Source organism: Perognathus longimembris, chromosome 24, assembly GCF_023159225.1.
Source record: "Perognathus longimembris pacificus isolate PPM17 chromosome 24, ASM2315922v1, whole genome shotgun sequence".
Classification (NCBI taxonomy): domain Eukaryota; kingdom Metazoa; phylum Chordata; class Mammalia; order Rodentia; family Heteromyidae; genus Perognathus; species Perognathus longimembris.
In genome coordinates, this window is record NC_063184.1 from 7,949,400 (window position 1) to 8,021,488 (window position 72,089).

A 72,089-nucleotide genomic window follows, 5' to 3' on the forward strand; every position below is an offset into this window, starting at 1 on the left:
AGGTCACATAAGCCGTGGGATTCTACTGCTGTCATACACAGAAGATAACAAGCTCATTATCCCATTCTTTTCCCTCAGTCAACATTTAAAATGATGTGCTGCTAAAGTGAAATAGCTTTTGAGGTTCTGACTGAAATGAATCTTGGCTTTGCATAGCAGCAGAATTCTGTGCAATGTCTTAAATAAACTCCAAAGAAGCTTCTAATCCCCTCCTGCCACCATCTTTACTTCCTTGCTGTCCCCTTGTAGTGATACACAGGCTCAGTGTTTTGTATAGATAACACAGCACAAGATCAAGACATGTAAAAGTGAAATAAATGGCGTCGGAGGCTCATCTACTGGCTGTGAGCACATTCTTTGCGGTCTTGACAGGCATCCTGCTTCCTGACAGCCTTGCTAACTCCCCTCAGCAGAGGCTGCAGAAGCAGCTGAGAGTGAAGAAATCTCAGCTCTCTGTCAGGAAACGACCTGTGATGTCTTTCTTCTCTCAGGTCTACTTATGTCTCATTACAAGCTTCTCTGTAGATGCAGCGATGGCACTGCAAAGAAAATGCTCACACATGTCTCGTTTCCAGCTCGCTTACCTTCACATGTTGGTGACAGGATGGTTCATTTACTCATTAGCAAAGAAGCTGTAAACACAGGAAAACATTTCGAGAAATAAGGAAGCTTGTACATGCATTTCTAGTCCAAATAGAAATGCTTCAGGTTTTCCTCCCAAAATAGATGATACATATACAATGTTGCTCTGGTCTCAGTGATGTTTTCTAAGCAAATATTTTACTTCAGTGTCTTAGTACTTTTTATAGAGTGGACTTATGAAGTCTGTATAAATGTCTGAAACATGTATTTGACAAGCTACTTTAGGTAAATCCTGTAGTGAAAGCACACATTTATTTATGTGCACAGATTATTATTAGCATTCAGTTTGCTAATCTGGACAGGTTTTGTGATGGACATGATTGATGAAAAAAGACAAGAGGGGTGTAATAGTGAGGTGGGGACAGGCACAGAAAAGAAGCTATTCTAGGCCCTAAACATCATCTGTGTGACTCAGGATGCTATATGCATATACAGATATGTGCATAACATATATATGAGAAGTATATGTATTTAACATATACTTATGCTCATCTATATAACTCAGGCACAGAATATTATGTATGTAGGACATTATCTAATCACATATCTATGTGTAGATATATATCCATATATGTGTCTTTAAAACATGTTTTTATTATCTTTAAGTTGTTGTACAAAGTTGTCATTGCACAAATCAGTTTATGAATACAATGCCTCTCAATCAATGTCACTCCTTTCACCATTCTCTGCTATCCTTCTATCTATCTATCTATCTATCTATCTATCTATCTATCTATCTATCATCTATATATCTAGATATGCAGATCTCTATATATTAATATATTGATATATAAGCTCTATTTTTTTCAGGCTCAGGCACAGAAATGGGAATACGTATCACTCATCTGTCCCTCTAATTTCATTTCTTCCTTGTTTTTATTGACATATGGATGTGGTATTTTTATCAGTGATCCAATTTAAAAATTAATGAGCTTAAAAGTCAAGATATCCTAGGAAAAGGAAGCTGATATGCTTTCTCTAGAAGCAGAGCCTGAAGTGAGAGAGTTGGGGAATGTGACCATTGGAGAGAGGGAGCAGCATTGGTCAGAAAACTCTCCAGAGGGGGTGAGTGAAGAGAAGGGGTAAAAATACAGCCCTGCTCAGGTCAGGCTGATCTGGGGCTCAGACAAGGCAAGGGGCAGGAGGGTAAACCACAGCACAGGGTTGCTTTCTTGGCTCACTCTCCCAGCCACTTTGAGTCAAGGGGCTGGCCTCTTTGCTATTTATTGCTGTTCATTGATCTGTGTCTGGATGGTAGGTAGGGAGCACGAACTTCCATTATGTACTGTCAGCCAAGAACAACTCGGTAGAGAGAAGTAGAATTTGGGTCATTAGAAGCAAGAGAATGATTTCAGATGGGTATGCTGGCCCATTAAAGGGGGATGGGCTGATTACCCCAATACATATAACATACTAGGGCCTATTTGTGTGTGTGTGTGTGTGTGTGTGTGTGTGTGTGTGTGTGTGAATATGAGCAGAAAGGACACAATATCTTCACTTTGGGTTTTGGAAAAAAGTGTCAAACACTAACACATGCTGTGGGCTGTTTAATAGATGAACACACCATGGGATAGGTTGTATCAAGAATGAATGTATATATCAACTCAACATTAATGTACAGATTAGTGTTCTCTTTTATTTGAACTTGAACATAAGGCATGATATTAGGGATAATTTAGCCAGAACTTTAGGTGGGAAGAGAAAAACTTGACAAAATAATACCAGGAGTCAGGCTGTCCTGTGTTTGATCATATGAGAATACTTGTGTAGTTATTATCATATCATAGACTAATTTGTAGCATATCATTTTTATTTTATTTTATTCTACTGCTATCATGACATATATTGAACCAATTCCAGCTTATTGCACTTCTAATTAGTATTAAATTTAGCCAAAATTTTAAGTAAAATTAGGCTGAATAAAGGAAAATGCATATCAGAAAATCCAATCCGAAGTATGAACATTATCCAGACTTAACATTGTTAAATACCTAGGCAACACTGGTGATATATGTTGGGTTTTTTTTTCTTTGATTGTGGGGCTTGAACTCAGGGCTTGAGCACTGTGCCTAGCTTCTCTTTGCTCAAGGCTAGCACTCTACCACTAGAGCCACAGCGCCACTTCTGGCTGTTTTTTATATATGTGGTGCAGGGAAATCGAACCCAGGGCTTCGTGTACACGAGTCAAGCACTCTTGCCATTAGGCCATATTCCCAGGCCATAACTTACCCTTTACCTACCTATTCAACTGACTATTATTTATGTAATGATCTTTATTAACTTTTCTGCTTTGGTCTGGAGTAGATATAATCAGTCCTATAAAACATTCCTGCCCAAGATCAATCATAGAAGGAAACTGAAGAGGTCATTTTTTTGCATAAATATGAAAATAAAAGTGGGATTCTCTAGATAACGCTAGAGAACTTTTTGCTTATGTTTCCTACTATTATTATTTTACTATATGCTTCTTTCCCACTTAGGTTAAGATATGAATTTACATTGAGTTGGTTATTCCTGAAAATTATTCATCATATTTCAGTTCTTTGGAGTTAAATTCTATTTTATAGTAATTTGATAGGTCAATTTTCTTTTTATAAGTATTTTCCATCACCTTTTCCCTTTTTTTTTATATTTTTAATCTGCAAAAATCACTTTTAGACATATTTACTATAAAAATTCTTTTTACATAATTCAGGACTTCTTTTAGTTGTTGAGAAATACTATATATGTATCGTTACAGGCCATTTTATAGCAATTTGACAAATATATGGCATGTAATAAATTAGAACAATAGGAATTTTCATCTCTTCATACTAATAATTTTTATGAATTGGGAATTTTGTGTTCAACTCTTCTAGTCATTTTGAAATAAATTATAGGTTGTTTTAACTTATACACCTAACCCCATGCTGAACAATCAGAGCTTTTCTCTGATCGCTTTAAAATTCCCTAAAATTTTTCCTGGTTCTGGAATAGTGAACAAGTCTAATACTTGTGCAATTATCATCTACTTAAAGCATACTTTTATACTTATATATGCATATATATGTGCTTATACATTAAATCTAATAAATTGATTCATTATTAGTTAATCCACTGCACTAATGCACATGCTGTTTCTGGTTCACAGCAAGATGGAAGGGGAAAGCACAGAGTTCCTGGATGTCTCTTGCATCTCCACACATTTTCTCTCAACTAATTCCATCCACACCCACACCATTGCATCTTGGCCTCTGGGCTACGATCAATATAATATCAACATCTACTCCAGAATTAAAAGTACGTTTTAAATGTTAGGTGCCAGTGACTCATGCCTGTAATCCTAACTACTTAGGAAGCTGAGATCTGAGAATTGCTGTTCAAAGCCAGCCTGGGCAGGAATGTCTGTGGGACTCTTATGTCCTATAAACTACTCTCAAAAAAGCTGGAAATGGAAATATGGGTCAAGGGTGGTAGAGCAATAGCCTTGAGCAAAAGGAGCTCAGGGACAGCACCCAGGCTCTGAGTTCAAGCCCCAGAACTGATGTGCACACACACACACACACACACACATACACACACACACACACACACACACACAATTTTAATGTGTAGTTGTAATCCACGGAGCCTGACAAGAAACATGTCAATGTGTCTTAAAATTAATTATGCCTGAGAAATTGTGCAGTCTTTATGTCAGTATAGTTTCCAAGCATGACTTTGATTGCAACCCCAATTTATAGTCTTATTGGTTCTTGTCTTATTATTTTTAATTGACACACAATACTCTACATATTTACAGGTTACAGTGTGACATTTTGCTCATACCTTGTATAATTATCTGGTCAGGGTAATGGAAACATTCATCACTTCTGACATGTGTTCCTTCTTTGTAATGAGAACTTCCCAAACTTCTAGTTATTTTGAAACACATGATATCTTATTGTTAAGTAAGGATGCATCCTTGACAAATACAATATCTGTTGCTAAACTTCATTGTTGACTTTACCTACCACATGATTCCTACTTCTATTTGTTGACCAATCTCTCCATTTATTTTATGATTCTTATTACTTGGTTATTATATACTAGGTTTCCAATTCTAGCTGCCAGGTTTAATATTTCATTTGCTACATTTTTCTATTTGTTTACCACTTTGAGTTATAGAATCGTTTTTCTGTCTGAATTTTGTACACCCTAATTTGCTACTGGGAAGTATGTATTCTCTTCTTCATTTGCTCTATTAATTCGTGTGTGTGTGTGTGTGTGTGTGTGTGTGTGTGTGTTTATGCCAGTCCTGGAGCTTGAACTCAAGGCTTGAGTATTGTCCCTTGATCTTATGCTCAAGGATATGGCCATACCACTTGAGCCATAGCTCCACTTCTGGTTTTTTTTTTTCTGTTTGTGTGTGTGTGTGTGTGTGTGTGTGTGTGTGTGGTTAATTCAAGATAAGAGTCTCACTGACTTTCCTGCTCAGGCTGGCTTCGAGCTATATGCAATCCTCAAATTTCATCCTCATGGTTATCTAGGATTACAAGCATGAGCCACTGGTACCCAGCTTCTATTAAAATTCTAAATATAGAAATCGGATTTTTATCATCAAGAAAATGTTCCCGGGGCTGGGGATATGGCCTAGTGGCAAGAGTGCTTGCCTCCTATACATGAGGCCCTGGGCTTGATTCCCCAGCACCACATATACAGAAAATGGCCAGAAGTGGCGCTGTGGCTCAAGTGGCAGAGTGCTGGCCTTGAGCAAAAAGAAGCCAGGGACAGTGCTCAGGCCCTGAGTCCAAGCCCCAGGACTGGCCAAAAAAAAAAAAAAAAGAAAAAGAAAAAAGAAAATGTTCCCCATATCCGTTAATTGTAACTCCTTTACTTTTGCCATGATAGTCACATTAAAAATCCTGGAGATTTTTTAATAGTTGTGAATAACAGAAGTCACTATTTTGTTTGTTGAGTTTGTCTTATTTCCTTCAACCTATTATGTCCCCTTAAATGGCTGTGCTTGTATTTGCCTGCTTTGCTCAGCCAGGATCTAGAGCAATCCCTCAGCTCTGAGTCAGTATGTCAGTCCCTTTGGCAACAGGGACAAGAGGCGGTTAAGACTCAATAGAATTCCTGTTGTGTTGGTTGCATATGCTGCTTATGAGTTGGTAATGTGGGATATTTCTTTTGAATTATTTTGAGAACTCCATGAGCAAATGAAAATTAGTGGGTCCTCCTTGGTACCAATATGACATTTTGTGCCAATATGCCATTTTGTGCCATGTGTCAGCATGAGGAAGAAGCTAGTCTCGCTCTTCAATCTGGACCCAGTAGATGGGCAGAGGCTGCGAGGGGCTCACCCAGCCAGTCAGCTGCTGACCAGGCTGTCAGCTTAGCAGGCAAGTCTCATGGTTCCACTGGGCTTTATTTCTGGAGAGGTGCAGTCTTAGAGTTACCTGTTAATAAAAGGCAAAGTTGGGGCTATTGTCACAGAAAGACAAAAACCCATCATGGGCCATTTTACCTAGTTGAGGTGCGTGACATCTGGTAGCGCCCAGCTCCAATCCACTGAGGATTTTTCCATCCTATGATATTCAGGATGGTCAAGGCTGACCCACCAGTGAACCAAGCTGCTTCAGGGAAGGGGCAGAACATGGACGATGTGTGGTTTTAAGCCTGGTCCGCAGGTGACACACATCACCATTCCTACCAGCATTCCATATTATTCCTGTAATAAGAATACAGTAAAATAACAAAACCTGAAGAAGAGAAGGCAGGCTGTGTACTCCCGCGAGGCAGTCCTGTGTGCACAACTCTATTTCACTGAAAGAAAAGGGAAGCAAACTTTGTTGGGCAGTAAGAAGCCCCACCTATAATATTAAAGCTTTTCTTTAAAAAAAAAAAACAAAAATTGGAAGTCTAATAATTAGCTCATCATTTTTTGTTGGTTTCAATGATTCCCCAAGTAAGGAATTAGGGAATGAAGATCAAGAGCACTGTGTGGGCCCAGAAAGCTGAATACTTTCTCACTAAGGCCTTGAGAACAGCAGAGTCTCAGTATACCTGTTAAGCAGTGGGTAAACAGTTGGGGGTTATGTAAGTAAGAGACTAAAAGGACCCTGTGGAACACACAAACAAAAGAATGCTATCAATAATTATATCAGATTATTTCGAAAAACCTATGGCCAGCCCAGCTACTAACTTATTGGTGCTGAATATGAGGAAGTCAATTTCTATTTTATTTATATTTTCTATTTATGTGCTGAAAATTTAGACTAGGAAAGAGGAGGTTATTGCCAGGCAAAACCTAGGCCACTGTATCAGGTTTCCATTGTCTTTCTGTTGACTGTTAGAGTCTCTAGTACTAAATACAGGAGTCTTGAGTCACTAGCTTATGTATAAAACTTGCTGTTCAGACAAAAGTCTGCTTTAGCTGGGTGCTGGCAGCTCACGCCTGCAATCCTAGCTATTCAGGAGGCTGAGATCCTCAGGAGAATGAAGATTGTGGTTCAAAGCCAGCCTAGGCTGGAAAGTCCATGGGACTCTTATCTCCAATTAGCCATCAGGAAACCATAGGTGGCATTGTGGCTCAAAGTGGTAGAGCACTAGCCTTGAGCAAAAGAGTTCAGGAATAGTGCCCAGGCCCTGAGTTCAAGCCCTATGACCAAAACCAAACCAACAACCAAAAAGTCTGCTTTTACTCTTTCTATTCAGCATTGTAGTAGAAACCTTAGTCAGTCTGCGAAGATCTGGAGATTTGAAAGGAAGATGAAATTTGCTATTTTTTTTTTGTAGTGCTAGAAATGTGTATTACAACTTACAAATACTCTGTCTTTTTGGACCATTGTGAAGATATGAGTGAGCAAGGAGTATTACTCTGTATATTGGATTTATGGTAGAATGTGTCTCATTCCTGAGCCCAAAAGTTGTTCTGCCTCTGCACCACAGGAGACTCTCATCCTGACAGTAGCTTTTCTATAGAGAGAATTTATCAGCAAGAAGGAAGCCTGTTTCGACTCTTTGAAGTCTTAGTCAAAGAACAAACACTGAGTGCTGCAATACTGTCTTCTGAGTTAAGAAGCAGAGGGATAATGAGGCTCTCATTATGTTCTTTCACATCAGCTTCCATTGTGGAGAAATGTACAGAATTTATTTCCAGGAAGAAATAAATTACAGCTTTCCATCATTGCCATTTCTTTGTTATTATTAGAAACTGGGCATGTTTCTTAAATAGGAGTTCTTTTGATTCATCTTAAAAAAAATGGAAAATCTTGGGAGAATATTTTGAGGTTATGTTTGCCTGAATGTGTTGTGAATATTTTAAAATTAATTTCAGCATGTTACAATATAAATAACCTATGTAAATTTTGGCCTATTTATTAATAATTGTTTATTACTTTTCACTTTGCTCATGAAATTAGGAAGTAGAATGTTGAGGAGGGATCTTAGAGATCAAATGGTTTGTCTCTCATAGCTCAATTTTACAAATGAAGGTGTTATGTAGATGACAAGTCCTTCCAAACAGAAATAAATTACCAAGAGGCAACAACTAAACAAATTTAAAGAAAAGTACTAATAATTGAAAAAAATACATAAATAGTATGTCTCTAGCATACCTTCCTTTTTCAAATGAAAATGAAGTGCAGTGTATAGTGTGTGTGTGTGTGTGTGTTATGGAATTTTATTCAGCATTTTACAACAGGAGGTATAGCTATTTTCTTGTCCCAGACAATCCTTAGACCACAATCCATCTACGTACAACTCCTGTACAACTGATATCATAGGTGTGTGCCAATATCCCTGGCTTGATAGTTCAGACAGTCTCATATTTTAGCCTGAGCTGGCCTTCATCTATGATTTTCCATTATACACCTGACAAAATTTATATTTTTAATGCCTACATAGTTAAATAAAAGAATTAAAAATAAATAAAATGATTCAATTTGCACTTCTACAAACTAAAGAAGAACTTAAAAATATAAGTAGTTGAAGAAAGCAACCTAGAAGAAATCAATAAAAATAAAATGAATAGCAAAACTTTAATAAAGCTAATGGTCAATGCTTTGAAAAGATCGATAATATTAATCTACAAAGACACTGCTCTTTCAAAAGAAAAAATATAAAAGACAGTAAAACATTGATTATCAGGGTTAGAAGGGCATTTTGCTACACTATAAAATTTGAAATTATAAGAAAGAGTTAGTTTGAGCAACTCCATGCCAATAAATCAGAGACTATAAATTAAATGGACTGTCATTAAAAACACAATTTACCAAGAATGCCTCAGGAAGAAATGTAAAATCTGAAGAGCCCTATTTTGATTAAAGAAACTTAATTTGCAATCAAAAGCCTTTATATAAAAAAATACTTTAGATGCAAATGGATTTACTAGTGGATGGCATAAAACATTCAAGAAAGAAAGAACCCTAATCTTGAGCAATATCTTCCTGAAAACAAGAGGGAACTAACCCGGGTGTATACATCAGCGCATTTGCATGTAAGTTGCTATTTGAAGACAATATTTTGTGAGACTAGTATAAGTCTGATACCAAGCTGAACAAAAATGTTACAAAAAGAAATGTTCGTGGATTGTAGTCCTCAGAAATAGAGACACAAGTCTGCTATCACTTATCAGCAAACCAGGCCTAAAATGATATAAAAGTGATAATGAATTATGATCAAAGAAAGTTAGCCCCAGGATGGGTTCAACATTTGAAAACTGGTTCAATTCATCTAGTAAAATTCAGGAGAAAAAAATCACTTGGTTTTAGCTATAGGTTGAAGAAAGTTCGTGAAAATGCAACATCTATTCATGATAAATACTTCCAGAATACTAGGAATAGGAGGAAACGGGCTAAATTTTAGAAATAAAATGGACCAAAAAAATTCACAGCAAATGTTATGTCTAATGGTTAACTACAGGTACTTTTCTCTTAGGACAAAAGTCTGCTTTCACCTTTTTATTCAGCATTGTGGTAGAAACCGTAGCCAGTCTGAGAAGGCTGGTTAAATGACAAAACATCAAATAAATCAACAAACCCTAGGGCCTCCCCTCACGAATCCCCCTGAAATCTAGAATCAAAATACCATAAAATTTGCTAGGCACAAGCTACTTAAGTGGCTGAGATCCTAAGATTGTGGTTTGGAGCCAGCCTGGGCAGGAAAGTTCATGAGCACTTATTTCCAATAAACTACTCAGAAAAAGCTGGAAGTGAAGCTGTGGCACAAGTGGTAGAGCACTATCTTTGAGCATAAAAACGCAGGGACAGTGGCCAGGCCCTGAGTTCAGGATTAATTACATTAATTAATCATGATCTAATTCAATTAATTTAATTTTAATATCCATTTGGATGTATTTCAATTAATAGTTCCAACCTTACTAGTTTACATACGTGAATAAACATATAACACACAAAGATACAAAGATTAATGTTAAAATGGCTTGTTTGTTATCTAAATGATGGAATCAGGCTGTGTCCGTCAGTGGATGAGCAGATGAAGAAACTGTGGTGTATTTATACAATGGAGTATTACTTACCTATTAAAAAAGAAAGAGAGGAACTATCTCGTTTACTAGAGATCCTCATGTTAAATGAAACACATTGGACTCAGAAGGACAAATACCGGATGTTTTCTTTAGGATGTAGAATCTAGATTTCAAAACATGAAAATAGAAGAAGCCCATTTGGGAAGGGGAGCCAGGCCTGTGCAAGGAGGAGGGAGGGCACCAGAAAGGATAATGGGGTTGGTGATGAATATGACCAAGTACATTATACAGATGTAAGAAAAGATCATTGTGGTACCCATTATTTTATACACGAATTATCACATTAAATGAATATACCAATGAAAACAAAATAGCTTCTTTGTAAACCTAAACACTGGGGAAATATCAAATGTGTATTAATAAATAAATGGAAAAATTATTTGAAACATTTTCATGGAGCAGAATATTTCTTGAAGTAATTAAAAAATAAAAAAGAGCTGGGTGCCAGGGCTCACTCACACCTTGCTGCTTGGGTAGCTAAGAGCTGAGGATTAGGTTTGAAGTCATCCCAGGTAGAAGAGTCCATGTGACTTTTATCTCCACTATCAACAAATCAGAAGTGGAGCTGTGGCTCAAGTGGTCAAGCACTAGCCTTGAGCATCAAAGCTCAGGGATAGCACCCAGGCTCTGCGTTCAAGCCCTATTACTGGTGAAAAAGAATAAAAGAAAAAAAAGAATGAAATACTAATGGACCAAGGTGGAGAGATACAGCTCATAACATACCAAGCAAAAGAAATCCACTCTAAAGAAAGCACTTAATACATGGTGCACATGATGGCATTTATACAGAGTAACATTCTAAAAAACGCAAAACGAATCTGTACCGAAAAAGTCACTTATCCATGAAAGGCATATCAGTAGATTTCTGGGGGTTGATTATGATGCAATAGTTTTAGACCTATTCTCTGTCTACATGTCTGGATGGCTAGAAATAGTTGTATACATGTGTCAAAACCACAGTGAATGCAGTTGAGTTCCATTATAATCAAGATGTCAGTGGGTGTGGTTTGCCCACTCTGAGTCTGAGGTGGTCCTGGGGAAATCATAAATGAGCCAATCTGGGGGTTAGTGACAGAAGGTGGATATGGCACCTTGGAAACAGATGGCATTAGATCCTGCGGTGCCTTTGTTCCTTCCTAACCATGCACGAAGCCATAACACCTCCAAAGAGTCATGGTTACTGCTGTAGTTCTAGTTCTCCGAATCATATACAAATTCTGATTGTGACTCCTGAAGAGAATTCTGGGAGACTAGGTGTGCTATTAACCAGGTAGCTGCGTGTGTGTGTGTGTGTGTGTGTGTGTGTGTGTGTGTGAGAGAGAGAGAGAGAGAGAGAGAGAGAGAGAGAGAGAGAGAGAGAGAGAGAGAGAGAGAGAGAGAGAGAGAGAGACTGGTCTTAGGGCTGGGACTCAGGGCCTGGGCAGTGTCCCTGAGCTTTTCTGCTCAAGGCTAGTGTTCTACCACTTGAGCAACAACTCTATTCCAGCTTTTTTTGTGGTTAATCAGAGATAAGAGTCTCACAAACTTACCTGCCTGGGCTGATCAGGAGTCTGCCTCAGCCTCCTGAGAAGCTAGAATTACAAGCATGAGCACAGGTGCCCTGCACACACACACACACACACACACACACATATGTATGAATGTGTATGTATATATACATATTTAAATGTATGCATATATGTGAATATATATTCAAAAAAGATGCAAGCCTAACAATTTCATCCATCAAACCTTAAAAAACTGAGGGGATAGAAATAATCTAAATTCACAGCAGTTTCTAAAGGATAATTTTCTTCACTTGATATTGTTAGCTGTCAAATTAACTTCAGTGGCACATAGAAAATCCATTCATAGATGACTGCACGGTATACCGAGCAGCAGGGCCTTTCTAAAAACTCTATGTTCACTACTCAGTTGTTTTTTTCTTTTCTTTTTTCCTTTTGCCATTTTACTTTCTTGGTGTTTAGCATCCCACTATTATTATGTAAGTCTTGTAAATATGTAATTAACCACCAGGTTTGCATCTAGCTGAACCGCCCTTTTGCAGTAGGGGGGAGATATTTCTAAGCCCAGCTACTGTTATTATCTTGTTACTCTCTGACTTCCTACCTGAAGATGAAGAAAAAAAGAAAGGTACACCACTTCTCATTATTCTTTTGCTGTTGCACCATACATTTGTGAGCAGAAATCACAATTTTTTAAAACCCTGTAGATGTGTTGTGTGTCTATGGCTCCTCTTAGGAAGCTAATGAACCTGTCTGCAAGAGAATGCTTGGAACCAGGTGTTTATACTCATGCCAATGACCTGAAACCCTCAGGTCCTCTGCACTCCTTTCTCTTTCCAATATTCTCAGCTTGCCATGAACTTGGATACTTTTTTCAGTCTATGAAAATAATCTAAAACTCAGAAACTCTTTGCATTAGGGCTTGAATCAATGAAGCATCAAATCCCATTAATATGTATTCTTTTTGTTTCTATTTAAGACTTACTAACCATCTACTTAGCACTGGCAAAGAGTGCAGAAGGGAAAAGATGAAGATGAGGCCCCCCCTTCCGCATCCATTCCTGCATGTTATTTCTCCATGTAAAGCTCACCAGGGGAGTTGGCATAGCAACGGATCAAGTTTATGAAGCTTTGTTGCACCCCCTGCAAAACTACACCACTACTGGACACTCACTCTTGTAATCCTAGCTACTCAGGAGGCTGAGATCTAGGACTCATGGTTTGAGCCCTGTCCAGGCAAGGAAGTCTGTGAGACTCTTATCTCCAATGAACACCAAAGAGCAGGAAGTGTAGCTACGGCTCAAGTGGTAGAATGCTAGCCTTGAGCAGGAGAGCTCAGGGACCGTGTCCAGGCTCTGAGCTCAAGCCCCAGGACCAACAACACAAGAAAAAAAAATGACTTCCTCAAATTTATTTCCACTCCTTCCATCAAAATCCATCTCCCCGCTCCTGCTCCACCGTCTCTCTCAGTGCATGTGGGCGCTTTGGGAGCTGCAGGGAGGGCAATGCTAGAGTACAGCAGAAATGGATGGCGTGAATATGATTAACGTGAAGAACGGGCTTGGTAGACCATGACTTTCCCATTAGAACCTTTTATAATGTAACAGGATCGAGGATAGTCTTCCTTTGTTGCCGAATGGTGTGTGTGTGTGTGTGTGTGTGTGTGTGTGTGTGTGTGTGTGTGTGTGTGTGTGATGGTGTTGGTAAAGTTTCAGTCTGAAGCAGCAGACATTTTTTGTGTCTTGCACTGCTTATAAAGACAATAGAACAATGAAACCCATTAAAATTTCAAGTGAACAGGGCGGGTAAGAAAGAATAATGAAGGAGGTGACTTTGATCAAAGAACATCATAGGCATGTATAAAAACAGCAGAATGAAATTCCTTTAGCAATAAAAGATCGATGGGGACATCTCCTTATTCCATAAATGAATTTCTAATCAGTAAACAGTTTCTCAATATTGCTCCTATTCAACAACTTTTTATTCTACAAGAAGAACTTTAATCAGTAAATACTGCATGCTAATATAATTTATCAATCTGTTCTTCTTACTCTTTTCTTTCAAGGCTGTAGGTTTTCCTAGCCAATTTGTTAATGAAATACCTATTTTAAACTCTATTATAACAGCTGGCAGGCCATTTAAGTCACAGATAACTGCAGTATAGTGATTACTAAGTCAGATTCTGAAATTCCATACTGGATTTATATCTTAGCTGCTTACCATCTGATCTCGGGCAAGCAATTTAATTTCTCTCTGCCTCAGTGCCCTCATCTGGAAAGTGCAGATAATAGTATTAATTCTCACATGGTTGATGGGGAGATTAAATGAGCAAAACTACTGACAAAAAGTGCTTAGAAAGGAACCTGAAACAGAGCAGAGTATCACATAAATATTTGATGTTAATAATTGTGCTACATTAAAAAGAGAAAAGCACCCACAGTGCAATTGATACAATATTCTACCAAAGCAAGATTACATGGATATATGGAGACATGAAGAGCCCAGTGATTCTGTACATGGTCAAAAATGTATATTTATAGTCCTTAAAGTTCTTTTAACAAACAGTACAAGAAATGTATCCAATGCCTAACGTATAAAAATGTATCCTCTCTGTACATCATTTTGACAATAAAAAATTAAAAACAAATAGAAATAAAGTTCTTTTGTCAGATTCTCCTGACAAATCTTTGATCCTGATCAGACTTAATGCTCATTTTTGTTTTAAATTGAGCTGCACAGCTGCAATTAAGTAAAGAAAATGATGTTGACTGCTCACAATTTCAAACCACTGTATCTGTAGTTTCCTAGTCCATCCTCTCTTCCATTGCCCTGGCCCAGAATTTTCCACATGAACTCAAGGCCTCACACTCACTTGGCTCTTTGACTCAAGGCTGGTGTTCTCCCATTTGAACCACATGTCCACGTCCAGCTTTTTGCTGGTGAATTGGAGATAAGAATCTCAAGGACTCTGCTGTGTGGACTGGCTTTGAACCTCCACCCTCAGATCTTAGCCTCCTGAGAAGCTAAGATTACAGGTGAGCTCCCCCAGTATACCTCTTCTTGGGTCAGTTTCTTCTCTCATCTTTTATGCTTAGTTGAGAACCTATCTTCCTGGTATAAGGAGAAGAGATCCACAGTCTCCAGTCAGCCTAACAGTCATGCTGTCTTTCTCCTCCTAAGTCACTTTGCCTTTCTTCCTATTAACATAATTAGTGATTAATACTCTAAACTAAGGACAATCTTAAATGGTACACTATATCTTATTCCTCTTGATGACCTAGAAATATCCCAGCATTGCTTTTCCTTGCTATGTGATTACTGTTTTTTCTTCATTTGGAGCATTTCATCTGCATATAGACAAGCAGTTATTTCTCTCATCGAAACACTTGCTCTTCATTACCATTTTAGCCTCTACCTGTCAGGACATTCTATTTTAGTTATAGAAAAATTCTCAAAAGTTATTTAATCCCCTCCCCTACCCCCAGTACTAGATATTGAAATGGGCCTCCTCCTACCCTCTTCATAGTGGTTAATTGGAGATGAGTCTCACACACTTCCCTGGCTGGCTTCAAACTGTGATCCTCAGATCTCAGCCTCCCTGAGTAGCTAGGATTAGTCATGAGCCAACAGTGCCTCACATATAGCTAGGATTACAGCTGTGTGTGTTGATATTTTGGTGGAGCTACTTTTTTGCCTGGCAGGCAAATCCCTTAGCTTTCTGCCGCGAACATATGCTCTGCCATGCCTGTCCCTCTCCTTTATTCTTGAACTCACAGTAGTCATTTTTCTTGACTCCCCCAAACTGTTGTTGCCGAGATTCTAATTATATTTACACTGATAAGGGATCAAGCAAGCCTTAGTGGTACTGTTAGCTACACTTATTTTCTTCTTTTTTTAACCTCTTTACTTTTTGTTCTTCCTTCCTTCCTCCCTCCCTTTTTCCTTACTTCTTTCTTTTCTTCCATTGTTTTCTTTATTTCCTTTTCTTTTTGTGCTGGTACTAGAGCTTGAGCACAGGGCCTGGGCATTTTCCCTTAGTTATTTCCGCTGGGGCTTTACCATTTGAGCCATGGCTCCATTTCCAGCTCTTCCTTTCCTTCCTTCCTTCCTTCCTTCCTTCCTTCCTTCCTTCCTTCCTTCCTTCCTTCCTCCCTCCCTCCCTCCCTCCCTCCCTCCCTTCCTTCCTTCCTTCCTTCCTTCCTTCCTTCCTTCCTTCCTTCCTTCTTTCCTTCCTTCCTTCCTTCCTTTCTTCCTTCCTTCTTTCCCCTCCCTCCCTCCCTCTTTCTCTCCCTCTCCCTCTTTCTTTCTTTTTTCCTTCCTTCCTTCCTTCCTTCCTTCCTTCCTTCCTTCCTTCCTTCCTTCCTTCCTTCCTTCCTTCCTTCCTTCCTTCCTTCCTGTTTCTTTTTTCTTTTCCTTTCCTTTCCTTTCCTTTTCATTTTGGTGGCTAATTGGAAATATACCTTACCATACTTCCCTATCTGGCTGACTTGGATCCTCAGATCTCAGCCTCCTGAGTGGCTGGGATTACAAGGGTGATCCACCAGCAGTGCCAGGTTTAGCTCAAAGAATTTCCAACAGGACACCTCTGACTTTCTAATCCTTTGAGATGTAAATCTTCTCCAAAGGCTTTTTACCACTTTTGCAGCTTCAGGCTGACTTTCTCCAAGGCATCCTATTAAAATGTTGATGTTTAGTGTTTCTGGGTTCTTGTCTAGGAGTAGAGCAGCCTAACTTGAATTAGTGCCAATTAATGAAACACAAACAGCTTAACCCTTCTGCTTAACCTTCTCTAAGGACATTGTCGACTTTGGTGCTAGCTGCTTTAGCTTTTAGAAACTTTGAGCTTGTGATTTCAATCTCTCTTCCTCACTGCAGTAGACTTGAAGAGTGTTCTGTCTTTATCTCTTGTGAAAGGACATTACTTCTCTTTCCCAAGCCATCAGCCATATTTAAGTATTTTGGTCCCTTCCCTATTGGCTACTACTTCTCATTCTTATTTGCTTCTTTTCATCACACAAAATTGATCTTTAAAGATAAGATGAACCCATGGCTCTCACTTCATCTATTTTACTCTAGCAGTGTTATCTAGTTTCCTTGCTCTGAGTCCTGTCAACATTAGGGGAGCAGAACCACCATAAGTGATGGAATGAAGGCTTTATTGTAGGTATCAGAACTACTGTGGGTGCTGGTGACCATGTCTAGGGAGTGTTATTTACTCTGCCTCTGGTTGAACTTATGGTGATTTTAAGTCAACAAGGGGCTGGCAGCATGGAATAAAATCACAAAACCTGGGAGGGTGAAGACACCTAAGATCTAAGGAGTAAGGAAAGCTGGGTTCTACAAGGAGCTTGCCTCTATCTTGAACTAAATGGAATCACACTTTTATGTTTGTTCAGGACTTGAAGGAGCTGCATGAGGAGTCAATGGGCACCAAAAGGTTGTGTGAGGATGCCATGTCATGATGATGCTGGAGTATTTTACAGTGTCATCTGATATGAGGTCAAAAGAATTTATTTGGTCATTATTGTTACTCATTCATTCTTTGTGCTGGTATTGGGCTCAAACTCTGAGCCTTGGGCTCAAGTTTGGTAGCTGGCAATTTACCACTGAAGTCATACTTATGGTATTTTTGTTGGTTAATTGGATGTTAAGAATTTCTGGCTTCCAGCAGCAACCATGATCTTCAGTACAGTTATAGCAGTGGGCTACTAGCTAGAGGTCAAATGAGATTATGATGAGGAATTTAGATAGAACCCAAGCATTAAGGTAATTAATATATGCACACATACATATATATGTCTGTAATATAGATATGCATTAACATATGACAAATATAAGTTTTGTCCATAAATTTCCTTGAAAAATTAGAAAGGTAGTATATCATTAGGCAATCAACTACATGAACAGTTACTGAGTGATAATATTAAAAGTAGCATTGAATTCTGTTTTTTAAATGGTATAATTTTTCTTGTTTTTCATGTTATCATTGAAAATTTATTGATTATACAAACAAATGTTATACAATTTATACACCTTAAAAAAATAAAAAGCTGCTGGAGCAAGACATGCAGGCTCAGAAATGCCTGGTGGTATACAGAGCTCAGAACCACTGGCTCACCCTGCCTCTAGGTCTCACAGAAAAGTCTCTCCACACAAGAGCCATGCAGCAAAGGGGACTGGGGAGAAACTTTTGAACTTGTATGACCTGACTCAAATTGACCACATCTGTTATGTACTGCCAATTTCCATTTATTTTTAAATTTCAGCTCAGCAGATCTCTGTCCTGAACTTAGATTTATATATCTGCCCCCTGACATTTCCACTCAGATACCTAGTAAACTCATCAAAATTAACTGCTCCCACTCAAATGATTTATATTTAATGAAGTCCAACTTCAAACAAGGAACTAGATTCATCCCTGACTCCTGTCTCCTACCTGTATTTGGTTCAGGAGAAGTTTCTGTTCAGACTCAGAGGTTATTTACTATCCCAAGTCTCAGGGTTTTTTAATTTGCTATTGTTGTTGCGGGTTTTTTTTTTTTCATTTTAAAAATTGTTGTTGTGATGGTGATGTACAGAGGGGTTCCAGTTATAGAAGTCAGGTAAAGAGCACATATTTCTTTATGAACATTGTCATCTTTCCCTCACTATCTCCCACTTTTCCCCTCCCATCCCCACCTGCAAGTTGTATAGTTAATTTTCAACAGTGTCCAGTGAGCCACACTGCTGCATTTGTTCACCCATTTGTCCCTCCATTTCTGTGCCTCCCCTTACCCTCCCAAAGACAGATAAAGGAACAAACAAGACAAAAGGAAAAGAAAACAACAGCATCACAAAAAACCCTCTTTTTTCATTTCTTGGAGTTCATTTCAATAAATATTATTTTATATGATAAGATACACAAAGGTATTGCACCTTTGTGAACCTCTCCTATAAACATTCTCCTTGGGTCTCACTCTGTGTATGAATGCCTAGTGACCAGTATAGTTTATCCCACTTATAGTTATCCCAGTGCATTATTCTTTTTAACCATCCACTATGTTTGCTTGTAGATTATAGACACATTCTAGTTACCACAAATGAAGGAAACCATGTAACTTATGTTTCTCTGGGTCTGGCATACTTTGCTTAATATAATTTTTTCTAAGTCTTTCCATTTCCTTATAAATATCATTCTTTCTGATGGATGAGTAGAATTCCATTGTGTATATATAAGGGTCAGTAGCTTCATGGATTTGGGTAAATGACATATTTTGTGATCCAGATACATTATAATAATTGATGCTGGTTTCAATATAAGAATTGAGTAGAAAAACCTAATGTATTCTGAATCTGATTTTCTTTACCAGCTTCATCAAAACCACCATCATCTCCTTCCTTGGGAATGGAGCTTGACTTGTCTCTTTTCTCCACATTTTCAATCAGCAATAATCGCGCCTTCGATAAACCTCATTGGCTACGATACTGCTACTGCGCAAAGCTTCCTTTCTCCACATTTTATCCTAGGAAACTTGCTTGCTTTATTATTTATTTATTTACTCATTCTTTCATTCATTTATGGGGCTTGCACTCAGGGCCTAGGCACCATCCCTGAGTTTTATTGCTTAAGTTTTATTGCTTATTGCACTGTGCCACTTTTGAACCACAGCGCCACTTTTGGTACTCTGGTGGCTAATAGGAGAGTTTCAAGGATTTTCTTGCCTGGGCTGGCTTTGAACTGTGATCTTCAGATCTCCTGAATGGCTAGGATTACAGGTGTGAGCCACTAGCATCTTGGGAAGCTTCTTTACCATATCCCTCATCATGATTCTTAAATTCTAGACTGCAACAGAATGACAAACAGGTATAAAGGGGAGACTGTTCTGGAGTGGGAACTAGTAGGAGAAGAAGGTGAAAGGATAGCATGAAGGGGAGATGAATATAATCAAGATATTATATGTGTGTGTTTGAATAATGAAAATTATTTTAAAAGGGGTAGTGGGAGGGAACACAAGAAAGAAATAGAAGGGGTGAATTGGATCAAAATATATTACACATATGTGTAGAAATACCACAATGGAACCTCTTTGTACAATTAACATATATTAATCTAATAATTAAAGAATGAGTTGTTACTCCTATGATCAGAATCCAAATTAAGATCTCAAATTGGTGTTCTTACAAGAGTCTGTATTCTCTGACACTTCATCTGCCTTTTCCCACTCCTCACTCTTATACATTATGGAAGAAACTCTGGCTTAAGGGGGAGAGGATGAAGGGAAGTAGTGCTGTGGCTCAAAGTGGTAAAGGTTAGCCTTGAGCAAAAGAATTCAGGGACAGCCCCCAGGCCCTGAGTTCAAGCTCCAATACCCACCCCCCACCCCCACACACACATACAATAGAGGCATAGTGGAAAGAAAATACCAGTCTGCCTGAAGTGTGAGGAAACCAGCACTGAGCATTGCAAAATGTTCCCATGAACTAAGGAGACAGCCAATCAACAAGGCCTACTAAATGGAGGCAGCCAATCAAAAATGGCCAACCCAAGGTATAAATCCTGTACTCAGTCCTACCTGGACCTGACACACCTTCTTCATTGCTCCTTCTATCAGAGTCCTCATAGAACATATTGTGTGTGTGTGTATTCATCATGGTAATAGGGTGTGAACTCAAGGTCTGACTGCTGTCCCTTAGTTTTTCCCACTCAAGGCTGGTACTCTTCCACTTGAGCCACACCTTCACTTTTGGCATTTTGCCTTTGCTTTTTGGAATTTAAGCATCTCATGGGCTTTTCTGGAGGAGCTGGCTTTCAACCATGATCTTCAGATCTCAGCCTCCTGAATAGTAGGGTTTCAAGCATGAGTCACCAGTGGGATGCCAAGCTTTGGCTTTTCTTGTTTTCAAATCTCAGCAACCCCAGATTCTGAAATCCTTGACACACAGCCTTTGCTTTACCTCCACCAGTCTCCTTCCTGATTGTCCCAAACATCAGAGCTGTGCACTGCCATTTGCTTTGCCTAGAAAGTGTTTCCCCCCTCTAACCACGTATCTTCCTTTCTAACACTTCCAGTGTCTCTCAAATTTCACAATTTCATGTGCCAGATTGGCTAAGTTACATTGCAAATTGCTCATTTGTTTAGCCAAACACCAGTACAGGTGGTGATGTAGATTTTTTTTTTCAGATCTGTCTTAAATCAGTGAGCCTTAAGTAAAGCTAATTCGTTTCATGACATGGCTAAGCTGTATCTCACCATTGAAGGTCTTAGAAGAAATTAAAATCCCTTCAGTGAGGAAGAATTCAGGCTCCCACTAGTTCCCACTCCAGAACAGTCTCCCCTTTACACCTGTTTGTCATTCTGTTGCGGTCTAGAATTTAAGAATCATGATGAGGGATATGGTAAGGAAGCTTCCCAAACCAGATGCTAGAGGCTCACACCTGTAATCCTAGCCATTCAGGAGGCTGAGATCTGAAGATCACAGTTCAAAACCAGCCCAAGCAGGAAAATCCTTGAAACTCTCCTATTAATCACCAGAATACCAGAAGTGGCGCTGTGGTTCAAAAGTGGCACAGTGCAATAAGCAATAAAACTTAAAGAATTCACTTGCAATTTCTGTGGAAGATTTCAGCCTACTTCCCTGTCTTAAAAACTTCACACTTACTCATGAGCTGATTTCTTAAAATTATCTCCCTCTCTTCTCTCTTCTTCCTCATTCTCTCCCATTCTCTTTTTTTCCTCTTTCTTCCACTCTCTCTTTCTCCACTCATGCACCCTCTTTATGTTTCCAGAAAGCTCTGACTAAAGGCACTGCATTTTCATTAAATTCTATGTTCTGTTCAAACCTGAGACCATCCCATAGAATTGGCCATGTCAGTTCTCATTTGACCTGTCTAATTTTGCTTCAGGGCCCAGACATATTATGTTCATATAATTCTCTCAATTCTACTCTTCAAAATACATGCTGGAAAAATCTAAACTTCACGAGAGCAGGGACCTCATTCAGTCTTTGAATGAATCTTTTCCTTCTAAAAAGGTTTAGCTTAGAGTGGGCACTCAGTGAGTATTTATCGACTGAACCAATAAATAAGTATTTGTTGAATAAATTGGTTTAATGAATGAGTCCTAAATGAATTGACTACCTGGCTTACTTGAAAACTTTGATGATGACTGAATCATTAGACTGGCATGGAAAATAGTTTGGTTCACATGATGGGATAAAGGAAAGACAGAGAAGACTTTATAATGGGGTAGATACTCAAGATATACTGCAAACTAAAGAAGGAAAATTTGAAGGCAAGCATAAAAATTATGGAATTAACTACTTTTGCATATGCATAGTGCAATCTTTACATTGCTAATGATATTTATTGTCTTTCTTGCCTCTGCCTGGAAGAGAAAATCAATTCAAAGAAAAATTAGCCTGGAGAACTGAAAACAGTGCAAGGGAAGAAATTGGGGAAATACACACACAAAAACTGATGGAGATGAATGGCCTTAGTTCATGCCAGTGCTTAGCTAAGATTAGGAACCACAAATGCTAATGTCACCTATTTGCACAGATTCTAACACTGCTTATCTATGTATAAAGAAGAAGAATTAGCTTAGGCTGGAAAATATGAGAATGAATAAAGCACTAAATATTTATAGCTGACAGCATACAATTGAGGAGAAAAGCTCATTTGTAGAAGTTAAATATTTTATGCATTGCATTTAAAAAGATAGTGTGTAATACAGTCCTGACCAAAAAAAAAAAAAGATAAGGCAAAGTAAAAGGCAGGCTTCATGAGATGTACAGCCCAGACAGTGCAGCCTACACAAAGGTAGATTTTCAGGCTCCAATCATTGGTTTCATTTCTTCTCGTCACCCCATTTATGGCTTGTAAAATGTGAGACATAGCTGTGTCATGATTTTTACCTCAATGTTTGGAGGCTACCATGTAGCATATGTTAAGAACTAAGTATCAACACACACACACACACACACACACACACACACACACACACACACACACTTGCAAAACATGATAAAAGAGAGAAAAAATGGGGATATAGAAAATGGTATGTTACATATATGGAGGACTTCATTTTGCTGGTGTGTAAGGCATGACCAGGCCGGAACATATTTACAGTGACACTAGTAACCTGAGTTGGGCTTTCCTGAACTCAGAAAGGAAGAATTTTCATGAGAGAACCAAAATATACCTTGATGGGGGGGAAATGCTTGGTGCTCTTTCAGACCAAAACCAGCCTTCCATCTTTGGAGGAGAAGCTTGCAGAAGGGGAAAGATGGGACAAAATTTTGTAGGCCATTATTATCTTTGTAAAAGATTTGGGAAATCCTATTTGGTACTGAAAATGCCAACACTGATGATACTAAAAAAAAAAATACTATCCAAATCTTGGACATAGGGAAATAAGCAGACCCAATGTTATCATTCACACATGGTTTGGCTAGTTAAATGACCGAAGTTGCTAGCAAAGAATGATCAATCAATAACTTCAGTTGTCCCAATATCTGATTAGAATTTAGTGGCAAGCAGGGTGAGTGCTGGTTTGGGATAGCATAATGGGAAAGTTAACAAAGTGAGTGAGATATGGGGAGAAAGCTATAGGTTGAATGATGGACCCCAATATATCCCTCCCTGTCCCCTGGGACCAGTGGAGGTGGCCTTATATGACAAACTCTAGCAACAACAACAACAGCAGTCCCCAAGCTGACTTCACTGATGTGATCGATAATTTGAGCAGCCTTGATTATTCTGGGTTAGCAAGATAGGCCCTAAATGTGATTACAAGTATTTTAGTGGAAGGGGACAGATGGAATATTGGTTCTAGAGGAGGAGCCTATGTGACTTGACAAGCAGAAATGAAACAGCATGCTGGAAAGGCAGAAGTGCCCACTTCCACACCATAAAAGACAAGAATGAGGTCCTTTGCTGGAAACTCCCTGGGGGAAATCTGGCCTTGTCCACACCTAGTTTTGGTCCAATGAAACCCATTTTGGATACCTGAACTCCAGAGCTATAAAAATCTCAATTTGAGTCAGGTGGCTCATGTCTGTGATCTAACTAACTCAGGAGGCTGAGGTTTGAGGATCATGGTTTGAAGTCATCCTGAGTAGATAAGTCTCATATCCAATTAACTCTTATTTTCAACTAACCACCAAAAGTAGGGAGGTGTGGAGTGAGAATTTGGAGCAGTAGTTCAAGTGGATAGTGCTAGCCTTCAGCATCAAAGCTTGGAGACAGTTTCTAGGCTATGAGCTCAAGCCCCAGGGCTGGCACGCCAAAAACAGAGACATAAACAAAAAAAAAAACCCTCAATTTGCATTATGTTAGGCCACTCCTTTATAAGATGTTACAGAAACTCATTGTAACTCATGCAGAAATAGATACAGAAAGTCCCCCACATCGCTATAGTTGAGATGTTACTGATCTCTGCAGCTACAGTTGAGATGTTACTGATCTCTGCAAACAGTGAAGAATATGCAGCGGGGTTGTTGCAGGCTGGTGGCAAGGAAGCTGGAACAATTAATTACCAATCAACACCCAGTTATGAGTTATGGAGAACAGATTTCTTGGCACTCCCCCAGGCACTCTGGCTTTTCTTCCTGTGTGCTGACTGAACAGTGGTTGGGGGGGAAAGCCCTCTAGACCATGAATGTGGTGCTAAACCACTCCAATGTGTGCTGATCTCTAGGGATTAGCACACTGGTGGTCCCTCAACTGGCCACGTGTCCACCTCTGGGTACTTGTGTCCATTGTGTGTGTGCCAATCCTGAGGCTTGAACTTGGAGCCTGAGCACTATCCCTGAACTTTTTTTGCTCAAGGCCAGTGCTCTATCACTTGAGCCACAGCACCACTTCCTTCTTTTTTGGTGTTCAATTGGTGTTCAATTGCGATAAGAATCGCACAGGTTTTCCTGCACAGGCTGTCTTTGAACTACAATCCTTAAAGCTCAGCCTCTTGAGTAACTAGGATTACAGGCATGAGCCACCAACATCTTGATTATGTCCATTTGAAATCTCTCTCAGTTCTTTCTCTGACTTTTCACACCACCATTTCTGTCTGAAGACAGAATTCATGGAGATCAATTGCAGCCCTTAGCCCCTGATGCTATAATTGATTCCCTGCCTGCACTGTGTCCTGCAGAAGGACACAAATTATGTCCTTCTGCTGTTGCTACTTCCCGGTTTCCATGGGCTCCGGTAGCAATTCCGTAGATCTAAGCTTTTTGGTTAACTCTGGGTTTCACTTGGAAGTAGTGCAGCCTTGCTTGCTGAGCTCTTGTCAGGCTCTGGATGCTGTAATTGCTGCTTCTGGTTATTAAAGGCATAACAACACCGAGAGAAGTCCTAGTACACCCCCTTAGTCCTGACATTCTCTCCTTATCCCTATTCCAACCACAGCTCTTCAGGATAGCCAGAGATGACCTCTAGCTCTAACTCAACTGTGCATGTGTGTGTGTGTGTGTGTGTGTGTGTGTGTGTGCATGCGTGCTTTCCAGCCTGGGCATTGAGCCTTTTCATTCAAGGCTACTCCTCTACCATTTGAGCTACAGCTCCACTGGTGGCTTTCTTAGTAGTTTACTGGTGGTAAGAATCTCACAGATTTTTCTGCAGGGGCTGGCTTTGAATTGTGGTCCTCAGATCTCAGCCTCCTGAGCAGCTCAGATTACAGGGGTGAGCCACCAGTGCCCAGGTCTAACTCACTTTTCTGGAGCAACCCACTTTTCCTTTTGAGAATCTGTAGGCTGGAGACTATAGAAGTCACCACAGCATATATTCTTTTACATCCTGGCTCTGTGCAGAGATTAAAGCATTCTTGGAGTACGTGCAAGGCACAAATACCTGTGTGGGTCAGAATGATGGAGAAGGAAGCCACTTTTTCTGCACTTGGTTTACTGGCATACCCGTGGCATCTATCAATAACACAACACACTGGGATTGTTAGCACATGCAGGTATTATTCCTAAACCAGTGCTTTTTACTATGCCTTTAACAGGAAATTCCAATACTCACAGTAGCCTGGACACATCCATGTGATGCATAGCATGGCGGGCAGACTCCCTAGTCATGTGTACACTATGATAGCTTTGCACAAAGTACCTTCTCTTGCTCAAGTCAATATGCTACAGGATTCTGTTTCAGAAAAGCTTTGAACAATGATATTACTCAAGCCTACAGTAAGCAAGGCAAATCTGCATGTAGAACAGGCACACACACACACACTCTCTCTCTCTCTCTCTCTCTCTCTCTCTCTCTCTCTCTCTCTCTCTCTCTCTCTCTCTCTCAGTAAGGGGCTATTCTTTCCCCCTTCCAAAGCACAAGGGATCTAAAGAAATCCACTTCAATCAGTCTCCATGAGGAATGGACCCATATTGCAAATGTTAGAAGGCTGAGGTCAAGGATTAGACTTTTGACTCAGAGAGAAACTTAATAAGCATTGGTGAGAAGGAGCCCTTGGAGAGTTCATCCATTGGCTGCACTCATGGAGCTACTGTGAAAGCATTGTTATGGGCCAGAACAGAGACTTGCCATAGTTGATCTAGAAATTCAGTGTGATGTCCATCAATATCCCAGTGTCATTCTTCATAAAAATAGAAAAACCAATTCTAAAATTCATACAGGATCATATTTAATGTTCTCTAAATTGGCATTTGTGATCCACTGGGGCCCTGGTAACATCCCAGAATCTGCTTTCCAAAAAAGAAAAAAAATCAGTGAAATGAGTCATAGAATGTGGATATGGATTGACATGGCCAGGCACTGGAAGTCTTAAAAGACACTCAAGTCCCCTAAGGTGAAGAAATTTGGGGGTCATTTGGGCTCAAGTTTGCAATTTCTGTGGGAATCTTAAGCCTGCTATCCTGTTGTGCAAATTTCAGACTTGCCAGCATCTTTTCATGAAGAGTTTTTTTTTTTTATAAATATTCTCCTCACTCCCATTCACCTCTCCTTTCCACCCCATGTCTCCTCCTTTCCCCTTCCCTTCTCCTCCTCAGCTTTTCTCCCCCCTCCCCACTTGTCAGCCCTTGACAGAGACAATTGACACACTGTCAGGATCTCCTCTTAGTCTCTTCCTCTTCTCCATCTCCAAATTGCAACATGATGCTTATGGCAGGGGATGAGGGTGTTAATCCAATGAAATGGAAGATTATCGTATTTAGACTTCATGCTTGCTTCCACCTGAATAAAGTCAGTGTTTGTAGAAGGAGACAGCAGTCAGGGTAAAATGTCACCCACAATCCTTTGCAACCACCATTTCTCCATTATTTACCTATAAAGTGAATGTATGTGTATATATATGCATACATGTACACATATATACATATACACATATGTACACACACACACACACATATTAAGCCATGTTGGCAGATAATTACCGAGCCCTGTGTGTGAGTGCAGACTACTTTAGAGAAGGCTAACTTGGGAGGCAGGGGTCTCAGCAACAAACAGGAGGAATCTGGTCTGTGTGCAATCCTTTATTCTGGGTGCTTTTGCTCTCAAGAAATTGTTGCAGTGCAACACAAATCAATAGCAGTACATTGATAGAAGAGGAATTGCTTGAATCTGTTTCCAACATGTCGTGCTCAGGCAGTAAAATGTGATATCATTGATTCAAGCAGCCCCTGTTCCTTTCCAGCATCCTTATAGGTATTTGTATATTTATATGAGAATGAACGACACTGACAAATTCCATTCTTTTCCTACATTGGCTTTTTTCCTGTGTCCTAATTTTTTTTAAATGTATGTGTCTGTATATCCTATTCTATGCAAGCTCCACAGTGGTTTGTCAGTTTTCTTCTTTATGCCAGAAGACTCGATCATCGAGAATTTGTGGTTCCTCACAGATGTCTGGAATTCCATCCAAGACTCTCTGGCTTGGTGATGAACAACTTTTCTTTCAATTGACTGACATATAATTTGGGGAAAATATGTCAATGCATCATGCAAGGTTTGGATATTCTACCTTGAGTGAATTATAAATATATAAAGCTAATAGGTAACAGATACTTTCAGGTTTCTATTCATCAAGGTGTCCAGAAATTGCCTAGATCTGTATAAGACTTAAAAAATTCACTAAGCATTGTTACTGATTGAGTTTTTGAAAGGCAATCTTACCTGGAATGTAGGTTTATTTATTTATTTATTTTTTATGAATCAGCTCTCTGGATGGAACAGGTTAGGCTCTATTCACTTGAAGTCTCCAGCATGGGGTCAACATGTTGTGGTGTTATGTTAATAGTGAAGCATGGCAGAATGTCTGAATTTACATTCACTCACTCTTAACCACACTAAAATGATAGTAAAGGAAAAGCTGAAGGCTTTAAAGTTGCACAAAAAGGCAGGAGAGGAGAAAGAGGAATATGGGTTTCAAACCCTAGGAAATTTCGAACATTAGACAGGTAAATGCTGATTATCATAGCATACCAGAAGGAAAAATAACTGAATTCATTTAATTTTGAATTTTAAGCTCCCCTTCCCACCTTGATGAGGGGGAGAAGAAGGGGCTAGTGGGTCCCAGTCCTTGAACAGTAAGATTTGATTTCAGGGTGCAGCCTCTAAACCCACAGGCAGGAGTTCCTATTTTCAGGACTCTTCTGGATTTTACCTTATGCCTGTTTATCAAAGGGAGGGAGATAATGTTTATATTCAAGATAACAATAAAAGAATTAGAAATGGCTGTTTCCCTGTAAGCAACATCAGACAGTCTCAGGAAAGCCCGGCACTGGTGACTCAAACCAGTAACCCTAGCTACTCAGGAGGCTGAGATCTGAGGATTGTAATTCAAAGCCAGCCATGGCAGGAAAGACCTTGAGATTATTATTTCCAATTAAGAACCAGAAAGCTGGAAGTGGTGTTGTGGCTCAAAATGGTAAAGTACTAACCTTGAGAGAAAAAGCTTAATTTCCATGACCCCCTACCCCCTAAAAAAGTTACAAGAACAGCAAGAACCTCTGAGAAATGGGGTGGGGGTGGCAGTGGATAGGGCTGGAACTAGGAGGACTATTTGAAAGTCTATGAAGAAATCAGCTTGAGCAATAGAACACTGCAGAACTAACACTGACAGACTGGGAGAGGCACTGACAGCAGGCAGCAGAGACTCTGGAAAGAACCTGAGCAACAGTGGATTCAGGGCATACATACTGTGTTCCCAAGGAAAGGCAGAGGGAAAGGTGGTGAGGGAGTGTGAGGCCATTCTCTCTGGAGGTGAGAGATCCACTGACTAAGGAAGAAAGGAAGTTTTAAACAATGCACTATCTCTGCCTCTTTATGATGAATAGTGTGACCTTATAAAAAGAACATCATGAATAAGACTAGCTCCATGGTGTAGGAATAAAGTTGATGTAGGGCTTCATTAATTCAGGAGAATCCTCCAAATCTAATTCAGCTACAGTATTCTAACTGGTGACTTCCATGAGTTTCATAAGTGTCTAAATTTGCAAATACATCCCCAAATACAAGGAGTTCTTATCTCAGTTCTACAAGTCCACTAGGCCCTGCTGACTATAAAATCTTGTGCCCATATGCAATAGGAGAAAGTTTAGAAATCGTTGAAGGTTTTCAGGGATATTCCATATGGTATGATGGGAATGTATTTATGAGTTACTTTTCCTTTTTAGTATGATCTTCAACTTAAAATGTTTTAAGAACTATTTTTTTTCATTGAACAGTAGGAGCAATTCTACTCAAATTACAAGCTTCAGTAATACAAAGGTGTCTCAAAAAAGTGGTATCACAGACATTGGAATAGTGTGCTGCCTTCAAATAAATACATTTTTTTGTGTGTGTGTGTGTTTTCTTTTTTGGTACTGGGGCTTGAACCCAGGACGTTGCACTTGCTAGACAAGGGCTTTGCCACTGAGCTACATCCCAGCCCAAATAAATACATTTTTGAATAATACATTTCTTATACCTACACACAGAATGTGAACAGCCTCAAACAACATCTTAGAATTAAGGATCATTTTCTGAATTCACTTGGTGAATGTAAAAATGAACTGTGGTAGAAAAAAAAAGTTACAGCTTGCAAACTAAGTTTTTTTTTTGTTTGTGTTTTATTTTTTTCAAAATTGGTTAGTTTTTTTCTCAAGTAATATTTACCTACTACCTTAAGATGAGGATTTCATTGCTTGGAGCAATAGAACCAGCTGTGCAGGTTCACTGAGCCTTGTTTTGCTTGGTTTCCCAAACATGGAGCATTCTTCTGAACTGGGAAGAACACAGCTGTAGGTTTCCTAGGTTGAATATTCACATTGAGATCACATGACCTCATCTTGGCTACCTCTTATTCATGTGCTTCTGAGCTTAACATAAAGCTACAATGATTGAATGCAGGAAACAACCTTCCACTTTATCTCAAAAGGATGACAGCAGGTGTTTCCATGCCTACCTTATTTGTGGGACATTACTCTATAAAGGGAGGGGACAGTTCCATGTGAGAATGAAGGCCTTTGGGATGGGAGTTGAGAAGGGGCAGGATCCGCCAGGCACTGGTGGCTCTTACCTGCAATCCTAGCTACTCAAGAGGCTGAGATCTGAGGATCATGTTTCAAAACCAGCATGGGCAGGAAAGTCCACAAGACTCTGATCTCCAATTAATCACCAAAAAGCTGGCAGTGGAGCTGTGGCTTGAGTGGTGGGGCATGAGCCTTGAACAACAACAATAAAAACCTCAAAAGGGTAGTGCCCAGGCCCTGAGTTCAAGCCCCAGGATTAGCACAAAGAAAAGAGGGAAAGAAAAGGAAGAAGGGAAGAAAGGAAGGAAGGAGAATCCAAAACTAATTGCTTGATAATTCTGCCAACTGTCTGCATTTAGATTCTCCTTATCTCCAGATAAGAAATCTGTGCTCGGTGAACTTCTGTGTTTGGAAAACTCAACTAGAATACACATAGCTCAAATCCAAGCCCTGGACCCAGATAGTAGTTCACGGAGCATGCCCATTTTTTACAATACATAAGGTATGGAAAGCCCAATCTCAGGTGTTGGCCACTGTTTTGGGTTCCCTTGGCCTCCCCCATTGCTCTCCCAGCCAGATAGTCCTAAGCCATCTTCATTTTCAGTCTCTTCATAGTTTCCCTCTGCTCCTTTTGGAGAGACTGAGGAACTTGAGAGTCTGTGTGACCCACACTGGGACAGACAGTGATAGGAAGAGAAGACAGCAGAGCCATGGAGGCCTTCTTGTCACTTCTGTAATCCTAGCTACTCAGAAGGCTGAGATCTGAAGATCACAGTTCAAACCCACACTAGCAAGGAGAGTCTATGAGACTCTCATCTCCAATTCATCAAAAAGCTGAAAATGGAGATGTGGTTCAAGTGGTAGAGTGGCAGCCTTGAGCCAAAAAGTCAAACAAGAGTACAGGACTCTGAGTTCAAGCCCCAGTAACTGCGAGAGAGAAAGAGAGAGAGAGAGAGAGAGAGAGAGAGAAAGAGAGAGAGAGTCAGTCTCCTCACAAAGACTACCTTTGGAGAGTTATTATCAAGACTAGATGGAGAGTTAACAGAGAAAATACAAATAAGGCTTATCGAAGGCACAAAATCTTATATATTTGTACTAACCTAGATTTATAGATAGAAAAGTCTTTTTTTTTTTAAGATTCCCTTAAAGTACCCAATATAAAACAGAAATGATTTAGCCTAGCTCATCCTTAGTTCAGATGCACATTCTTCTCTGTTGCACAAAGCAGGTGGCCAAGGTTCAATGCTAGGCTGTTCATCTAATAAAACACTTCCTGTTCCAACAACACGTGGACAGTTGAGAGCAGGCTGTATTGAGGACTATTTTCATAGGTATTTTGGACAATTTTTCATTGTAGGGTTCCCAATTCTTCTCAAGTTGAAGTTAACTCAGACTAGAGTAACTTTGACCGAGGATGCCAAGAGAAAAACAAAATTTCATTGGCTAGATGGCCCAAATGTGTAGCTAAATCTCTTTACTAAGGTAGTATTCAGACCCTTTTTCTATCCAGTGATGAGAACTGCCTCAAATATTAGGAATGCTCAGATCCAGCAATGGAATGGACGCTAGGACTGTCCCACAATTATCCTTGTGTGCTGTGTTAACCAAAAATAGGCAAATTATGTATGAGACAATGTTCTTTTTTTTCCTGTAAAGCAAAATAAAATATATACAATTCAATATTATTTTCTCTTCTACAAAGGTACAGATAGTGTGAGCTGAATATTAGTAAGAATATCATTTCAGAAGTGAGTGAGTAATAAAGGAACATGGCAGATGGTCACATTTTCCTATTTCTAAAAGAGACCATGAAGCCACCAAATACTGAGTTAGGAAAGTAAAAAATAATTGATTATGAAAGTATTGTGGGGTGTGGGGGGGAAATGTACATTGTCAAAAATAAGAAATGCACACATTGCCTGACTTATGAAACTGTAACCCCTCTGTACATCACCTTTATAATAACAACAAAAATAAATTTTAAAAATTTTGCATGAAATCTGGAGGGAAAAATATGCACAATCCACACATAGACCTCAAGTCTGAGAGGACTAGGAAGCACCAGAGAAAAGGGCCTCTGTGTGCCACCAGTGTTGTTCCATTTTCAGCATCTTATAATTTCTGTTTGCTTCTGTAAACTTGAAAGGAAGTGGAGGGGTGGGTATTGCTGATGATTGACAGGTTAATGAGTGTCGGGTCAGGAAGCTTTTCTTTCCTGGGTTGGTTTTAGTGGCCTTCATTGCTAACCTGATGAGCAGGCCCAGTCGTAGATGACCAGAGGAATGCTGACCAAGGAAAACAGTACCCCCAGTCCCAAAAAGAGGGCAGCCCAAATTCTTTGTGTGCCTTTATCTCCATCCTGGTTTGTGATTTTTAAATAAAGAGATGAAGGAAGGATGAAAATAAGCATATTAGCAGAGGTAACACCTACAACTCCAAAGATATCCTTCATGGAGGGGATAAAGATCACCAGCAAGTTGATGATCACCAAGAGAAAAAATGTAACCAAGGCATGGTCACATAAGTTAAATTTCATTTTCTTAGCCAATTCAAACAAGGATGAACGAACTGTGAAAAACAACACCGGCACTGTGACAATGACAGCCAGCTGCACTGTCAGGATGAGAATGTCCTTGTCTCTGCTCTGGTACTTGTGAAGGAGTTCTGACTGCACAGCTCCATAAAAAGTCAAGTATCCAAAAATGGCCATCAAGAAGTACATCAGAAACATGGCGAAAAAGGAGATATTTGCCACCATCTGCATTTTTTTCTGTGATCGGTCTTTCAGCTCGCTGTAGATTGGCAGGACCGAGGGGTGACATACAAATGCAAAGGCAATGGTTGATAAAGCATACACAGTCTTAGAATTGAAGGTGACATATTTTGGTGTACACATAACACTGTTTGTTGAATTAAGACTTGTTGCATTGAGGGCTGCAGCAATGCAGGGAATTTGAAATTTCTTGTAGATTACCACTATTAGGGAAAACACCATACAGCTCAAGGAAAATCCACTGGTGTAGCCAAGATAACCTAAGTTCTTCAAGAGACACAGAGGGAGAATTATGCCGAAGGTCACCGCCACCACCAGCACCCGTCCATCCATATACCAGGCTGGAAATTCCTCTTCTTTTCCCATGAGGAACTTGATGGCTGAAGGAAGTTCATTTTTTACTATGAAGAGATAGCTCAGCATTGCTCCAGTGTTCTGGAGAGATGTAGCTCCGAAGATCACAAACTTCTCTGTGGTACCAAAGACTTGCTCACCCAGTTTTTCATAAACCATGCAACCTGTTTCCTTGGAGCAGATCAGTAGGAGGTTTATTGAATATATAGACAGCAATGTCACCGAAACCAATAGGATCAGAAAAAGAAGGATTCCGGTATTGGCCAGGGCAAATGCAAGTCCCAGAATCCCACTGCCCATAATGGCGTTGCTTAGGTTAAAAACAGACATTCCTAAGGAGGTTGTTCCTGGAATATATTCATCACATTTCTTTTTTTCCAAATGGCTGTTTGTGAGACTTCTTCTACTTTCCCAATCAGAAATAAACTTGCTATTTATCTGACCATTTTCTACTTCAGTGAAATCATTGGAATCATTGCTAACATTATCATCTTCTGGTACAGTCATGTTTTGTAGCTCAGTTAACTCAAGTCCACTTTTGAAATGCATCATGGTGACAGGGTTTCTGTAGCCAGCAAGTGAGTCCAAATTGTTCCCGTTCTGAGTGGGTTTAGAAGCAAATAGCAGCAAATATATGTGATTGATACCACTGTTATTTCCACAAGCAAAGATGGTCACTGAGTATAAGGTCCTCTGTGGGCCTCACAGGGTTTTTCACTGAACATAGATATGGTGCCTGGCACTCAATAGACACTCAGTAAATACACGCAGACACGCTCTGGCCGCTGAGGCTCTGGAACCGCAGTCATTTCCTACTGGGGGGATCGTGGTCCTGACACATCCATGGCTCCTCCGGGTCTGGCGCGCCTCTCTCTTCCCCGCCAAAGCTGCGTGTGGCACCGAGCTTTCCCTTCATATAGTGTCACTGCTGCGGCTGGATCCCCGTGGGCTCTGACCGAGTGGCCACCGCGGCAGGTGAAGACCGAGCATCGGAGAAGGCAGGGGTGAGGGATGAGGGGGACAGGGCGGGGGATTGCGGGGCCTTAAGAACTATTTTTAAGTGGTGGCACACACACAAAAAGGTTTTGATTTAACATGTCAGTGTTTCTTTTTTTTTTTTTTTTTCTTTCTTGGCCAGTCCTGGGGCTTGGACTCAGGGCCTGAGCACTGTCCCTGGCTTCTTTTTGCATCACAGCGCCACTTCTGGCCATTTTCTATATATGTGGTGCTGGGGAATTGAACCCAGGGCCTCATGTATATGAGGCAAGCACTCTTGCCACTAGGCCATATCCCCAGCCCATAACATTTCAGTGTTTCATGATGTATCTCGCTCATCTTTCTATCATTTTCCCACTTCCCTCGCAACCCCACCCATGACCTCAAGTTAATTTCTTTAACTTCCAGAGCAGACATTTTTTTCCCCTCTTTTTATTTTTAAGGGGTAAGGAGACTTGGACTCAGAGCTTTGTATTTTCTAGGCAGGGTCTCTACTTCTTGAGACACACCCTAGGTCAAGAACAGACATTTTGTGCATCCACACCACCTCTTCAGGGCTCACCTGGGAACTTGACAGATTTGATGGTGGGCTGAGCCCATGTGCGAGGAAGGCACCCCATCTCAAGCATCTGCTGTGGCTCTCCGTGTCTACAGAGGCTCTAGCTAGCTCACAGCCCCAAGGGGTACAGTTGGAAGTGCGGGGAATTAATGTCCCCTGGGCAACCTTTACAAATGAACTGTTACTGATGGTCAGAGGCTTGCATATACTGTGGACCTCAGACCTATGGGGAACGGCAGGTAGGGACTGACAACCACTTACCCCAAGTGATAGTCGTCACCTGCTTTTTCTTCCCTTCCTTTCACACTACTTTTTTCTTCTTCCCATGTAAGTTATCTGACCTGAAATCCTCGTCTCATTCTCTGCTTTGGTGGGGGGGGAGGGGGGAACAAATGTAGGCAATATTCATCAAAATATTTAGCTTTCCCCCAGTCCTGAACAAAGCTAAATATTATCAGTACAGTTAGGTCTGCCTATATTTTTTCCTTTTTTTTTTGTCAGTTATGGGGCTTGAACTCAGGGCCTGGGCACTGTTCCTGTGTTCTTTTACTCAAGGTGAACACTCATCACTTTAAGCCTCAGCCCCACTTTCCGTTTTTGAGTTAATTGGAGTTAAGAGTCTCAGGGGAACTTTTCTGCCCAGGCTGGCTTTGAACTGTGATTCTCAGACCTCAGCCACCTGTGTAGCTAAGATTATAGATGTGAGTGCTCAGTGCCTAGCAAGTCTGCCTAGTTTATGAACAAGTTGACTATAGAAAATGAGAGAAAGAGACAATTCAGATTCATACCTGGGGTTTTCATCATACACAGAATGGGTGAATATTTATGGGTTACAGCTTGAGCATACATGCCTAGAGACAAGTATTCCAATGTCATTTTCAGTGTCCTAAGTTCTGGTTTTATCAAATCAGCAGGCTTGGGGGGGGAAGGGGGGAGTTCAATTAGGACTCAGGCAATGCTTGCTGTCTAGCTTCTCCCATCATTTAGACAGAGCATGGCTCCTTGCAGTGTGTTCTCTTGCTTTTGAGGTACCCAGTGACCTCTTTTTCCCCAATGTACACCCTGATAGGGTGAACTTGGAGGGAAATAAAAGGAAAATATGGCTTCATTGAGAACAAGAAAATAAAGGGTCTCAGGGTCTCATGATAGAATTGTCCACAAAGCTGAGTGTTGAGAGAGCAATGTACAATCTTAAATGACACTGGGTATTTAGCATCGAGGGGGTTAGGTATGATGGTCATTACAGTTCAGGAGAATATGGAAGAAAAGCCCAAGTGGATGTGGCTGGAGAGAAAATAGCAAGTGAGGAAGGAAAAGAGCAATTACACAGAGAAAGGTCGGGAGATGCTTTGTTTAGAGTGCACAACTTACTTTTGCTTCCAATTCCAACTGGATTCAAGAAGAAACACAATGGAGCTGTTCTTATAACTAAAAGAGTCCCTGCATGGGGGCTATATTTTTCTCTAGCTCTTATTATGATTTCTCTACATTACTATTATTATTGTTATTATTTTTATGTTGGGGGGTGTGTATGTATGCCATTTCTGGGGCTTGAACTCAAGGACTAGGCACTGTCTTTCAGCTTTTATGCTTAAGGCTGGCTGGTGAATTACCACTTAAGCCACAACATCACTTCTGGCTTTTTTGTGATTAATGGAGATAAGAGTCTCATGGACTTTCTTCTGGCTTAGAACCATGACTCTCAGATGTCAACCTCCTGAGTAGCTAGGATTAGAGGTGTGAGCCCCTGTCACTTGTCCTCTACATTACTTTTTGTACTCACCTTTAGCTTTTACTGTCATAGCAAGCTAATGATGTTATTTCCGGCCTCTAGGATTTTACAGAGAGAGAGGAGTCATTCTGACTGGAACAAGACAGATCAATCATGACCTCCACAAGAATTTCCTGAGCTGACATTGCTGGGTCCAGAGCACCTGCCCGTCCCCAGACCACTGGCAGCGTATAGATGAACAGCACTGGTTAACTAGCATTCCTCTGGAAGCTGGAAGTCAATCAATCTCACTGGACATTTGGCTGGTGTACAATTTGGCTGGAGATGGTGGTCAAGTTTGCAAGGATGGAAAGGAAATTGGAGGAAGAAATCAGTAACAGACAGTGTTAGGTTCCAAAGAGCCATGGTAGCCTTCACCTTGGGGCTCCTGCCCAAAGCTTTAATTTACAAATATTCCTTCTTAGCATGACCCATTTGGGTTACAAACACTGCCTGCATTCTCTTGTCTAACTGTGACCCATTTGATGCTTTATCAATGTCTCACCATTAGCTGTTTTCCTACCAACACCCACCAGCCCCACTACGAATATCCCATACTCTGCAGATGGGAGTGAGTCTCTAGCCTTGGACTGAGGTATTCTCCCCAATAAAAACCTGTGCTGGCCAGGCTCTAATGCTCATGTCTGTAATCCTAGTTATTCGGGAGGCTGAGATCTGAGGATCATGATTTGAAGCCATCCCAGGGATGAAAGTCCATGAAACAACAATAAAATAAAACAAACAAAAGAACCCTGGCATGGAATGCTGGCATGGAGCCATTTCCTTGTCTATTCTCCGTGCCCTTTGAGTCTGACAGACTAGAGGTCATTTGCAAGTGAGACTTGACACTATAGAAAAGGAGGTGCCCCAGTGCCCAAGTGCAGTGGCTGGGGAAGACAAGAACTGGGGCCTCTTCACAGTTGTGAGAAAGGTCAAGAACCTCTCTAGGGCCATCATGAGTTAGCTGCAACATGGAAAGAAGGAGTTCCCAGGTGATGACTTTTATTTTCCTAAGGATATGTGAGACCTGATTATTCTTTATTGTGAAGGAGGCAAAAAGAAAAAGGGTTGCAGAGGCCAGAAGAAGGGTGCACATGTTGATTTTAAGGAGTAGGAAAGTAAAAGATGCAGGTTACACACAAGATGAAGGGAATGGCTCAGAAGTATCATCATCTTTTGTTCCAGAGAATTCAATTTCTCCTAAGCACTCCGATCAGCAAACTGAAGTGATTTTTTTCCACCCCATTTTTTTCTATTTGCACTTCTAGTTTTCAGAAACAATTTTCAGATCGATAGATAGATAAATATAGATGTAGATAGATATAGATACCCACCCATGTTGCATATGTACATATAATATCTATTCCTTGTCTCCAGACCATTTCTACTCATCTAATCTCAGCAGTCATTAATTCACAGGATTACTAAGGCATAAAGTCTCCTCCCATTCTGACTCTTCCTTTCCTGATCCAATCAGAATAATCTAGTCCTTTCCTTGTCCATCCCCTCCCACTAAATTTCAAAGACCTTTTGGCTAGTTCCTCCTTGTATCTCTCCCTTTTACTTTCTTTTTTTTAAATTTAATTTTATGGTCAAGGTGATATACAGAGGGGTTACAGTTCATAGAAAAGTAATAAGAACATTTCTTGTTGAACATCGTTACCCCCTTTCTCATTTTCTCCCACTCCTCCCCTCCCTCCAGCTTCCTTCACCACCCAGGTTGTAAAGTTCATTTCCAACATAGTGTCTTGTGAGTATTGCTATTGCATTGCTTCACCCTTTGTCTTTTGTCTCGCAAATTTGATGTTCCTCTTTCCTTTCCCAAATCAGGTAAATGTACATACAAGAGAAAGGGTACCAAAATCAAATACAGTGACAACAGCGGATAAACCAAAGGGGAGGGAAAAAGAAAGACAAAAAGAAATAACTTCATACAATGCATTAAAAACAACAACAAAAAAGAAAACAATCTCTTGTTTTCATATCTTGGAGTTAATTTCTCTAGTATCATCTTATATGGTCATATGTATATAGCTATTGAAATATTATGATCTTCTGCTAGGACTATTCTAGATATATACTAATTATTACCAATGAGAGAATGAGCCTATATTTCTTTGGGTCTGGCTCACTTCACTTAATATGGTTGTTTCTAAGTCTCTCCACTTCCTTACAAAGGGGGTGATGTCATTCTTTCTGATGGAAGCATAGAATTCTATTGTGTATATATATCACACTTTCTTAATCCATTCATCTTCTGAAGGGTATCTGATTTGGTAGCATATCTTAGCTATGGTAAATAATGCTGCAATGAACATGGTTGTATTGGTAGCTTTATTATGGCCTTGTTTGTGGTCATTTGAGTAAATGCCCAGGAGTAGGATTGCTGAGTTACAACCCCTCTACTTTCCAATATAACAATTTTTTAGTACTGTCAGTGTAGTTTTTTTCTTTTCCAAGAACTCACTCTCATTTTTCTTTTTTTTCCTCTGTTCACTTGTGGTATTCTTCATTTCCTTTGCTAGTCTGTGCAAAGCCAGCCTTTCTCCACAGCAAATTAGCCTCATTCTTCAAGACTTCGGTGGTGATAGAAATGTCTCATATCTGCCCAGACATAGAGAAGGTGAAGAACTTATATTTTAATGTTATTTTATATAATCTAAATATGAATGTAAATAGCCACAGTTGGCCAATGGTTACCACAGGAGCCAGACAGTACCAGGATGGACGTTTAGTCTCAGTCCTTTCCCTGGAGCTATTCTTACCTACCTAGCCACTTACACCTTCATAGAAATCTCTTCTTTGCCAAAGTTCTCTAGCTTTTATGATCCACACAGTATAATTCCACACTTGTTTGCATATGTTCCTGTTTTCCTATCTTTATTCTGGTCTTATTTCTCCTCTCTTTTCTCACTTAAGTGCCAACAGAGTGCTCATAACATCACCTTTTACAATGTACTTGACTAAGGTTTTATGCTATTTATGAGTAAGGCAAGCTACTTCTCCATTAAGCTACATACACACACACACACACACACACACAGCTGCCCAAAGACTAAAAATGAAGGAATATTTTATCAGACCAACTTTCTAGCAGAAAAGGAAATTCAAACTGGCTGCTTCTTGAGTTCCTCTTTGGGGTTTGCTCCCAGGGAGCCCCATGGAATTAAACATCATTATTATTATTTGCTTTGCAAAGAGGTGGTTTTTTTTTCTTGTTACATTCACAACAATAATAGTGTATTACCATTAAGATAATAGTATTTTAACTGCTGTCTTGTGGGATGTTGAAAGTGTATGGCTACTTTTTCAAGTTACTCAAATGAATAGCAATTTCATGGAAGTTGTGAAACCATACAACATTAAATTACTAGTCTAAATTGTATGCTAGCAATTAAACCTAAGAGTCTTTTAACTTGAGGACATTCAGCTTTTTAAGTGGAAAGAATGTAAACAAGGGATGTTGCTATTTGGGAGAAAAGTCAAATAGATTATTCAATAATTATGCACCACTACCCCTTTCTAAAGGGTTATTCAAATCCATTCACACAGTACATAGATTTTTTTTTTTTTAGTGATTATTCAACAAACATTTGCCTGAAAGAAATGTAGCATGAGTCCCTCCAATGCAAAGCCAGCCTTCATGTATGCAAATGACCACACTCATGCTGGGGGCCCACAGAAGACAGACACAGTTGCATCAACAGAGATATAAATCCCCCCACATGCCCTCCCTATTCATGGAGCTGTGTTAGCATTCAGCAATGTTCATTTGCATGTTAACACTAGCAAGTAGTATGCAAAACATGAAAGTCTAACTTTTCAAAGGCAAGAAGGGCACACAGCCAGGAGAAGAGGGAAGAGAAACAAGGCCAGGACAGACAGCTGACCATGGCAGATTAAGCTTTCTAGATTATGAGATCTCAGGAACAAAATCAACTTGCCAAGCCACCCTTTCTTCAAAATAAGAGGAATGAAGCCATTTGCCATGTCAGTCAAGTTGAGTTTCTTTAGTTTGCAATTCTGATTACAAATGTGACTTTAAAATCAGTTTACATACTGTAGCTAACCCCTGCCAATTTTGTCCAAAAAATAAAATTTTACCTTTCTCACTTGCTTTTTCTTGGACCATTCCTTATTTTCCATGCTACAAATAAATTCTTAAGTACACAATGTAATACATATGTCAATGTACATCAATATTCTGCATAATGACAAAATGGTGTATGCTGCCTAAATTCTATATCATGTATAGTAGCAGTTACTATTTGATGGTATGTGGAGACCTTAACATCTGTTTTAATTCCCATTTCATCAGATGAATGCAAGTACAATAAAACAATAAGAACAAAAAAAATGCCGATTTAAATACATCAATTAAAATAAATTTAAATAAATAAAAATAAATTAATTAGACAATTCAAAAGTATTCTTTGGTTTTGAAAGGGCACATTAAGAATAGTAGAGCAAAACTAATGTTGATTTAAATCTTGAAAACAAATCTAGAGGAGAAAAGAGGACAACAGTAATCAAAGTTGTAGAGAAAGACAGTAGTTCAAGAGAGATTTATCATTTAAAGCTGGGCCTAATGGTATCCATGGCAACACATCTGATGACCTGGTAAGATAAATAAATAAATAAAAAGACAAAAAAAATCCATTCTCTGCTTTCAAGGATAATCCTTGCTTTTTATTTTTTCTTCCTGGGAACCATGATGATTTTTTTTTTCTTTTGGGATCATGCAGGACTTTCTTTTATAATGGAGCTAATAAATAATGAAGGGTTAATGTCTTTTAGACAACTAGCTGGGAAATTTGATCTTCCCAGAATATGTTTTCACACTTAGATACCAGCCTGCCATTATGTGATCTGGATACTAAGCACCATCAATAGAGTTAGTCATTTTATATTTTGGATTTAGGCTACTTTGCAGTGCTCAGGGTGAATACCGCATGTGGAGGAAGAATCTAAGTTTTCCCTTTGTATAAGCAGGTGCTAATCATTCCTCCCAAGTTTAAATAAAGCTCGCTGGAATTTATTCTGTCATCGGAGATCTGTGAAATAATCACCTCTTGGATTTGAAGTTATGACATGAACTTCTCCTTTAAGACATAATTTCCAAGTTGAGAGTCCTTTTTCAGGGATGACATCATAACATGAGGATGTGATTGTCATTCCAGAGCTGACACCAGGGGACCCCAAACTCCAGGGGGCAGTAACAAACTATTTTCAGAAAGATGATGTCCTTATTGCACAATGGGCCTTATTGATATTTTACATGGAATTTGATTGAGACTAGTCTCTTTCTTTTAAAGTGTTATTTTGCTTTTGTTTTCTCCCTTGTCGCTATTTTGTTTTCTGTACCATTTGTTTTGCATGTAAATTTATCTGTTTGGGAGAGGGTAAGGCAAGCACAACAATGAGGGGACAAAGGGTGAACAGATGCAGCAGTGGGCCTCACTAGACATTGTGGAAAATGAACTACACAACTTGTAGGGGTGGGAAGGGAAAGACTGGGAGAAAATGAGGAAAGAGGTGACACTGTTCAAAAAGAACTGTACTCATGACTTGACTTATGTAACTATAACCCCTCTGTAAATCGCCTTTACAACAATTTTTTTTAAAGAAAAATATAGTCAAGTGGGAAAGGAGAAAAATGACTTTATTTCTACTGTCTTGTTTGGAAAACTTCAGTCTGAGTTTCAGGAATGCCAATTTGTATTTAACTTTTTGTGTTTAATTTTTTTTAGGAAAGATAATGCTTCTGATTCAACAATTTTGTATGGTGTCAGCATATAGACCTTCATTGTTTTGAGAAAAATTTCCAGGCAGATTAATTGTCTACAAAGAATCATACTGCCTGTTGCCTCGTAGCATTTTAAGATTATTTCCTGAAAAGATGAATACTCTTTTTACATTAAGGAAGGCTAATTTATACTTGTTCTCTGTCAAGATCTTTTGATGTAAATGATTTCTTCCCCTCTTATCAAATCTAGTACTTGATATTTGATGCACATTTTATAGGTAAAGACAAGTATCAAACAAGTTGTCCAGTGCTACACAAGCAACTGAGCTGCCATTAAAATTCAAGACTATTTAAATCCAAATCTGGTTGCCTCTTTAGACCACCTCATCTAACATCTCAGAATCGGCAATACACAACCCAGTATATTATATATAATATATTGTTATATAGTACACATATTATCTAACTATATAATATTGTATAATATAACTTACATAATAAATCATAGTTAATACATAATACAACATATAATAATATATGTAACATGTAATTATATAATATTTAAGATAGTAATTACATATTATATGATATTCAATATTATATAATATCATATATATTATATATAATCACATAATAACGTATGTAATATTACTACATTATAATATATAATATATGACATATTATATGTATGTGTATATATGCATATATTTATATATAACGTATATAATCTTTGTATATATATATATGCACGTGTATATAAAAGCTTTAAGTCGCTGCGCAATAGATAAATTAAACCATGCTACCAAATAAACTGAACGGCAGGTTGCCTTGAATTTTCTTCTCCCGTTAATTTTTGTGGTGGTTGTGGTTTGTGGTGGAGACTTACTGTCATTTACTTTGGCCGAAGACTGAAATGGCGCACACTGGAAAAAAGAGGGAGTCCCGGTTTCCAGGTTCACAGCAGGCCGGCGCCTCCCCGCGGGCTGCGGACTGCAGGGTTGCCTTTTCCATCGTCAATGGCCAACGTGATGCCCTGTCTGTGGGGTCGGTGATGTCGGTGGTCGGGTGATGCCGCGTCTGTGGGGTCAGTGGCCTCTCACTGGCCCGGAGACAGGCAGTGCGAGCCTGTTGTCAAAGCCTGAGGCCTGCCATTGTTTTCCCAATTAAACATATATTTATGCAAGACGTATGTGTTGCAATAAAAAAAAAAAAAGTTCTGTTTCTGGAGCCGGCTACGGAATATGGGTTCAAATCCCCTTCCCTGGGGTGACCACGGCCTGGCACCCCAGCTTCCCGGGAGCCGCGTGCGCACGGTTGGTGGTGGTCCCTGCTCTCAGCCCAGCCCGGCGAGTGTGGGCTCCACTTGGAAGCATGCAGGACGTTTTCCTCCCTGCCTGTGGCTGCTGCGCTCCCGCTGGCTCTACCCTGAAACTTCCCTGATGGATCCTGTCCTTTCCCTTCTCCTGTGACTGCGGCTGGCTACAGGAGTCAGGGCCCCATGCACCGCCCCAGCCTCCAGTGCTCCTCCTCCTGGGTGCGCGTGCATAGCCCTTCTTCCCATGCATCTCCCCATCATGCAGGCCTGACCCACGCCCCCATGCAGTGCCACACTACAGGCCACGCACCGAACCACGTCTTTGTATCCCACCACACTCCACGGTGCGCTGTTAAGTTTATTCTAACCTGGGCAACCCTATTGTATATCTGACCATATCCCGAGGAATTTAAGTTCCAGTTCCATTTGTGTGCCTTTTATTTTCACTTTTAAAAATGATCTTTATTAGGATATATTAATTATACAAGGGGAGTTCCATTGTGACATTTCCGCACACACACTGTCTTTCTTTAAATACTTATTTGTAAGCTGGGAATGTGGCTTAGTGGTAGAGTGCTTGCCTAGCATGCATGAAGAGTGCCCAGGCCCTGAGTTCAAGCCCCAAGACTGGCCAAAAAAAAAAAAAAAATCCCACTTAATTTATTTGTATAGAAAATAGTTTTATAACAAAAATAAATATTTCTTAAAGAGATATGTAGCAGTGATGTGTGTGTGTGTGTGTGTGTGTGTGTGTGTGTGTGTTTGCCAATCCTGAGGCTTGAAGTTGGCCCAAGTGCTGTGCCTGAGCTTTTGTGCACAAGGCTAGCACTCTACCACTTAAGCCATAGCTTCACTTCTAGCAGTTTGATAGTTAATCCGAGATAAGAATCTCACAATCTTTCCTGCTTGGACTGGCTTTGAACTCCGATCCTCACATCTCAGCTTCCCAAGTAGCTCTGATTATAAGTATAGACCATCTGTACATGGTTTGTTGCATGTTTTAAAAATAATCTGTAATATTTTTATAGTCATGGATAGCCATAATGAGCACGATAAAAATTTTAGTAGTCAAATTCATTTAGAATGATTTCAGTTTTTCCTTGCTTGACTTTCAGAGTCAATGTCTCTTTTGCACAAGTGTCACTGAATAGTTTCTCTATTGAGAGCCATATTTCTAGGTAATCTAGTTAATATTTTTAACACTGGCCCATTAGTTCCCAGTGTAATTTTTCTGCCAAATTCAGTTTAAATGGTATCCTTAAATCTAATGATCCTTTTCTGCACTCATCAACTTAGAGGCTGTCACTACTGAGAAAGCTATTCCTCACCCCACTTCTCCTTCCTCTGAAAAGCTGGACTGGGAAGACATAAATTTTCCCAACATGAGAAACTGATTGGCCAAGTTGTACATCAAGCCTAGAGGAGCCACTATGTGAAACTCTAGTTATGAGTTTATAAGAGCTATACCGACTTCTTTTTTTTTTTTCCAGTCCTGGTCAGGGCCTGAGCACTGTCCTTGGCTTCTTTTTGATCAAGGCTAGTACTCTGCCCCTTGAGCCAGAGCGCCACGTCTGGCCATTTTCTATATATGTGGTGCTGGGGAATCGAACCCAGGGCTTCATATATACTATGCAAGCACTCTTGCCACCAGGCCATATTCCCAGCCCCCGCTATACCGACTTTTGATAGGCACTACAGAATGCTGGCTCTAAAGTTATATGACCTGGTCATTCACTATGTACAAGTTTTTTGACTTTAGAATAGTTGATGTTTTTTTGTTTTTTGTTTTTTTTTTTTGGCCCGTCCTGGGGCTTGGACTCTGGGCCTGAGCACTGTCCCTGGCTTCTTTTTGTTCAAGGCTAGCACTCTGCCACTTGAGCCACAGCGCCACTTCTGGCCATTTTCTGTATATGTGGTGCTGGGGAATCGAACCCAGGGCCTCATGTATATGAGGCAGGTACTCTTGTCACTAGGCCATATCGCCAGTCCCTAGTTGATGTTTTTTCAAGTCTTGTTTCATTTGAAAGTATGCATTTTTAACCAAATAAATATACATTGCATTTTAGTAATTTTTCCATATAGAAAGTCATTAGTAAATGCCCACTGTTATTTTTATATGTTGAAGTTTGAAGTTGATGATAATAAACACTTAGTTTTGTCTGGTCCAGATTTCTTTCCTCAAAATAGATTCAAAGGACAATACACCTATACATTAAGAGCATCGGCAAACTAACCTTGAGTTTGCAGCTCAGGAAAAATGGAAATAAACCTTCCAGCATCATTTTCTTTCAGTTAATTTTTAAGAAGCACTGATTTTGAAGGTGTCATAGCCCAGGCATAGCTCTTGTATGTCTTAGGAACTTGGCAGTGAGTGACAGCTCTGACAGAGGCATCTAAAGGGTTAAAATTGCTCTCCTTTTGTAATTGCCTGTTGCCTGCCTTCCTGTTCTAGATTTGCATGATGAACTGGAAGAATAGCTATTCCTGGAAAAAAATTTAAAAAATAAAAAAGGACTTTTTTTCAGTCAGTAACTTTTCTTCAGTTACAGAACCCAGAACATTCAGAGAGACCTTTAAATAACAGCAACATCTGTGCTGAAAAGAAAAATGTATGGCCACCCACCATCACACCCCCTCTCCAGAATAAAGGTAAACCTCCCTCAAATTCCTGTAGAAGAGTCATTCCTGAAACCCCTAAATGAGGCTTCTGAGCTTGAGAACCTGTACTGACACACAAAATAAACAAACAAATAAATAAGCAAGCAAGCCAGGGACTGCTGGCTCACCCCTGTAATCCTAGCTACTCAGGAGGCTGAGATCTGAGAATAACAATTCTAAACCAGCTCAGGCAGGAACATCTGTGAGACCCATATCTCCAATTAACCACCAGAGAAGCCAGAAGTAGAACTGTGGTTTAAGTGGTAGGTAGACTGCTAGCCTTGAAGGAAAAAAAATCTCTGGGACAACATCTAGCACCTAAATGCAAGCCCCAGGACCCACCCCCCCGCCACACACACACAAATAAATAATCAAATAAAGGAATGTAAAAGTGAAATCTTAAGTGTTATGATAAAATCAAGATATGGGCTCCAGGATCAAGCATATCACAATATTAAAGAAATAATATTAAGTAAACATGATCTATTCTAAGTTGTGAGTAATTTATTATTTATTTATTTTTTTGCCAGTCCTGGGCCTTGGACTCAGGGCCTGAGCACTGTCCCTGGCTTCTTCTTGCTCAAGGCTAGCACTCTGCCACTTGAGCCACAGTGCCACTTCTGGCCATTTTCTATATATGTGGTGCTGGGGAATCAAACCCAGGGCTTCATGTATATGAGACAAGCACTCTTGCCACTAGGCCATATTCTCAGCCCGTAATCTAATTTATTTTATTAATACTATAACAGGCTACAATAAGGATGCACTGAAAGCAATACATTTATTTTCTTTTCTTTCAAAAAAAGCAATGAGGTCTGGTGTGAAGGTTCAAACAGTAAAGTGCCTGCCTCTTGTTTGTTTCCCTGAGTTTAAACACCAGGGCCACCCCAAAAGGAAACAAAACAAAATGAAAAACGAGGAACAGAGTGAAAGATATAGAGCTCTCCTACTTGCTTAGTAAAATAAACACCTTTCCACAGTAATGGCTTCTGTTTATTCAGTTTATTAGCACTGAAGCTATGATGACATTTATTAATCATTCCCTTTGGTGAGAAAATAGAAGAAAAAAGACGAAGTGGTGTTTGTGCTCTTTTACACTTGGCCAACAAGGTATTTTTCAAGGTAAATTCTCCATAATGAGAGTATTAATCTTTAATCTATCTCTCCTTTTACAAACTTCTGCTGCTTATTTATATACATCATTTATAGCATTTTCTGGAAATCTTGACAGATATTTGCTTTCACAGTGAGATTTATCAAATTTATGAACTCAACTTTCTATCTTCTGCTGAGGAATTTGTATCTTTAAAGCTCTAGAGAAAAGTAATTGAAACTGGGTCAGTGCAATTAATAATCTGTAATTTGTTGACAAGATTTAGTGACCGTTTGTCTATCTTTGTGTCTGGGTAGAATGATAAAATGGCATTAGATAGATTCATGACTATTTATCTCTTACAACTTGGCATATTTGTCACAAATATGTTTCCAAGACTCTGACTTTTTTTTTATTACAGTACATAGTAGACAATGTTTAACAATATTTCATAGAGTAAGTAATAAGAGGTCGTCATTTCACAGTATGAAAAGTGCTTTATCTATTTATTTTACAAGAAAATGGTAGCCTGAAAGTAGGAAAAGAGAGTAAAAGAATTTTCCCTGAGAATTATACCTTAAAACATTAGTTGTAATTTCAAGAGATGCCTGTTCAATTCTTTCTCATTCAGATAAAGTAGATCTTCACAGAAGACCAGCGTGATTGATTAGTTCTGTTTAACAGTAGTCTTCTTCAGTTACTCTTTGATAAACTGGAGCTATAAGGAATTTGGTAAATTCTTCAGTAGATCTCATGACTCCTTAACACATGATGCCCTGTATACCTCTCACATATCTCCAAAGCAAATGCTAAGGTGAATGAGTTTCTCGAACTCTGATTTATTTAGTAAACTAAACTCACACACAACATTAAAACCTTTATCTACTGATACCACAGCTTAGAAATAATGTCTGAACAAATGGAGGAGTTCTAGTTTTATTTCTAGAGAGAATCATCCCGCATAGATTTTTCATAAAGACACTCAGCAGATGAGTACATATGCTTTCTTTAAAATATTTCATTTTAGTGCTGTTCTAAGTATAATTTTGAGATCTTCGCAGACTTCTTTCACACTGATTTATGTATGAAACAGGCTCTTAGACTCTGGGTTGTGTGTGTGTGTGTGTGTGTGTGTGTGTGCTGGTATTGGAGCTTGAACTCAGAGGCTTGCACTTTTGCATGGCTTCTTTTTTTTTTTTTAACCTCAGGCTGGCACTCTACTACTTGAGCCACAGCTCCACGTCTGGCTTCTTAGAGATTAATTGGAAAAAAAAGTCTCATGGACTTTTTTACCCAGGCCTAGCTTTAAACCAAGATCCTCAGATCTCAGCCTCTTGAGTCACTAGGATTACAGGCATGAGCTACCAGCACCTGGCTTGAAATCTCTTTTTAAGGATGCTTTAAGCTGGACCAATTTTTATTCACATTAAATGAAGTAAGATAAGTGGAATGAATGGACAAATTCATTGCAGGTATTAATATAAGGTTTTTATTGCATTATTTTATTTCAACTATACGCTTCTCTTTTCTGTAATACTCATCTTATTAGTATATGAGTTCTCTACCCACTTTTAGATGGATAAAGCTTCAAAAGAACATTTTCAAAAAGTTATTCTGGATCAGATAAATATATGTCCACATGATTTAAAAAAAAGATCTTTTCTACTCCTTCATATCCCTCATATCTGTTCAGAAAGGTGCCTGTTTTCCTAAAAAGGAAAGTTTGTGCCAGCCGTTGGAAGATTATGTGTCCTCCATGATATTTTCCAGTATCTAAATGATTAATGTCTGCAGTATGCACCATGGGAATACATATCTGTAATTCTAGCTACTCAGAAAGCTGAGACCTGGAGAATCACAGTTTGAAGCCAGCCTAGACATAAGGAGTATGTGAGATTAATAACCAACAAAATATGAGACAGAAGTCATGGCTCAAGCAGTGGAACATTAGGCTTGAGTATAAAGGCTAAAAGACAGAGCACAGGGCCTTCATTCAGCCCTTGAATCTGCAAACACAAAAAAAAGAAAGGAAGAAAACAAGAAGGAAGGAAGGAAGGACGGAAAGAAAGAAAGAAAGAAGGGAGGATGGAAGGAAGGAAGGAAGGAAGGAAAGAAGGAAGGAAGGAAGGAAGGAAGGAAGGAAGGAAGGAAAGGAGAGCCAGGCACTGGTGATTCATTCTAGATACTAAGGAGGTAGAGATCTGAGGATTCTGGTTCAAAGTCAGTCTGGGCAGGAAAGTTTGTGAGACTCTTATCTTCAAGTAAACACCAAAAAGCTGGAAGTAGAGTTGTGGCTCAAGTGGTAGAGTTCTAGTCTTGAGCAAACAAGATCAGGGACAGTGCCCAGGCCCTGTGTTCAAGCCTTCGGACCAGCACACATACAAAAAAAAAAAAGTGTTTTTTTTTTTTTTTTGTAATTCATACACTCACGATTGTATGAACAAAATTTTTCTGAAAAAAGGCCTGGGAATGTGGCTTAGTAGTAGAGTGCTTGCCTAGCATGCATGAAGTCCTGAGTTCGATTCCTCAGCACCACATAAACAGAAAAAGCCAGAAGTAGGGCTGTGGCTCAAGTGGTAGAGTGCTAGCCTTGAGCAAAAAGAAGCCAGGGACGGTGCTCAGACCCTGAGTTCAAGCCCCAGGACTGGCAAAAATAAAAAATTTCTGAAAAAATAAAAATTTCTGAAAAGAAAATGTTCTAGTGTAAACAACTTGAAAATGGACATACCTATACTTAAAGATAGTTCATATTAATATTTAAAAATGTTATCTTTTTTAGGTACAAATCAATTGTTTCAATATGGAAAAAATAAGTATACGCTTAAGCCAGAGGTATAGCATTATAATGTAGTTGTTTTCATTGCTCTGTAATTTACATAGACATATTCATATTGATTTAACACCTATAAGCATGGTGATTCTTTCATAAATGATCAAATAACATAGATAAGTAAGTTAAATTAAAGAATCTACATTTAAATGACATAATAGGATGCTATGAAATGATATGATGAAGGATAATTCATTTCTAGGGAACTCACATTCTGTAATTCCTCCAGGGTGTGTAGATGATTTTTGTTTGCATAAGAGACAGACCATCTGTCACAAAGGACCTCAGAGAGGAAATGGGAATTTAGCTTATTTTCTTTGCATTCATTGAGTTTTGGTTTCTACCTCAAGCTTGTGGTATTTGTTTTCTCTGTTGGGAATGGCTTAGTTTCTACTTTCATCAGATGAAATAAACAGTTTCTCTGAAGTCCTTCATGATTTATTTCTATACTTTGTTGAAATCCTGCATCTATGGCTTTATAATCGCATCCTGACATTTTGTTAAAAAACAGGAGGCACCACAAATTCAAAATTGTTTTATTTTTGTGTTAGCATACATTTGGAATATGAGAGAGTGTCATTGTGATAGTCACAGTATGCTTGGAGTGTATTTACCCCACTTAATTCCATGATTCCCTTCCTTCTTCTATTTTCGAATAGTGTTTGGTGGATTTCATTATATTACATTCACACACATATACTTATAGTGTGTCTGTAAACATGCATATATATTTATACATATATATCTGTTAATATGTAATATTCTTTGATCCTTGAGAACGAGCAGTTTTCACAAATTTTGAAATTTCTGAAGATGTATCTTTTCTTTTTTCCCTTCCTTCCTTCCTTCCTTCCTTCCTTCCTTCCTTCCTTCCTTCCTTCCTTCCTTCCTTCCTTCCTTCTTTCCTTTCTTTCTTTCTTTCTTTCTTTCTTTCTTTCTTTCTTTCTTTCTTTCTTTCTTTCTTTCTTTCTTTCCTTCCTTCTTTCTTTCTTTCTCTCCCTCCCTCCCTCCCTCCTTCCCTTCCTTCCTTCCTTCCTCTTCCTTCCTTCCTTACTTCTTTCTTTTTATTCTTTCATTCTTTCTTTTTGTGCTTTTCCTATGGCTTGAACTCTGGGCCTGGGCACTGCCCCTGAGCTTTTGTGTTCAAGGCTAGTGTTCTACCACTTGAGCCACACTTCCACTTCTGCCTTTTCAGTGTTTAATTGGAGATAAGAGGCTCGCAGATTTTTCTGCCCAGGCTCAAAGACATTTGAACCTCAATTTGCAGATCTTAATCTCTTGAGTAGCTAAGGTTACAGACAGGAGCCACTGGTGCCCAGCTCTACAGATGTTTCTCAATCCACCACTGTGGGTTTTTTTCCCCATATATGAGGAAAATTCCAAATTCATATTTATGTTCATGTTGCTTGATTTTGAGATGCCCAATCAAATAACACACCAAAAATTACTCAAAGTTTGCACAGTTTATTATTATTATTATCATTATTATTATTATTATTGCCAGTCCTGGGGCTTGAACTCGGCCTGTGCACTGCTCCTGAGCTTCTTTTGCTCAACGCTAGTACTCTACCATTTGAGCCATAGCGCCACTTCCGGCCTTTTCTGTTTATGTGATACGGAATAATTTAACCCAGGGCTTCATGCATGCTAGGCAAACAATCTATTACTAAGTCACATTCCCAGCCTCCGTACAGATTGTTAATATAATAAAACTGGTAACTTCTCAAGTAGCTGAGATAATAGGTATGCACCCCCATACTCAGCTTGTCTTTCCTAAATTTCTTATTTGAGATGACTGTATAAATACCTTTAGAAGATAAGAAGTGTTAATATACAGTTGTGCCTTATTTTCTGTGGGTTTTGTGATATGACTTCATTGATTAGCTAACATTGACCTGTCACTCCCAAACCAGTATTTGAGTTCTTTCCTTGGTCCTTTGTAGATATGCACAGATAGATGAAGAGTAGAAGAATGTTGCATTCACCCCTAGCTGTGGCTGAACAAAAGGACATTCTGTCTTCTTTTTTCCTACTTCCTCTTTATAAGTGTAATAGGGAGGCCAGATCTGCCCAGTGCCATCATTAACTGTGGAGGGACTTCAGGTTGACTCCAGCTCAGATAAGAGCAGAAGCCAACTCCATCTCCACTAAGCTCTCCCCCGCCCTATTCAGGGAAGCTCCCCTTTACTATGTTAAGTTATGTAGATTGACTACCTGAGGCCTGGGAGCTTCAAGGCAACCTGCTATGAGTAGGTGTAGAATGATAGGTTAGTTCAAATAGATATGATTGGTTAGTTCAAATAGATATTATGAGACAGACTGTAACTCTATTGGCCACCTGCGTGCGGCATAGCATGCTCTGTAAGTGTCGTATCTTCATTGGTCACCTGCGTGTGGCAAGTTTGTCTGTGATGTTTGCCTTATAACCAGGCTGGAAGGCGACGCAGACAGGCGGTCCCAGCTCCCAAGCCTGGGCTGTACAGGTGTGCATGGTTCCAGCTCCTGAGTCTGGGTCCTGATCCCGCACTCGTGGTCGGCAGTTTCAGCTACCGAGTCCGGGCTGCGACCAAGGTCGGTCTGTTCACTTTTTACCTCCCTAATAAAACTGTCTTTTTGTCGTCTTGTAGCTGGAGACTGTGTGGTGGACTCTTGGGGGAACCAGGAATCCCCTCCCTTGTGGGGGGACCCCGTTTCATTGTAGCGAACCCCCACTCTACTTCAATAAGCAAGTGTTTTCATTGGCAATCTACTTAGTGCTATGCAGTTTGCATTACGTGGCTTTATGGTAGGGTGATTTGGTATAATATGCTCTTAATAATAGATCTTTTTTGTTCTCTAGTGTTTCAAAGCACAGGAAAAGAGCACGTAGGTGTACTAGGTAAGTTTTTTAGATGTTAATAATAATGCTGTAGACTATAAATTTATGTTATTTTATTAATAATATATCTGTTAAATAAGGTGCTTAAAACAAAATAATAAACAAAATCAAGTTATGCATTGATCAATTGATAAAATAATTGTGACCTTAGGTTCATAGGATTCTCATCCTGCATTTCCCCCATAAGTAATCATTTGCCTGATAATTCAGTCTCAGTGATGACATTATACAACATGACAACTCCAAACAACAAGGATCCATTGAAAGCAGTGGGATGTAAGAAAAGCAAGTATGTCAGTTTTCCTCCAGGCATTCTTTGCATCTATTTAGTTACATTATCTTGCTTCAACTTCTAAGGGAGTGAAAGACAAAGGAAAGGTCTGGTAGCTAAAGACAAAATGGTAGACACAGCATGAGGCAGGTGATTTGTCTCCCAGCATGGCTCTTCTTGTTCCCATAGTGCCTTGGGCTCCTGCTCAAATGCTTATTCTTTCCATAATGCTATGAGTTCCCAAGCAAACAATTTTTCTTCCCATAATGCCCTGGGTGCGAATTCAGCCAATGGAAAGACATATGGTAGTTCATACACAAGGTTTCTACCAATCTGTGCCAAGCCCTGGGCAGGAGCTATGGAGAAGCTCTGTACTGTAATAATCGCTCCCCCTCCCCCTTCTCAAAGCCTCCCTATTTTCTTTCATGGTTTCCCTTTTATTTCCAAACTAACTTTGCTTATCTTAGACCCTTTCCTACCTTTTCATTCTTTTTCTTCTTTTTATTTTTTTCCTTCTTATTTTTGCTGGTCCTGGAGCTTGGGACTGGGCACTGTCTCTGACCGTTTTGTGCTCAAAGCTAGTTCTACATTCCTTGAATTAGAGTTCCACTTCCATCTTTTTGGTGTTTAATTGGAGATCAGAATCTCACAGACTTTCTTGCTCGGGTTGGCTTTGAACTAGGATCCTCAGATCTCAGCCTCCTGACTAGCTAGGATTACATGTGTGAGCCACCAGCACCCCCCCCCCCCCCCCCGTAACCTGTTAATTTCTTAATGGATGGAGAAAACAAACTCATAGACTCAGATGGTGTCTCCAGCTATAATAATTCCAAAGCCATTGTCTGCAAAGCTTTATTCTAAACACCAAATAAAAGCATGTGTATAAGATTGCTCTGTAAACAGAAATGTTATAACAGGAGCAGGTAGTATGTGAAGCAGGAAATATATTAGGAATTTTATATTATTATTGCTTACCAATGTTTAATAGTAATATTCAGTTCTTACTTGATTTAATAAGACAGATCAAGATGCACTGTACACACAAACTGAGGAGTTGGAACCCCTTTGTACAACTCCTTCAGGATAATAAAAAATAGAAAAAGGAATAAGAAAATTAATGACAAATCTCATTGGTCTGTTGTTAAAATATTTTCCATCTAAAAATCAAATTTTAGTTTGAGTAGGTTTATTTTTTCTTTTCTCTATGTTTTCAACTTGGCAAAGCTACATGGTATGACATATGAGTAAACCTGAATGTGAGAGAGTCGCATGTGCTTATATGTGCCTGAGTCTTCTGTTTTCTCTGCCCACTCTGCTTAATTTACCAACACATAAATCTTTCCTACTTTCAGGGTTCTGAAGTCAATTTAGCTGAGAGAGAATGAAGTTGAATTCTGTTCTGCCGCATGCATCACCAACAAAAAATTGTTAGGCTAGTTAGGTTTTGATTGCAGAATATTTATTTTTGGTGGCAGATGTTGCTGATGTAAGAACCAAGGCAATCACAGCTTCAATTAGCCCTTGCTTGAGGTTGGAAAAAGAAAAGGAAAAAGGAAAATCTTAATGAGAGTAAGTATACAACATCAAGATGACAGTTTGAGGGTTGTATTTCTGCTGGTCTTTGTGTGACATAGGGTGTTGCATGAACTTGCATGCAGGCAATGACTTTTGGACAGAGGTGGACCCTGTTAGGAAAATTGTGGAGAATGGAAAAGGAATAGTTTGGACTCAGTCCTCAATAGGCGAGGACTGTTTCTTGAGGAACAGTGAGGGGTGCAGACCTTCCTGTGGGATTGAAGGTTGTGTGAGGGATTGGATTTTTGGGGTTTGCTTAACAAGGAAGTAGAACATAGAAAATAGGTTATGGTCTCTTGGGGGCCCAGGGTTATGCCTTGGCCAGGTCCAGATTGGAATAAATTGCCTGCAGGCAGTCATGTGACTCAAGTGGTAGAGTGTTAGCTTTGAGCAAAAAAGCTTAGGGACAGTGCCCAGGCTATGAGTTGGAGCCCTAGGACCTACGACTTACACACACACACACACACACACACACACACACACACACACACTTGTAGGAGCTTGAGTTTACAAATCACCCCATCCATGTATGTATGCGTGTATATATGTATGTACATGTGTATTAACATTTTTTAATTAGTGCTGGCCCTATGACTTGAACCCTTGCTTGGCTTTTTTTACTCAAGGATGGACAGTTCTACATCTGGCTTTTTGCTGGTTAATTGGAAGTCTCATAGACTTTTCTGTTTGGGCTGGCTTTGAGTCTTGAGCCTATTTTTATATGCCATGTAACAGATTCAGGACTGGCCTAATCCCATTCTTTGAAATAAAATGATATTTGGCTGTTTCCCTGACTTTCCTTAATTTGTAGGATAGGCATTCAATTCTTGACAGCATTCTCCTCAGGTTCTGCTCTCCATTTGTCGACCTTTCTCTCCTTAATGCCACTCCACCCCTTTCAAGTGCTCATTTCCTGGTGTTTATTTTGTAGAAATTTAACTTTCTAAGAAATTGCATATTTGAGTAAATTTTCTTTCTTTTTTGTCAGCACTTCTTTTATTTATTTATTTTTTGAATCATTACTTATTTATTGTCAAAGTGATGTACAGAGAGGTTACAGTTTCATATGTTAGGCCTTGGATATATTTCTTGTACTGTTGGTTACCTCCTCCCTCGCTCCCCCCTCCTCATCTCCCCGTTTCTTTCTCCTCCATGAGTTGTTCAGTTGGTTTACACCAAATGGTCTTGTAAGTATTGCTTTTGGAGTCGTTTGTCTTTTTATCCTTTGCCTCTTGATTTTGATATTTCCTTTCCCTTCCCTTGTTCTAATACCAGTAGATACAGTATCCAGGGTAGGCAGATAAGATACTGTGATAGGGCGAGGACAACCACAGGAAGGGGATACAAGAGGATCATCAACAACAACAACAAAAAGCTACGGTTTCACATGGCGTGTTGAAAGTAATTACAACAGTGATATAACATGGAGTTCATTTCACTTAGCATCATCTTATGTGTTCATAAGGGCATATCAATTGGGTTCTTGTGATCCTCTGCTGTGACTTGCCTAAACCTGTAGTAATTATTCCCTGTGAGGGAAACCATAGAGTCCATGTTTCTTTGGGTCTGGCTCACTTCACTTAGTATAATTTTTTCCAAGTCCTTCCATTTCCTTACAAATGGGGAAATGCCATTCTTTCTGATAGAAGCAAAAATTCCATTGTGTATATGTACCACATTTTCCTGATCCATTCGTCTACTGAGGGGCATCTGGGTTGGTTCTATATTTTAGCAATGAAAAATTGTGCTGCGATGAACATAGTTGTGCTGGTGGCTTGAGTGTGTTCTTGTTTGTAATCTTTTGGGTAGATGCCCAAGAGTAGAGCTGCTGGGTGGTAGGCTATGTTTAGCCTTCTGAGGAATCTCCATACCACTTTCCAGAGTGGCTGAACAAGTTTACATTCCCACCAACAATGTAGTGGGGTTCCCTTTTGGCCACATCCCCTCCAGCATTTGTTATTGTTAGTTTTCCTGATAATGGAATTCTTACTGGGGTGAGGCAGAATCTCAATGTTGTTTTGATTTGCATTTCTTTTATTGCCAGTGATGTAGAACACTTCTTTATGTGTCTCTTGGCCATTCTCATTTCCTCCTCCCCAGTCCCTAGAGCCAAACTACAGATATATAGCCTCATGTCCCCTATACAGCTTTACAAACCCTGAGAGACTCAGCCTGTAATAGAAATCTCTCTCTCTCTCTCTCTCTCTCTCTCTCTCTTTCTCCTTAAATGGCAGAGGATTGGTCCCAGGTTTGTCACAAATAAACCTGTTCAGGCTGTTGAGTTTGCCTTGAATTCTTTTTTCACCTCTTTTCCTTTTCCCCAAATACCATAGTTCTTTCATCATTTTTCTAGTGTCTCTGGGCACTAAAAAAACCAAATGTGCATAAGAAAAGTACTGGGGATTAAAATGGATAAACAAGCCAATGACTGATATTGTATCACATTAAATATACATAGCTTAGTTTGATATTTTCCATTGCAACCATGTTCATTGCAGCACTGTTTACTGTAGCCAAGATAAGGAATCAACCTAGATATCCCTCAGTGGATCAATGGATCAAGAAAATGTGGTGTGTATACACACAAAATGGAACTCTACTGGTCCATCAGAAAGAATAATATTGTACAATTTATAAGTAAATGGAAAGACTTGGAGAAAATTATAGTAAGTGAAGTTAGCTTGACCCAGAGAAATAGGCTGCATGGTTACCTGCATTAGTGGTAGCTAGATTGCAAAGAAATAAACGAAGTCAGCTCTGCTAATAATTTGTGTCTTTCCCCAGTGCCAATAGTTCTGTACTTAGCTTCTTCCTTCTCTCCATTCAATTGGAAAAGCTGCTCATTCATCACCTGTGTGGATACAATCTATACTCCAAATAAGTTAGAGACCAGCAAGGCAGGTGATTGCCCACCTCAGCTAACTTATTAGCAATGTTTTACATAGCTTTGTTCTTTAATGAATTGTGTAGGCTCATTCTTCAATATTGACACTTGACAAAGAAATTAAGGAAAAGTGAAACATAGTGACAATTGTAAAGTGTGTGTAGCCAAGATCCTGCAGGAGGCATGGACGCCCCCTGGGGGCCAGCAGTTGGCATGCTAGTGTCCTTGTCATCTGGTGTCTGTTCCAGGAACAGAAATACCAGCTAGTTGGCATTTTTTCTCTTCTGGATCTCTGTGCCATCTTTTCTCCTTTGCATTGAATGAATTTAACCTGGAGAATTTGCTTTTGTTAACTGGAAGTTCAGGAAAAGTGAGAAATAAGGATTTGAAGACTTTTGGCACTCGTGGAGAATGGGTTTAGACATGAACTCTAGCTGCGGCAGTCTCATTCGCAACAAATTCTTCTTGGAGCCCCAAAAATCTTTTCACAAAGATGGAAGAGTAAGAGACAATGCTATTACAGAATAAACATGGCAAGAAACACAGGCAATCCACTAACTGGAGACAGAAAAACAAAAACAACTACTGAAATGCTCGAGTTTGGATCCCCTGAGAGACCACCAGAGACCAAGAACAATGCAAGCAGCAAAAAGGGCGTTTATTTTGGGCTAGCTCGGTCCTCCGCACACTCAGTAATCTGGTGACGCTAAGAGGCCCTGAGCCTAGGGTTTATTGCTGATTTATACACTTTTCGGGGTAGGCAGGGACTTAGCACACACCATAGCATGTTTTTAGCAAATCATTACACATCGCGGGAAAATTATAAAATAATTCTAAAGCATGTTTGGCGCATTTGGTGGTGGGAAGGAATCTGGAAAGGGTCATTGGTCAGATCAAGGGACCGATGCATTTAAAATTGATTGGTTAAGCCATAGGGGTGTAGCAAGGGGGATATGTGCACAGCTGCAGGGTTTTAATTAGATACTCGAAACCACACCTGGGTGGGGAAGTTCTGGAGTAACTCCAAAACTTGTTTTTCTTCTCTGACTAACCCTTAATCAGTTTCAGCCATCCGGTCACTCTTATGGGTGTTTATGGTTTTTCTGAGAACTCTCTGTCCCAGGGCGTTTTATGGTCTTTACTGGAAAGCGAGGGGTGGGGGGTAGGGCTTACAGTAAGGTCAATCAGGTACAGAATGGGGTCTTAGTACAATATGGAGTTACTCTGGTCCTTCACTCTGGCTCTTCACTACCATAACAAAATCTCATTTTTTGTATGGCTAATATGACATCACAGATACATAGTCATCATTTTCAATGTCTTCCCTATGAAACTAGGAAAATCGAGGGGAAGGGTAGGGTGGGGAAAGTTAGGGGGAGAGTGATGGAAGGTGGTGACATTGATCAAAATGCATTGTCCTTATAAACTTACATGCTAGATTGTAACTCCTTTATACAACTCCTGAATGATAATAAAATATAATTAAGAAAAAAGTCATGCAAATGTACAGGTTCTCAACATTGTGGAAGTGTCATTTATACATGAGGACATGTATTGGCTTTGACACAGTGTAGTCTCGAGATAACCATCATCATAGTAAAGATCCACTTTAACACCAAAAATTCTTTCATGCCCATCTGCACTTAGGCTCTATCTCAAGTCCCCTAACAGCACCCCTGGGCCTCTTTAGATTTGTCTGGGGTTTTGTATAAATATTTTCACATAATACACATGTGTTTTGTTTCTGACATATTTTCTTGATGTACTAAATCTGGGATTCATCCATGCTGCTTGTAGATAAATAGGTTATGTACATAAATAGATGTGTGTAAATACATTACTGTTGTTAGAAATAGCCTGGGATGTTGGGGTGTTAGGTTGGAATGTGGACAGTAACTGGAAAGGAACCCGCAAGGCAAAGTCAGCCAACTCTGGCAATCAACACCCAGAGCAGGCAGGCTGCTCCCTTTTTATCCGGAAACCAGCAGACCACGCCCCTCTTCTCTAATTGGCTGAGCTTAGGTTCACAATTTGCAAGAGGTTATGGCTTAATTAGTAGGATGTAATAAAAATTCCAGCGCTTCTAACAGGATGTCTTCATTACAGTGAAGCAGGAAAAGGATGCAACTCAAATGCAATGAAGAAGGGCCAGGTCATCTGGTCAAGGCAGGAACTTTGCAGAAAAACAATTCTCACAAAATTAACAGAAAAGAAGCAAACTGCTTTGCTAGAAAAGACGCCTTTCTCACACTGTGTCCTCTACCATTATATTGTTTCATCAGGGTTATATTGTAGTTATTGAATCAATTGGTATAGAATCTTTGGGTTGTTTCCAGTTTGAGATGTGTGGCTATAAATATTCAAAAAAAAATTTTGTATGGAAGTTTTGGAGCTTTAAGTCAGAGCCTTGACCTTGCAAGGCAGGGGCTTAGCCATTTGAGCCATAACACCAGTTCTTTTTGCTCTAGTTTATTTTACAGATAGAATCTGGCACTTTTGCCCATGGTGGCCTCAAACTATTATCCTATCTCTACTTCCCTAGTAGCTCAGACTAAGAAATACAACACACATTCAGCTTGTATTTTTTTTTTTAAAAGAGGTCTCATTAACCTTTCTCTCACCCTAGCTTCAAACCATAATCCTTCCACATTTGCCTCTCCCATAGCAGGGATTATAGGCATGTGTTACCATAGTGGTATGTACCTGGTATACTATAAATATTCTTATACAATGTGGATGCTTTCCTTTCTCTTGAGAAAATATTTCGGTATAAAATTACTGCATGTAAGATAAATGTGTAGCCTTATAAGAAGCTGTCAAACTGTACTCGAAAGTTGTGGCCATATTTACTTTCCAAGCAATGTGTTAGAGTTCTGGCTTCCTTTGGTATTTGAAAATACCAATATATGGTATTTTAAACTTTTTGATTTTAGATAGTCTAGTGGATGTGTTCTGAAATCCTGTCATGATTTTGTTTCACTTTCTTGTTCAGGCTATTTTCTCTGGCTCTGAACTGTGTCTGCTTGCCTTTCTGCTGGGTTATAGGACACTTGTTTCCTTGTGTGAATGGGAAGGGGTATTTTGTTGTCCATTTTGGGTGTGAAAGTAGTCTGGGCAATGCAATTTCTATGCAGATCTTACACTGAGCTCTTTCTGCCATCCTTCATCTTCCAGGGGTTCTGTGCCCCCAATACTGAGGCCTCCTAGGGGAGGAAGAGCTGCACCCCAGATGGTCTGTCACCCCGGGCTCCCTCCTCCAAAGGTGGTTAGGCCCCAGCTTTACTGGGTGTCAAAAATTTTATCCCATTTCGTCTCGTTTCCGGTCTTGTTTCTGTTACACGAAACTCTTGACCTCTCACATTGGCCATTCCTGTTTAGTTTTACTTCTTTTTGTGAATGGCTATTTTTTTTTAAGTTCTTTTAGTGGTTCTAGATTTTGAACCCAGAAAATAGCAACCGTAGATAAGCACCAACTCTTGTTATTCTCTCAGCTTTTTGGGCTGGGGGTATAGCCTAGTGGCAAGAGTGCCTGCCTCGGATACACGAGGCCCTAGGTTCGATTCCCCAGCACCACATATACAGAAAACGGCCAGAATCGGCGCTGTGGCTCAAGTGGCAGAGTGCTAGCCTTGAGCGGGAAGAAGCCAGGGACAGTGCTCAGGCCCTGAGTCCAAGGCCCAGGACTGGCCAAAAAAAAAAAAAAAAAAAAAATTACTTTTTGCCTAGGGTCTGGTGGCCTCCTCCTCCTCCCCCTCCTCCTCCTGCCTAAGGATGAGTGGAGACTTCGATTCTCCTATTTATTTCTCCTCTTAGCTGGGAACACAGGCTCATGTTATTACACCTGCTTCATGTTATTTCAAAGAGCAATGCTTCCCATTTCTACCTTGTGAGTAACTAGAATTACAGGTACGCATGACGAGAGAGAGAGAGAGAGAGAGAGAGAATCAATGTTAATTTTTGTGCATTTTTATCATTTCTTTCCTTCCCTTTGCAGAACCTTCCTAGTACTCCACACTGAAGTTGGTGGAGACACAGCTCATGTTCTTGTCCAAGCTTCATCTTGATTGATGCAAACCATTTCAACCAAAGCTTCCTTCTTCCCCCAGACTCTGCCCACCTGGGGCTCACCTGGCTGTCTCAGCGCTCACAAGGGTGCCACTATCTCTGTCTGGCTCTCTCGGGTTCTGCGTGAAACGAAGTCCACGAGTCGGGAGTGAGAAGCTTTGGCAGATTCCGTTTCCAGTGGATGTGAGGTGCAAATTTCTTCGGCCCAACTCCACCAGCACTTGGACCTTCCACTCTGCAACAGCAGCTAGTTTCGTAAGGGACCAGGTGATCGCCGTGTTTGCCTTCCGACCTAGGTTCTCTTCCAGAGAACAAGTAGAGACAAATTTCTTCTCCATGCATTCTCTAGTTTCTTTGACTCTCAGAGCTTTCATTCTATCCAGCGTGTCAGCTGGGTTTTTCGTTCCAGTACTGCAACTTGAACTCTGGGCCTGGGCGCTGTTCCTGAGCTTTTTTAAATTTTTTATTTTTTTGATCAAGGTTAGCATTCTGCCATGTGAACCATAGCTCCACTTTTGACTTTTTTTTTCCTTTTGGGCAACTGACTGGAGATAAGAGCGTCACAGATATTCCTGCCTGGGCTGGCTGCGAACCATGATCCTCATACCTCAACTCTGTGACTATAGCTAGGTGCTATACCTTTAGTTTCCATTTCTCATTCTTCTAACAAATTTACCTGCTGTGAATACTGAAGATGTAACCGTGAATAATATAGATGAATCGTGCTAACATTCTAGGAAGGACAATGACAAAAATATTGTGACCAAGTAAAAATTTAATAGGGGAGTGTAAGCTATTGGGAAAAGGTAGGGATAAATATAATCAGGATTGCATTAGTAAATAGTTTTCATGATATACATTCTTGAGTAAATGGTACAATACGAAAGTAAACCATGCCTATAATCAAAGACCTTATCTACTGATCACTTAAGTTATATTCAAATTAGTACTGTATTAATTAAGAAGGTCAAAGGTTGAGGGCCAAAGTTTTCTCAGTCAATGTTGCCTTTGGCTATTTTATCCTCACTCACTATCAGCAATATGATAAGATGTATGATAGTTCCTAGCCTGCTTTGGGGCTGAATTACTGAGTAAGTCTTGTAGCCTATGGGAATTCTTCACTGGTGAATGAGTTCTAAAAATAACTATTGCTTAACTGAGAAAAATGAAATTTTGAGACATTGTGTGCATATTCAGTGGCAGTCTTACACATGGTTGACTTTTCCACTCAGTGCCTGAAGGGATGGATGTATCTCATTTGTGTTTCAATATTTGTTTGAGGCAAAGGACCAAAGTTGTTGACGAGTCTGCCACCATTTTAGTCCTCATGTTCTTTTCGTTATATTGCATACAGACTTAGGCTTTTTTTTACCCCTGTGCTATGAAAATATGAAATTTGTTTAAATCTCTGATAAAATTCTTTTCAATTAATGTTACTAGGAAAATCTTTTTCTTTCTTTTAGACCTGGTATGCTAAATTATACAATGCTGCTTCTTTGAGACATTTTCCCCCACTTGCTTTTAGGAAGATGAAAGTTGAAGACCGGGGCCCTAATGAAGTCAATGTCCTAATTCCCAAAACTTGTCAATATAGTAAGTGATAGATAAGAAACATTATTTCTACAGAGAGAAATCAGGATGTAATCACGGACTTTAGACAAATAAGATTGTACTGGACTACTGGTATTGGGTAAATGTAAGCACAAAGGAGAGGGCATAGGAAGAGATCCCCAGAAAGTGAATCAGAAGGGCAAGGCCTGACCTGCTTGTTTGAGAACAAAGGAAGGCCATGAGCCAAGCAAAGGAGGCAGCTCCTAGGCAGTGATGTGCCCACCTATATTCCTTACCAGTATCTCCAAAAGTGGCATTACTTTGGCTAAATGGATGGTAATGGGTAAAAAAATTCCATCATAGGCCCAGTTTTTGATCTACAGAAATGTACAGTAATATTTTTTTGTGTGTTGTTTGGAATCCCTGTAGTCATTTTCCACAGACACAGGAATAAACTCATAAAAATATGCAAAATACTTGGATAATTTCCTAACATAGTCCTTTGCAACTTGGTTTTAGTAATCAGTTTGTGTGGCCTTCTTATTTTTTTACTCGGGGCTTTCTCAGATGCCAACCCCCAACCCTTGTTTGCTTTGGTTAAATTATTTTAATAGGGTCTCGTGTTTTGCCTGGCTCAGCCCGTGTCTCACCCTTTGCCTGGCTCCTCCTATTTGTGTTCCTGTGTAGCTGGAATGGTGGGGCTGCTCCACTGTTCCAGCTATCAGTAGAAATGAGGTCTCATAAACTTTCTGCCTAGGCTAGCTTTGCACTGTGATTCGATCTTTACTTCTCAGGCAGCTAGAATACGGGCATGAGCTACTGCTTCTGATTGTGTCTTTTAGTTTAATTGATTTTAAGCCCTTTGGATAAGAAATAGGTTTGAAAAATAAGTGAGCAAATGGAAGAGCATCACATTTTGTCCTCAGATTTATATATGGAACATGATGAAGTGTGTAAGTAATGTAATGAAAATGATTTAAACACTATTCAATAAATCAAGAGTGTTATTTTCAGATAATGTAGAGATTTTAAAGTAAGACAAATGCTAGCATGAGGTGGCTCCTCAAAGGAATATCTATGAAAATTTCAGCTCTTCTCTAAAAACAGATGAAGAATGTGATCCAATGAAGAGAAAAAGAAGGATCCAGGGTGGACCTGGTGGCTCACTCCTGTAATCCCAGCTACTTAGGAGGCTGAGAGATAAGGATTGTGATTCAAAGCCAACCTGGGCAAGAAAGTCCATGAGAATATTCTCCAATTCATCACCAGAAAACTGAAAGTGGATAGGTGACTCAAGGGAGTGGAATACTAGCTTTGAGCAAAAAAGCTCAGGGACAGGGCCCCATCCCTGAGTTCAAGCTCCATGACCTACAAATAAAAGGAGGGGTCCCTTTGTGTTCCTCCTTGGGCAAAATTAGAATCTTGATCAACAGCCAGGCTATTGAGGAAATATGGTGGCCATCTGAGTTAGTATCTACCCTCAGACACTGTGAGCATCGGGTAGCAGGCATAACCTGGTACCTTTGCCAAACTGAGATTACAAGCAACTTAGATGAGTGGAGTTGGCTGATGGAAGGAAAGTAACATGTACCTGGACCAGAAAATACATTCAAGAAGAATGGTGGCATTGGTGGGGATGAGACCCAATATGGATAAAGAACACATATTAGATCCATGTATAGAAGTCATATATGACTTATCTTTCTGTGCTTGACTTAATTGTATCCTCCAGGATTGGCTTCCTCTCTCAGGCTGTGTAGGAAATCCAAAATTACCAGGTAGGGTTGGTAATAGGTACAGGAGTTCAGAGTTGATGACAAACTGAAATGTCAATGTGAGTCAACAAGGTAGGGCTTCTCTGTATTTGTTTCCGACTTCCCTGCACAATAGACATTTCTTTATTTTTGGTGCTAGTCCTGGGGCTTGAACTCAATGCCTAGATGCCGACCCTGGGCTTCTTTGCCCAGGCTCCTGTTCTACAATTTGAACCACAGTTCCATTTTTGGCTCATCTCACAGACTTATCTGCCTTGCTGGTTTTGAACCTTGACCCTAAAATCTCAGCCTCCTGAGTGGCTAGGATTACAGGCATGAGGCACAGGCACTGAGAAAGGTACCTCATTTCTGATATATTTCAAGTCCTGATAGCCAATGAAATAACTAACAATAAGAGGATTGAGAATATAAGACAGAATAAGTCACTCCCTAAAAGATGTCTAACGTAGGGTTTGCTTTTTTATTAGTGTGATTTATTCAAGAAAATTTATGATATAAATGATCATTATAGGTACATATAGAAGAGATAAGAGTCTCAGAGAGTTTTTTGACTGGCTTTGAACCATGACCCTCATTTCTCAGCCTCCTTAATAAGTAGGACAGGTGTGGGTCACCTGTTTCCAGCCATAATGCCTTTTTTTTGTTTATTTTGCTCATTTTTACAAAGCCTTTCCGCTTCCCTGCCTGTTTGTGAGTTTGTGACAAATGCAAGATGTATTGGCTCCCTATTGCTGCTATAACAAATGATTTCACATTTAGTTATTTAAAACAACAGAAATTTAGTGTGTGTGTGTGTGTGTGTGTGTGTGCATGTGTGTGTGTGCTGGTACTGAGGTTTGTTCTCAGGTCCTTGTACTCTTGCATGGTTTTGCAGTTGAGGCTGGCGCTCTACTATTTTAATCACACTTCTACTTCCAACATTTTGTGGGTTAATTGGCAATAAGAGACTCTCAGAATTTTCTGCCCAGTCTGACTTCAAGCCACAATCATCAGACCTCAGCTGAGCCTCTTGTGCTCAGCAGAAATTTATTATTCTTTGGAATGTCAGATTCTTATTTTTCCTATTTTTCGTTAGTATATATTAGTCATACATGAAGAGTTTCCTTGTGGCATTTCTATGCATGCCTACTATATATCCTGATGAATCCCACCCTTCTATCACTCTCCTTTACCCTTGTTCCCTCTTAAGACAATTTTAACAGGCTTCATTCTATTTTCACAGTGCAAATAAACTACATTGACCATATTCATCCACGAGAAGTATAGAAGGGGCTTTACAAGCCTAAAGGCAAAGTCTTCATAGAGTTCCTTCTAGAATCTACTTCATGTTATTATAGCCTTCAGGCTATTCACGTTCCTAAAGGGCTGGCTGCATGACTGACCTCTGCTTCTGTAATCTTTTCACTCCCTTCTACCTTTTCTTCCCTCATCCCTAGACACCTCTGTGGCAGCACAGGGACCACCTGTAGTATCCAACACCGTTCCCCCTCTTCAAAACTAATCACTGTGAGTGGACACACAGCCCATGGATATCTTTGTGTGGAGAATTACTTGGTTTACTCAAGAACTAACAGCAGTTGATCCTCTTGCTCTAGTCAGTTCTGAACACAGCCTCTACTTGCTCTCATTGGTAGTCTACTTAATCTTCCATTGTGCATTCATTTCATGATGTGACTCCAGTGTCTCAGATAAGAAGTGAGAATATACATTAAAAAAATTGAATTGTTGACCATTTTATGATCTCTAGTACGAAGCATTTGCCATTCAACAAAGAAGTTTATGAATACAATGCCTGTTGGTCAATGTCACCCATTTCAATATTCTCACCCATCCCTTTCAACCCACCCTTCCCTCTCTTTTCTTAATTTTTCATGATACGTATGCATTTATTTATTTTTGCCATTTAACCAAATAGCTAATGTATACAGTGAATCTTGATCCATGTCATCCCTTCCATCTTCATCTCCCTTTGAACCATCCCTTTCCTTACTTTCTCAATTTTGTGGTATGGTACATACAATTCATTCTTGCCTGTCTTCTCCTCCTTTCCCACCTCTGTTCATTCTTCTACACCTCTCCCTTTGCCAACCACAAGTAGCCATTTCCCGATACTTATTTTGTTGGGCTTTGACTTGGTCTTTTAAAATAATTATACTACTTGTGCTCTCCAGAGAGTCTATGACACTTCAGTTAATTCATTTGTAACCCTTTGCTTACCACACAGTGTATTTACTACTAGATTCATAGGCACATTCTAGTTCCCACAAATGAAGGAAAGTATTTCCACTTCTTTACAAATGGCACAATATCATTCTTTCTGATGGATGAGTAGAATTCTATTGTATATATATATCTATATAGATATCTATAGATATCTATATATATAGATATAGATATCTCACATTTTCTTGGTCTATTCATCCATTGAGGGGCATCTGGGCTGATTCCATATCTTTTTGTTGTTGTTGTTGTTTATTTGCCAGTCCTGGGGCTTGAACTCAGGGCCTGAGCATTGTCCCTGGCTTCTTTATGTACTCTGCCACTTGAGCCACAGTGCCACTTCTGGCTTTTTCTGTATATGTGATGCTGAGGAATCGAACCCAGGGCTTCATGCGTGCTAGGTGAGCACTCTACCACTAAGCCACGTTCCCAGCCCTGCTACCACATCTTGGGTGTGGCAAATAAGGTTGTGATAAACATTGTATCTCTCTTATGCCTACTGCTCAGTGCAATGGTGTTAAAAAAAAAAGTACAGTGACAGCAAACTCATTGCTTCTGTACAGATTAAAGCAAAAAATCTGGATGTTATTCTAAGTCAACTCTGTAATGTGCTCAGAGTAGCTGCACCCTGACACTGCCTTGCAGCAGGGTTGTCCACTTCACCCCGAATCCCTGCCAGATGAGTTAAGGAGCACATAAAAGGGGAACTGACCCAAATCTGCAATGAGGGAAATGATTTTTCTACTTTGCAGAATTGCTAATCAAACAAGAAGGCCATAAGATGAGCTGAGTTTATTTTCTTTGAAATTTTAAATGGGCATACAAGTTTTATATGCTTTAAATATTTAATTTTATGGCCAAGGTCTAATGTTTATCTCTCTCTCTCTCTCTCACACACACACACACAGATACACAAACACACATGCACACACATACAAACACACACAGAATCAATTTTTGTGTGATTCATTAGAGTTGCAATTCAGTATTGTCACAAACATAGAATTAGCAAATACGGAACAGTAACTCAGAGGGAAACAAAGAAAGGATTTGGTTCTTACATGCCTCTGGTAACATTTTTCGCAATTGTTCAATGCATAATCTTGTTTCATGTGTGCTTCTGCTTAAAAACCCCTTGTGGATTTTGTTTTGCTTTGATGCCAGTCGCGAGGCTTGAACTTAAAGCCTGGACACTGACTGTCTCTGAGCTTTTGTATTCAAGGCCAGTGCTCTGCCACTTGAGCCACAGCCTGCTTTTCTGATAGTTAATGGGAGATAAGAGGACTTCCCTACCTGGGCTGGTTTGGAGTCTTGATCCTCAGATCTCAGACACCAGAGTAGCTAGGATTACAGGTGTGAGCCACTGTGGCCAAGAGAACTTGTTTTATGCCACAGATTAGGAACAATCACATGGTCTTTGAATTATTTAAAATCAGGGGCTTGTTGACAGCTGTGTTATGCAGATTTGTTTTTCAAATTCTATTCAAAATACATCAGTGTCCCTAGAATGAAAACTCTGCTTTTCCACATAGTCCTCTTCTCCTGCAACCTTTACTGGATAGTTCAGATATTTTGAGCACTCCCTTGCCCTTTCCAGACCAGCATTTCTTGGCTGGCCTGCAAGCTCAGTGTTTTCTCCACCATGTCACCTTTGGAAGGCTGTGACACAGTAGCAGTAGCTGAGTGGTATTTGGCATTTCTTGGGCACTGGGTGAGATTGCTGCAATTTTCCTTGACCATGAGTGCCAGCGTCTCTCCACAGTGCCATTGCTCTACTCAATCACTGCCTCATGCTGCCACAGGACCCATCTTTTCCTGAGCTTCAATCCATAGTGTGGGTGTGATTTCAGCATTTTCTGTACTGACCAACACATTTCCTCCTCCTTATCCCACTTTATTGACTCAGTGCAATTAAACTCATCATCAATAGTGGTAGAATTCACACCTGGTGAAGCTGATTTAACACCTTTTCTATGTCAGGCACATTCTTTTCTTGTGTTAGACATTTCAGCACTAAGCTAGGACTTTTTGAGTTATATTTACTTATTTATTATTAATTTTATTTTTTTTTGTGCTAGTCTTGGGGCTTGAACAGGGCCCAGAGGCTGTCCCTGAACTTTTGTGCTCAAGGCTATTGCTTTACCATTTGAGCCACATCTCCACTTCCCACTCTTTTGGTGCTTAATTGCAGATAAAAATCCCATAGACTTTCCTGTCTGATATGGATTCCAAACACAGTCCTTGAATCTCTGTATAGCTAGGATTGCAGGGTGAGCCACCAATGCCGGGCTAGGCTGGGGCCATTTTTTTTTTTTTTTTTTTTGCCAGTCCTGGGCCTTGGACTCAGGGCCTGAGCACTGTCCCTGGCTTCTTCCCGCTCAAGGCTAGCACTCTGCCACTTGAGCCACAGCACGGCTTCTGGCCGTTTTCTGAATATGTGGTGCTGGGGAATCGAACCTAGGGCCTCGTGTATCCGAGGCAGGCACTCTTGCCACTAGGCTATATCCCCAGCCCCAAGCTGGGGCCATTTTAAGCAGCAAAATCACCAACAGGTAGAACCAGAAGTGTTAGGGTGTGGTACTAATTACATCTCTAAGAAAATACTCATTTCACAGATGACAGATGAAGCAAGATGTCAGGATATCACCTTATTTGGGCTTACCTGTTTGTAAGTGCCAGAAGATTCAAGTGTCAGAAATATAGATAGCAAAGACCTCTATTGCTTCATCTTATGGTAAGCCAAACAGGGAAGACCTTGATCATATATTTTGTGTCATGCTATGCCTCAATGTGACTTTACTCATTTTAATCCTAATAGGTTGAACATATGAACTCTAATGATTCTAAAATAATGCACACTTTGAATTTCCTTCTTTTTCCCTTCCTGAATTTCAACCTGTCTTTCCTTTGCCTCGTAGAGGGTGTGTCTTATGCCTGGTTATGCTCAGGAGGGAGAGAGGATCAATGCTGGGCCTGCTGACAGTAGAGTGCAGCTTTCCATGGATTGATGTGTGCTGAGAAATGCCATGTGCTATCTTTCCCCTGGGACCCGTCAGCTTGTCATTTGCTCTGCCTAGGAGCAACTGCTGACAAGATGGCTTATAAGAACTGATATGAGGCACTGCTTTCTCTATTTGAGAATAATCCTGGATGAAAAACTACCTAAAATATAGGTTCTTTACTCTTTCTTTCAACTACCCATTGATGTATATTACAGAAAATAAAAGTGCTTGTGATCCAAGATTAAGAGAAAGTATTCACGTTGCCAGTGCTTTAAACTAGAAAGGATTAAAACAATCATTTGGATTTTTTGGGGGGAACAATGATGGTTTAAAAGCCAGCACCTATTTCTGTGGTGGATATACAATGAGTTCTTGCCTGCATTCTTCCCCATGTCCCCTCATTCCTTTACCTCTCCCCGTAGCCCCATGCTCCCCTCTTGCAAGCACCCATTTACTGACACTTATTTTGTTGGGCTTTGACTTAGTTTTTCTAAAGACTTATACTATGTGAGCTTCCCACAGAGTCTATTGCACTTCAATTACTTCATTAGTAATCATTTGTATACCACCCAGTGTGTTTACTTGTAGATTTACCATCACATTTTAGTTACCACAAATCAGAGAAACCATGGAACCTACACTGAGTCTGGCTTACTTCACTTAAAATTTTTTCCAAGTCTTTCTATTTCCTTCTGAATGACACAGTATCGTTCTCTATACCACAGAACAGCAAATTAAAGAAGGGGTGAGAAGAGGGAAGGGTAAAGATGCATCACAAATACAAACTGCTTTGTTAAATGACAAAAACTTCAATATGTAGCCTAAAACTTAAGAAAAATAAGGGAGGGGTGGGTTGGGGGTGGTGAGGATGTATTTATAAACTGCTGTGTCGAATGGCAATGCCTGCCTTTGTACAGCTACGTAAAGGTAATTAAAACGTTCAAAGAATAAAAAATCCCAAATGCCTACAATATTAATAAATGGCATAAAAAGATTCACGTAGTTATTAATCTACAGAAATACACCAGTATAGAGCCAGATACAGAGAAGTGCTTGCCACATAGGAAACGGGCTGCCTCAGGGATCCTAGAAAAGATGAGGACATTTGCATTCCTCATTGAATTTCTTGGCCTCTCCTCACATTCTAGAAGATGTTTTGAGAATGGGATAACCATTTGGAAGAGTAAACATGAAATACATGAATTCACATTTGCAAGGACTTGGAGGCTACTCTTCTGTTTCAGTATTTTAAAATAGCCATTGTCAGTACACAGTCATTTATGCTCACTGAGTATTACCTTTTTTTTTTTTTTTTTTTTTTGCCAGTCGTGGGGCTTGCACTCAGGGTCTGAACACTGTTCCTGGCTTCCTTTTGTTCAAGGCTAGCACTGTACCTCTTGAGCCACAGCACCACTTCCAGCTTTTTCTGTGTATGTGGTATTGAGGAGTCGAACCCAGGGTTTCATGCATACATACTAGGCAAGCACTCTACTGCTAAGCCAGATTCCCAGCCTTTAAAAAAAAAGGTGTTTTGTTTTTTTTTTCCTGCCAGTCCCATGGTTTGAGCAGGACCTCTTGCTCACTCAGGTTCTTTACTCATGACTGGTGCTTCACCACTCGACCTACACCACCAACCTGGTCTTTTGCTGCCTCATTACAGATAAGAGTCTC

General features: G+C 39.8%; 1 protein-coding gene and 1 pseudogene across 1 annotated transcript; both read right to left on the reverse strand.

The window, feature by feature from the left end:
* Positions 1 to 18,938: 18,938 nt before the first annotated feature.
* Positions 18,939 to 19,140, reverse strand: LOC125341737 (annotated as a pseudogene).
* A 12,835-nt stretch (positions 19,141 to 31,975) lies between these two features.
* LOC125341457 (sodium-coupled neutral amino acid transporter 1-like) lies at positions 31,976 to 34,060 on the reverse strand. The gene has a single exon (XM_048333513.1). The coding sequence runs from the start codon at positions 33,779 to 33,781 to the stop codon at positions 32,345 to 32,347; it is 1,437 nt and encodes a 478-aa protein (XP_048189470.1). The 5' UTR covers positions 33,782 to 34,060; the 3' UTR covers positions 31,976 to 32,344.
* Positions 34,061 to 72,089: the final 38,029 nt, after the last annotated feature.

What these genes read in the sequence shown, in the direction of transcription:
- LOC125341457 (XM_048333513.1), bottom strand. Translation starts at nt 33,781, where the DNA reads ATGATGCATTTCAAAAGTGGACTTGAGTTAACTGAGCTACAAAACATG.